Source organism: Podarcis filfolensis, assembly GCF_964270895.1.
Source record: "Podarcis filfolensis genome assembly, chromosome: W".
Classification (NCBI taxonomy): Eukaryota; Metazoa; Chordata; class Lepidosauria; order Squamata; family Lacertidae; genus Podarcis; species Podarcis filfolensis.
Genome location: NC_139619.1, coordinates 22,133,918 through 22,206,006, shown reverse-complemented (window position 1 = coordinate 22,206,006; position 72,089 = coordinate 22,133,918). Strand labels below are relative to the sequence as shown.

The window sequence follows — 72,089 nt, the reverse complement described above, 5'->3', positions numbered from 1 at the left end:
AGTAATTTGGGACGCAAGCAAAGCGGTTATGAGAGGATTTTTGATACAACAGAATGCGATTCAGAAGAGAGTTCAAAATGAGAAAAAAGACAAGATTTTGGAGAAAATAAAGGAAGCAGAGAAGAAATTGAGAGTGAAACCAAAGTCGCAGGAGATTCTGAAAGAGATAAAGTTATATCAAGTACAATATATGAAAATGATGAACCAGGAAATAGAATGGAAAATTAAACAGATGAGACAAAAGACTTTTGAATCGGCAAATAAATGTGGAAAACTGCTGGCTTGGCAAATGAAAAAAAGACAAAAACTTAATACCATTACAAACTTGGAAGTGGAAGGAAAGAATATACAGAATCCAGTGGAGATCAGAAAGTGCTTCCAGAGGTACTTTAAACAATTATATACACAGGAGACACAGAAAGAAATGGACATTGATCGATTTTTGAAAACAAATGGACTACAAAAAATCTCTCAAGAAAATAAGCTAATGTTGAATTACAAAATAACAGAGCAGGAGGTAGAAGGGGCCATCCAGAACATGCATTTGGGCAAATCTCCAGGACCGGATGGTTTGACTTCAAGATATTATAGATCCCTGAAAGAATGGTTAGTACAACCCTTAAAGGAAGTCTGTAATGAAATATTGGAAGGGAAAAAGGCACCAGAGTCGTGGAAGGAAGCTTATATTACACTTATACCAAAAACAGAGTCTGAGAAGACACAGCTTAAGAACTACCGCCCCATATCTTTGCTTAATGTGGATTATAAAATTTTTGCAGATATTTTGGCTAAAAGACTAAAAAGGTACTAGTAGAAGAAATTCATAAAGATCAAGTGGGCTTTCTCCCGGGCAGACACTTGTCTGATAATACGAGGAACATAATTAACATTTTAGAAAAACTACAAGTGAATATTAATACCAAAGCAGTTCTGATATTTGTGGACGCGGAGAAAGCCTTTGACAACATTTCTTGGAGTTTTATGAAGAAGAATTTACAGGGGATGGGGGTAGGTCAAGGTTTTGGAAATGGTATAGGTGTAATTTATTCAGAACAAAAGGCTAAATTAATTGTGAATAATGTAGTGACAGAAGAATTTAAGATTGAGAAAGGAACACGACAAGGTTGCCCAGTCTCTCCATTGCTTTTTATATCGGTCCTGGAGGTCCTTTTAAACATGATTAGAAGGGACCAATTGGTTAAAGGTATACAAGTCGGAGCTAAACAGTACAAATTGAAAGCATTTGCTGACAATTTGGTATTGACATTACAGGAGCCAGAATCTAGTACTAAAAGAGTACTGGAATTGATCCAAGAATTTGGACAAGTAGCGGGATTTAAGTTGAATAAGATGAAAACTAAGGTTCTAGAGAAAAATCTAACAGCGATTGAGAGAGAGAGGTTTCAGAAGGAGACAGGATTAACACTGGTTAAGAAAGTGAAATACCTGGGGGGTAAATATGACTGCCAAGAACATGAATTTATTTGAGGATAATTATGAGAAATGTTGGATGGAAGTGAAAAAGGATTTAGAAATATGGTCAAATTTGAAGCTATCATTGCTAGGCCGAATAGCTGTGATAAAAATGAATGTATTGCCAAGGATGCTGTTTTTGTTTCAAACATTGCAAATTTTGGATAAAATGGAGTGTTTCAAGAAGTGGCAGAGAGATATTTCTAGATTTGTCTGGCAGGGCAAGAAGCCTCGAATAAAATTTAAGATATTAACTGATGCTAAAGAAAGAGGTGGATTTGCCCTGCCAGACTTAAAACTATATTATGAATCAGCCGCTTTTTGCTGGCTGAGAGAATGGCTGCTTCTTGAAAACACTGACGTGCTGGATTTAGAAGGATTTAACAATGTATTTGGGTGGCATGCATATTTATGGTATGATAAGGTCAAAGCACATAAAGCGTTTAAAAACCATATTGTCAGAAAAGCATTGTTCAATGTCTGGATAAGGTATAAGGACTTGCTTGAAAATAAAACCCAAAGGTGGTTGTCACCAATGGAAGCGAAGGCTCAGAAAAAGCTCAATATGGAGGCCACATGGCCGAAATATTGGGAAATTTTGGAACAGGAGGGAGACAGATTAAAATTGCAGAGTTTTGAAAAATTAAAAAATAGAGTGCGAGATTGGCTTCATTATTACCAGATAATGGAGGCATATAATCTGGACAAAAAAATTGGCTTCCAGGTGGAAAAATCAAAATTGGAAACAGAACTGCTAGATTCCAAAATTAATAACTTGTCAAGAATGTATAACTTGCTGTTGAAATGGAACACTCAGGATGAAACGGTGAAATCTGCTATGATTAAATGGGCACAAGATGTTGGACATAACATTATGATGGCTGACTGGGAACAGTTATGGACCATAGGTATGAAGTTCACGGCATGTAATGCCTTAAGAGAGAATATAATGAAAATGATCTACAGGTGGTACATGACACCAGTCAAGCTTGCAAAAATTTATCATTTGCCCGATAATAAATGTTGGAAATGCAAAGAGACTAAAGGTACATTCTTTCACCTTTGGTGGACATGCCCAAGGATTAAGACTTTCTGGGAGATGATCTACAATGAAATGAAAAAGGTATTTAAATATACCTTTCTGAAGAAACCAGAGGCCTTTCTCCTGGGCATGGTCGGCCAATTGGTGCCAAAGAAGGATAGAAATTTCTTTATGTATGCTACAACAGCAGCAAGAATACTTATTGCAAAGTACTGGAAAACACAAGATCTACCCACCCGGGAAGAATGGCAGATGAAGGTGATGGACTACATGGAACTGGCGGAAATGACTGGCAGAATCCAAGACCAGGGAGAAGAGTCGGTGGAGGAAGATTGGAAGAAATTTAAAGACTATTTACAGAAACATTGTAAAATTAATGAATGTTAGAAGGATGTTGGAATGAAGTTATGTGGTTTTAGTAGAAATGTTATAAAGGATTAGGAAAAAACTGACTGTTAATTGGTGAAAGGAGGGAAAGTAAAGCTACATTATATTAAGATAAATTACAGGATAAAAATTTGAAAAGATGGAAAGGATTTGCTGAAATAGATAACCGAACTAGAATACAAAAAAGGGAGGTGTGAGGAGGTCAAGGAAATAAGCTAATGAAAGATAAGTTATGGGAAGATTTGTGGTGTTTTTTAATGGATTTTATTTTTCTGTTTTTTTTCCTTCTTCTTTTTTTTTCTTTTTTCCTTATTGTGATGTGTTGTTTTGTTTTTGTTTAATATGGTGTTTTTTACTTTTTCTTTCTGTAACCTTTAAAACTTTAATAAATATTATTAAAAAAAAAAAGCCAAACATTGCTTCAAGGCTTGAAAACCTTGCTGCATGATGCCAATCTTCCAGAGAGATATTGGGCAGATGTGCTCAGCTGTTTTGTTTATACTTATAATCGCAGATTGTCATCACCGATTGGTTGTACCCCTATGAAAAGATGTTTGGCAAGAAACCATACATCCAGCACATGAGGATTTTTGGTTCTGACATGTGGGTTCACACACCACAAAGCTCCAAGTTAGGCAAACGTGGTTTGCATGGTATCTTTCTAGGATATCAGAAAGGTGCTTACAGAGTTATGATGACTGACACTAAGACAGTTAGGCTCACTAGAAGTGTTGAATACAATGCCAAGTGTGGGGAGAATATGGGGATTTTCCAGTGTTATCCTGATGACAGTGAAGAGACTGAGGAAAAACAACAGCAAAACCCCACAGCCACTGCCATCCATGACCTGATTGTGGATGGAGGATTTGACCTGGCATGTGTGACAGAGACCTGGTTGGAAGAAGCAGATGGGCCTGTCCTTGCTGCTGCTTGTCCACCAGGTTTCTCTTACACACAGCAACCCAGGTCATGTGGGCAGGGAGGGGGCGGGTTGCAGTGATTTTTAGGAAGTCATTAATCTGCACCAGGCATCCTGTTGGGAAGACCCAGTTTTCTGAGTGCATGTTCTGGAAGTTGGGCAATAGGGGCAGTACAGGATTCCTAGTGGTGTACCGACCTCCCCGCTGCAGCAAGGATTCCCTGCGCGAGCTGCTTCAGGTCATGGCGGATATGCTCCTGGAGACACCTGGTTTGGTTGTCCTGGGGGATTTTAACATCCATGCCGACACTCAGGACTTCGTGGAAAGCATGGCCTCCATGGGGCTGTCCCTGAATAAATTTGGCCCAACCCATATCAGCGGACATGCCTTAGACCTGGTGTTTACCTCTACGGATGTTGGTGATCTGACACTAAGTAAAAGTGAAATAAAAGAAGTGCCATGGTCAGATCACTTCCTGGTGCAACTTGACTTCTCCACGACCCTTCCCCTCTGCAGGGAGGTGGGACCGATTTGGATGGTCCGCCCCTGCTACTTAATGGATCCATTTGGCTTCCAGAGAGTGGTAGGGGATGTTTTATCCCAAGTTGATGGACTTTCAGCTGATTCCCTGATGGCTCACTGGAATGCAGAGTTAACGAGGGCTATTGACTGTCTGGCTCCGAAGAGCCCTCTCCAATTGCATGGAGCCCGTACAGCCCCATGGTTTCCCCCAGAGCTGAAGGCGATGAAACAATTGTTGAGACAGCTAGAGCGCTGGTGGCAGAAAACTCATTCTGAAGCTGACCGGACACGGGTTAGAGCTCAACGTCGAGCCTACCAAGTGGCAATGGCGACGGCGAAGATGGCAGAAAACAGCAGCAGGAGACTCTTTCAGGTGGTCCGCAATCTATCGGAACCACCTGCATCACCGGGACCTGGTAGGGACCCCAAGATCTCCTACAATGCTTTTGCAAAGTTTTTTTGCAGCTAGTCGCTCAGATTCAGAAGGAGGTAGACTCCACCGTGGGAGCAGGGCCAGGGCGGGAGAGTGCTAGAGTTCTGTCTAGTCTTGTTACATGGGATCAATTCCAATCTGTTACCTCCAAGGATGTGGACAGGCTGCTTGGACAAGTGAAACCGACCACCTGTCTCCTTGATCCTTGCCCATCCTGGCTGATAAAAGCGAGCCGGGAAGGCTGGGCGACGGGCTCTGCGGGGTGGTGAATGCTTCCCTCTGTGCGGGAGCCTTCCCAGACCAGCTCAAAGAGGCAGTCATTAAACCGATTCTTAAAAAACCATTAGACCCGGCCAATATGGCCAACTATCGCTCAGTTTCAAATCTACCATTCTTAGGCAAGGTGATTGAGCGGGTGGCTGCTGAACAACTCCAAGCATGCCTGGAGGACGCGGACCACTTGCATCCCTTCCAATTGAGATTCCGGCCTCATCATGGGACTGAAACTGCCTTGGTCATGCTGGTTGATGATCTCCGGTGGGCTAGGGACAAAGGTGAGAGCTGTTTCCTAGTTCTGCTGTATCTCTCAGTGGCCTTTGACACCATCGACCAGAACATCCTTCTGGACCGTCTAGAGGGGCTGGGAGCTGGGGGCACTGTTAAATGGTGGTTCCGCTCCTTTCTCCTGGGCCGTGTCCAGAAAGTGGTGTTGGGGGATGAGTGTTCAGACCCCTGGGCTCTCACTTGTGCGGTGCCTCAGGGTTCCATCCTCTCCCTCATGCTTTTTAATATCTATATGAAGCCACTGGGAGAGATCATCAGGGGGTTTGGGCTGGGTGTTCATCAGTATGCGGATGATACCCAGCTCTACCTCTCTTTTAAATCAGAACCAGTGAAGGCAGTGACGGTTCTGTGTGAGTGCCCTGAGGTGGTTGGAGGATGGATGGTGGCTAACTGATTGAGGTTGAATCCTGACAAGACAGAAGTACTGTTTTGGGGGGGACAGGAAATGGGCGAGTGTAGGGGATTCCCTGGTCCTGAATGGGGTAACTGTGCCCCGGAAGGACCAGGTGCGCAGCCTGGGAGTCATTTTGAACTCACAGCTGTCCATGGAGGCACAGGTTAATTCTTTGTCCAGGGCAGCTGTCTACCAGCTCCACCTGATACTCAGGGTAAGACCCTACCTGCCCGCAGACTGTCTCCCCAGAGTGGTGCATGCTCTAGTTATCTCCCGCTTAGACTACTGCAATGCGGTCTACGTGGGGCTACCTTTGAAGGTGACCCGGAAACTGCAATTAATCCAGAATGCGGCAGCTAAACTGGTGACTGGGAGTGGCCGCTGGGATCATATAACACCGGTCCTGAGAGATCTGCATTGGCTCTCAGTATGTTTCCGAGCACAATTCAAAGTGTTGGTGCTGACCTTTAAAGCCCTAAATGGCCTCGGTCCTGTATACCTGAAGGAGCGTCTCCACCCCCATTGTTCAGCTCGGACACTGAGATCCAGTGCTGAGGGCCTTCTGGCGGTTCCCTCATTGCAAGAAGTGAGGTTACAGGGAACCAGGCAGAGGGCCTTCTCGGTAGTGGCGCCCACCCTGTGGAACACCCTCCCTTCAGATGTGAAGGAAATAAGCAGCTATCCTATCTTTAAAAGACATCTGAAGGCAGCCCTGTTTAGGGAAGTTTTTAACATTTAACGCTGTATTGTTTTTAAAACTTGATTGGGAGCCTCCCAGAGTGGCTGGGGAAACTCAGCCAGATGGGCGGCGTATAAATAATAAATTATTATTATTATTAATATGTACAAAAACTGGGTTTGTACTGAGATTGTACTGACACACTGTCCAGTGGTGTTCACAGAACGGGGGAGGATGTTAGGTTTCTGTTTTCTGCCACTGTACAGTGCTTGGAGTCACAAGACTCTGTTTTGCATTCCAGACTGTTGGAAGTCTCACAGAAGATGGGAGACGGATGTGATGTTACTGGTTTCCTGTTCCTTTGTTTTCCCTCTTGCTCTCTGCTTTCACAGAGAGAGGATGTATATTTCTTTTCTGTCTGCGTAGTTAGAAATAAACCTCTTAGCAATGTAGCTCATATTTCTCGTCCTTCTGCTGTTTTGGATACTCTGCTGAATGGGGAATGTGCCTGGAGCCTCATCAAAGGCTCAGGTCGTTAATCATCGTTGGAGGAGATTCTGGAGGACTCAACCGGAGGATGAGCTTTTCCAGCTCGGTCGTATGGAGATTCCAACACCCACAACGTGCTGGGACCTGAGGGACTAGAACTACTGGATGGAGCATGTGGGTCCCTATGTCGAAAAGAAACAGCCTGATGCCACAAAATTTGGGAAATTTGAGGCAAAGAGGGATCCTCGCCATAAGCTTTACTGGGAGTACAACAGGGGGCCTGCCAGAGGCCAAACTATAAGTATGGACACGAATGTGAGAAGTGCCTGGGTAACCACTCGGCCTCTTCATGTTTTAAAGGTAAACAGCCCTTTCGGGGCGGTAGGGGGCATTTCCACTAGGGGTCTCGAAATGCTCCCAGACCCTCCCAAGGAGCGGCCGCAAACCACTATTAATTTGTCCCTTGGTTTGGCCTTCTCTCCTGTTAAGCTCCCACCTCTTAGAACCCTTCCCGATAGATACCCAAATCAAGAGTCAGCAAAGTACCTTTGGGAAGGGTTTTCTTTTGGCTTCAGGATCCCTGTTTCATTTCCCCCTAATTCAGGGGACCCCCCCAAACCAAAAATCTTTTAGGGAAATGCTAGATATTGCTAAAAAGAAAATACACAAAGAAATTTTGGCTGGGATGGTGGCTGGCCCCTTCAGGGAGCCTCCTATAGCTGGTTTACACATTTCACCTTTAGGTATTGTTCCCCCCCCAAAAAAAACAAAAAAAAAAACCAAAAAAAAAAAAACCAGGAGAGTATCCAGGAGAGTATTGCATGATCCACAACCTATCCTACCCTCAAGTTGGCTCAGTCAATGATGCAATACCTCAGGAGCTTTGTTCTGTGAAATATGCTTCCTTTGACCAGGCTATAAAGCTTATTCGCAGGTTTGGCAAGGGGGCGTTCTTGGCTAAGTGCAACATTGAGTCAGCCTTCCGCCTCCTGCCAGTTCACCCAGAGGACTTCCGGTCGCTAGGTTTTAGGTTTGAGGGGGCTTATTTCATAGACAAAGCCATGTTGATGGGGTGCTCAGTAGCCTGAGCAGCCTTCAAGTCCTTTAGTACATTTTTGGACTGGGCCCTTCACTTTAGAACTGGTTCTGAAGGGGTGACCCATTACCTCAATGATTTTCTTCTCGTCACTAGTAATAGCCCTGATTGCGCTTCTCTTTTAGAGGCTTTCACCTCCCTGGCTGAGGAGCTCGGAGTACCTTTGGCTGCAGACAAAACAGAGGGTCCAGTCTCAACCATGACCTATTTGGGTATTGAATTGGACACAATCACACAGACATCCCACCTACCAAGGGAGAGGTTAGCAGCACTTAAGGAATTAATTCTGCAACTTCTTCCTCTCAAGAAGGTCACCCTTAAGCAGATTCAATCACGCTTGGGTCACCTCAACTTTGCATGCCGGGTAGTGTCCCCTGGCCACCCCTTTTGTGGGCGATTGGCTAAGCTGTCAGTGGGACTGCGTGCTCCTCAACACAGAGTGCGCCTCTCTAAAGCGGTCAAGTCAGACCTGGAGATTTGGTTAAAGTTCCTGGATAAGTACAATGGCATTTCTTTGTGGCAGGACAATTTGATGCTGCGTTCAGACTTTCAGGTACACTCTGACGCAGCTGGTTCCCTGGGGTTTGGTGTCTACTTTAGGGGGCGCTGGTGTGCTCAGCGGTGGCCCACCAGCTGGCAAGGAAGACCTATCACGTGTGACCTCACCTTCTTAGAATTTTTTTCCTATCGTAGTTGCAGTGCACTTGTGGCCTGATGAGTTCAGGAATCACCGAGTATGCTTCTGGACCGACAATCAAGCGGTTGTCAGTGTCCTGTCAAAGCAATCATCGTGCTCTCCTAGGGTGGCAAACCTGCTCTGGTCCTTTATCCTTTTGTGCTTAGAATTAAACATCTATTTCTCTGCCAAGTTTATACCTGGGGTTAACAATGACATCGCGGATGCTCTATCTCGTTTTCAGATGGACCGCTTCCGCTCATTAGCACCAGAGGTGCAGCAATTGCCACAGCCATTTCCGGAGCACCTTTGGAGCCTTGGGAACGAGATGTCCTGAAGGGAGTATTGGCATCAGTAGCCACACTTAGATCTTATAAAAAGGCTTGGACAGATTTTTTTGAGTTTCAGGACAAAATAAAAAATGCTAGGCTTGACACACAACCCCCTATCAAGGCTGAGGTTCTGCAATACCTGGTACATTTGAGGGAGCTGTGTCGCACAGCAACCATCCAGTCTGCTGCAACCTCCTTCTTCTGTAAGGCTGTTTACTCCATAGACCCTTGTGCGGACTTCTTAGTGCAAAGGGCACTGGAGGGCTGGCGCAGGCTACAGCCTCCCAGCAGCAATGGTAGAAGGCCCACAACTTATGACATTCTTTGCCAAATTCATAAAAAATTAAGAAGTATCTGTTGGTCCAAGTACAAGGCCCAATTATTTTCGGCGGCATACTCCATCACCTTCTTTGGCGCTCTGTGCGTTGGTGAGGTGGTTTGTGAGGGCCAACCAGATTCTGCTGCCCGGGGATTTTATTGAGAGACCTGACCTTGTCCAGATCCAATTTAGTCTTGCACATCCAATGTTCCAAAACTGATCAGCAGGGAAAGGGGGCCCTTATTCGGCTCCAAGCAGCTAGTCACAATGGGTCATGCCCAGTAAAGGACACTAGGCATTTCATGTACTTGAGACCAACCGTCTCAGGCCCATTCCTCATACATTTGGATGGCTCCTGCCTTGCATGGCATCAGTTCATGTGCGTTATGCGAAGGGTGATTGCTGCCTGTGGTCTCCCCCCAGCTGAATTTGCTGCTCACTCCTTTCATATTGGGGCCACCACCACTGCAGTGCATTTGGGACTCTCAGCTGAAAGGATAAAGGACTTGGGACGGTGGAAGTCTGATGCATTTTAAACGGTATATTTGTAAGACCTTATGACTGATTATGTTATACATGACCTGGGATTGTTACATTCTTTTGCTTTCAGGAGACGTGGCGGCGTGCATTTGGATTATAGGCCACAGCACTGTCCACTGGGCTAGAAACCGTGCCATCAGCTGTGGCCTGGGGTGCAGGCTGGATCTACCACTGAAAATATAAGTTTCCTGGATCTCGCGGAGAGGGATGGGCTGGGTGGAATCTATGCTTGCAGTGAAAGCCAGAGCCGATTTGGAAGGTCCACCTGATGCCCTGGTCATTCAGCAGGGAGAAAAATGACCTGGCCTTTTGGAAAGGCGTGGACTTCATGTGGAACATCTACAGCGACTTCAATGATCTGATTACCTCATTTCCAAATTTAACCCTAATTTGGTCATCGCTGCTGGAGAGGCATGTATGGAGGGACTGTCAGTGCCCTATGGTGATAAATAAAGCCAGGAAGCTTTTGGAACGTTCGGTGGTGCGTAGAGTGGCAGCACTGGGGGGTCAGGTCATTGACCACCCCAACATCCAGTTCAGCAAAGTGGCCCTCTACCGAGAGGATGGCATGCATCTTTCCGATGCAGGAAATGATGTTTAGTTGGTTGATATAACTTCTGGGATTAGGGATTGGTTGCAGGTTTGAGGGCATTGGCAGAAAGCTTTTGCTCGAGTGACAGTTAGGCATTGGTATGGCTCTGTAGATGGAAGAGGGGAGGAAGCGCCGTCACCTGCCCCGCATATTGAAGGGTAGTCCGATAAAGGATTCCTCCCCAGGCTTCGGACAGGGCCACGCCCCCAATTGGTGACCCCGGGGGAGTTCCTAGTTGATGTGCATCAGCAGGACTCTCCCTACTGGTGGTTAACCCTTCCCAGACTTCAAGCGGACAGGCTGAAGTCGGATATAGTCTGTTAGGACCAATGCCTAAGCCAATACCACTCATCACCTGTAACCAATTAAGTTGTGGCTTTATTTAGCCCATTAACCTTAATAATTGTGTCATGTGTCATTATTTCCACCGGGGGGGGGACGGGGACTCACCACGCAAAGCCACTTCCGCCATTCGGAGGAGGTGGAGTTGTGGGCTTCATGGCCCCACCACACGCACGGCAGCTGGAACCCAGCCCCCGCACGATTGGGGGGATTTCCGTCTGCGTCACCTCCTGGCCAGCCAATCGGCTGGCTCTGGGGGTAGGGCCTGCCTTATTTAAACCAGGGTGTGGCCGGAGTTCTCCCTCTTTGCCGCCTGCCAGCTGTTCCTGCTTTTCCCGCCCTATAAGGTTTTCGTTCCTTGACCTTGCTATGGACCTTGGTTGGTCGCCGTTGAGGGGCCTGGTAGGAATTTTTCCACTTGGCAAATTGGCACCAGCCACTTGGTTTTCGCCTACCTCATAGCAAATCATCACAACTTTCTGGGTATTGGCGGTTAGGCATTGGTATTGCTCTGTAGATGGAAGAGGGGAGGTAGCACCATCACCTGCCTGCATATTGAAGGGTAGTCCGATAAAGGATTCCAGGGGACGTGGCCCTGTCCGAAGCCTGGGGAGGTGAGGGCCTAAGGCACGCCCCCAATCGGTGACCCTGGGGGAGTTCCTAGTTGATGTGCATCAGCAGGACTCCCCCTACTGGTGGTTAACCCTTCCCGGACTTCAAGCGGATGGACTGAAGTCGGATATAGTCGGTTAGGACCAATGCCTAAGCCAATACCGCTCATCACCTGTAACCAATAAAGTTAACCTTAATAATTGTGTCATGTGTCATTATTTCCATGGCGGGGGGGGGGGGGGGACGGGACTGGCCAGGCAACATGTGATTTGTTGTTAGTGCAGAGAATCTATGGAGGTCTCCAACTGCATACATGGAGGTCATAAGCAGGAACAGTACCTCCACCAACATTTTGTGTGTGGTTTTTTTTTGGGGGGGGCAGACCATTTGCATATGGCTTGATTGGGTGATTTTGTTTGATTACTTTGAAAAGTATTGATTCTAAAGTTGGGTATGTTTGGAATTTCTCTGCTGACTTAACAAGTTATACGTGGTTTTAATCACACAATTGTAGATGGATCAAATTTTATAACAAGAGCTGATTAGACTGAATTTGTCTACATAATTAAACCAACCTTCTGTGATTATTCAAATTGTTCATCTAACACATTCTTCAAAGGTTGTGATCTTGCAGTGGGGAACCATCTGCACATTCACTTTCATGGGGACATGGCATCTCTAACAGCTTAGGTAATGCGAGAAAGCATGTCATGAGACTGGAGCAGGAGAGCATGACATCAGCCACAAAATGCTGGCGCATCCCCTCCACTGTTCTTAGCACCGTGCAACACACCAAGAGAAGGCCATGTAAGAGAGGACAATGAGCAATGCAAGTTTATTTCCTATTGGTTTTGCCACAAATCCTTGCAGCATATGTGGTATATAAGATGTAGATTCTTCACCTTCAAAAACATACTTGATTCAAATAGCGAGCATTTGGGTTAATCAACACACATTGCAAAATATAACACCCAAGACTGAACAATGTACTGAATACCATCAAATCATTGATGGGCCCCCTAAGGTATAGTAACCTAGATCTAATCAAGACACAGTGGGGAAATGCTGAATAGAGCCTTGAAACAGCGAAATGCAATCAGTGCTTGACTTTTGCATGGCAATTTGGGAACTGAAAAGGGAAGTTCTAGGGATTTTTAATGCATGTGACTACTGAGAAACAGCTCGCTGAACAATGTTCACATTCTGAGAGTATGCACATGTGAACTAGCAGGAAGAACATCATATTCTGATGAACAGATTTTTTCTTTTGAAGCCTTAATAATAGTTTAGTTCACACCAGATAGCAACTGCATTCTGTGTTGTGTGGATGTTTTCTAATGCATAAAGGTTGTGTTTGCCTTGTTCACAGTAAAGTTCCAAAATCTGCTATTTTGGTTTTAGTGATTTCTTTTTAAATGCAAACTATTTAGAGCCCCTTTCTAAATCTTTTGTAAAGCCAGTGTTGGGCCCTACAAGGATCAGGCTCCAGGCAATTGGGTTGTGTGTCTGACCTGTGGAAAGTTAGCAAATGTAAGGTCCAATGCAATCAGGGAGCAAGTTTAAATTAGCAGGAGATTATGAGAAGGGCCAGGAGCAGGCGTGCAATCAAATCCAGGCAGAGATCATGTTCCAAGGTAGAAATGGAGGACGGCATGGTCAGAAGGAGGAGCACAGTCAAAACCAGAGTTTAAGATCCATGTCAGTAACCCGTGGCTTAGGCAGAGTCCTCTCACACACAAAATAAATACAAGCATTGTGATCTCAGGTGCTTGGTAGCCCAGGGAAAGACATCATGAAGTAACTCATCATTTAAGGCTTTGTCAGATCAGGAATGTGGGCATCTGAGGAAGCTACAGAGTTCTGGAGAAATGTTTAATGAAAAGAAACACATACACACCACCCAGTCACCTCATAATGCTAAGGGAAACTCAGTCCAATACCCCATGAAATTCTAAAGTGTACTGCAAAAGAAGCGGAAAAGCAGAAGCCTGCTTCACAAGGAAAGAAGATATTCGAGAAGTTGGAGAACAGGTTTCAGGATCTCAGACAGATTTTCAACTCATTACCAAACTGAATTGCAACTCATTACCAATCTTAAAACCATGGAGAGACCTGGTCTGAACAAAGACATTGGATTCTTATCTCATTATACATGACAAAGCCATTTTTCACCTTCTCACCCCTTGCTTTTTCCTGTAAGACCTATTGCAGTCATTAAGAGTCGTCAACAGGCTCATTACAGCTATCTGCCAATCACCCATTCCCACCACCCTTCTGAGTAATACCCCTCCCCACCTTCTCACTATATAGAAGGATCTGGCAACTTCTGTTTCAGTGTATCTGAAGAAGTGTGCATGCACACGAAAGCTCATACCAAGAACTAACTTAGTTGGTCTTTAAGGTGCTACTGGAAGGAAATTTTTTTTTTTGTTTTCACTATGGCAGACCAACACGGCTACCTATCTGTAACTGAAAATATTTAGAGTAATGGGAGAGTACAGAATGAGAGACTATGCAGATAAATCAAGGAGAAATGGCATGTCAGCTCTGTTTGGCCAGATCCAATATAAATGCATCCAGCAACAAAGGTTCCAGTTGTTGAGTCGCTTAATATTCTGTTTTCTTTTAATGTCGCAATGATTTTTTCTTTTAATCAAAGTCTGCTTCAGTTTGAAATTCTGAAGCAGAAGTTCTAAAAGTTTCTCAGCATAGGCCTGCAGGGACTCAAAAGACAAACAGAGAGAAAAAAATCAAGGCAAAGAAGTGACTTAATGTGTGTTGAATTAGGAAGACTTTTTTTTTTAAAAAAAATAAATTTTTATTAGAGTTTTACAAAAGAGAAAAATAAAGATTCACAGAATAAAAAAGAAACCACAGATAAAAATAGACAATACAAAAAGGAAAACACACAAAATACACAAAAAACAGCTAATTAAGAAAAAAAAAGAAATTTGAAAAAAGAAATAAAACAAGTCCATTTTTCTCAATATCCTCAAATTCATATGCTTGTATCCTTGACCTCCTCACACCTCCCCCCTTTTGTGTTCCCATTTACATACTTAATTCAGCAAATTCTTACCCTTTTTCAAATATCTTAACTTTGTGCCATAACATATTATACCTCAATATTTTCAACCATTTATCAATACATTTTTTTACATAATCTTATTAACTTTTGTCACTAGTTAAAGTACTAGTGTAAAGACGTCTTTGCTTTGATCTGTTACAAAGCGGAAAGGCGGACTTCCTGTTTACACCTTCCCGCTTCAGTGCCAAATTTTCAAGTTTTTTTTTTCCTTCGAATCCAGATCTTTTAAAATCACCTACTCACGGATAGTCGTTTAGCAGCCAAATTTTCACAGGAAAAAGGTCAGCGCTCTCCGGCAACAGCTACGCGGCTTCACTCCGCAGAAGCAGCAGTCGACTCATAGCACCGCGCCGCTCCCGTTACGCTCCGGAACCCCTCACGGGGCTCCCTCGCTAGATCGGGGGGCGCTAATGGTGCCCGCCGAGTCCCACGCTCGCAGGCTCCTTCTGCCTGCGATTTCCGCCGGGTCTCCGCTTCGCCGTAGCGGACAGACCCACTTTCTGCGGAGCTTCTCCCTCCTACTCAGAAGGAGACCGCCATTGCCGTTGGCGCCGCCTCCGGAAGTGAATTAGGAAGACTTTGAGCAATACTGTATATTTTTAGAGATCTAAGAAATCTCAAAGACATTTTTAATCAGAGCTGAAAGATTTTTTTTAAAAAAAAAACAAAACACTTTGATTGTTCTCCCTCAGTTTCAGGTTTGCAATATGTTGTTGTGCGATTCATTCTTAATTGCATTTTGTCTTTCTTTTTCTTTAAAAAGCAATTAGATCTCTGTGACTGGGCTAGGCTGAGGCTACTGACATCTTCACCATACAGAAGTTTGTGAATCTTTCCTTTAGTGTGGCAAACTAAACTAAACTTATGGTGCTTATTGTCTTTGTTTTCTTATACACGACCAAAACTTACTTAATCTTTGGTGCCATATGTTTAAAGCCAAAAAAAAAAAAGAAAAAGAAAATCCCAGGAATTGCAGTTTGCTCAGAGTGCTGAGAATTATAAGTCTGTGTGGGATAAACCACAGTTCCCAGAATTTAGGGGTTTAAGAATTATGGTTTAAGTCTCCTTTAAATGTATGTTGTGTACACAGCCTTTGTCGCTATCAATCTGTCAGGAGCCTCAATTGGATATGAATAATTTTCCTTTCATTGGATAAATACTGATATTTGGAAACACCTTGACAGAGACAAACCAGAAAGTGTTTTTAAAACACTTTTTTTTTACTTAGAAAGCTGGTGTCAGTGGGGCAGTGATGAAGGAACCAGAGTGGGGGAAGCACAGCTCTGGAATGTTTTACAGACGACAATTAATTACACCATTGTCAAAGTTCCAGAATAATTGATGGGCACTGGTGGAGGAAGAGGCGTGTGGGGGGAGTGCACCGCCCCCGGCAGTGTGATCCCGGTGGGGTGCCATCGCGGCTGCCCCCCCCCCACGCTGGGCGCCATGCCCCCAGGACCCGGGACACGCCCCCGGGACACGTACCAGCCCCACCCCGTCTGCTCTCCGCCCCCTGTGCCAGAGCATGAAGCTCTGCCACTGTTGATGGGCATTATTACTTTATCGCTTTTTCAGGAAAAATGGGGCTCAAATGTGAAAACAAGAATTCGCTTGCCAGATTCACTAAAACCCACCAGTTATATATGACAATTGAATGAGGCAATAGAGGCATTTAAGGGTGGATCTATAAACTGGGGGGGGGGACTATAAATAAGGCAGACATTTTTTAAAAAACCTCTATGGAAAATCACTTACAAATTGTCTTTGCCCTCTGGTGCCATCTGGCGTTGCTTGCTTATAATGCATTCAGAACGCTGTTTCTTGACTAATGTAGCTGAGTCCTAAGCGTTACTATTGTTTTGTAACAATTTGGCACAGGGGAAGTCAGAGAATGAGAAAAAAAAGGAAGCAGAGATTGACTACATCTTTCCCCTTCTGTGATGAGGTTTTTTCTTCATGCTAACAGTCTAACAGATGACAACCATTTGTTGCAAAATATTGCCTTTCTAATTAAAAGGTTGCATTTAAGTTGTCTGAAGATCTTCCATTAAATCTCAATGCGTTTTGTAAGTTGAATCTATGCAGTCAGAATTAATCACCACGGAATTCAGCTTGCACCCTGGTAAAAATGGATTGCAGTCATGTCACATGATTGATCGTGGATGTAAACCAAGTTCTCCCCATTCCAGTTCCAACATGCTAACTATTACACCAATTTTTGCCAGCTCACTTTCTATGACTGCCAGGTGATCCTAACAAAATTATGCTATGTACAGTCATACCTCATGTTACGTTTGCTTCAGGTTATGTTCTTTCAGGTTACGTCCCGCGGCGACCCGGAAGTACCAGAAAGGGTGACTTCCGGGTTTCGCTGCTCGCACATGCGCAGAAGCGCAAAATGACATCACGCACATGCGCAGAAGCGGCAAATTACAACCCGCGTGTGTGCAGACGCGCCACTGCGGGTTGCACTCTTTTCATGTTGCGAACGGGCCTCTGGAATGGATTCCGTTTGCAACCAGAGGTACCACTGTACTGCTGCTCTGTGGTGTGTGTGTGTCAAGGGGGGTGGGGATCAACATAGCTGCATTTTTGGACTCACCACCATACCACTGGGCAGTGAGGGATAAGAATATATGTGGAAGTCTGAGGTTTAAATATCAGTTCATGGTTTCAGTGGGGCTTGTTTAGCACAACTTCGTGGTGTGAATTTTGCACACAGTTTACACTCAGAACCCCAATCTGATTCAAAATTAATTCAGCTTCAAACACTGTAGATATTTTCATCACAGCTTCTTTTTTGAGTGTAGGTTCTCATAGTTGGTTGTCAAGCTTCTTCTTTGTTTTATTTATTTTTTAAATAATTATTTTATTATTCACAGGCTTTGTGTCTGAATATTTTGTATACTGCCCTGGACTCCTATGATATGAAGTGCAGTCGAAACATAGGGTGGCGGGGGACACAGATAGATAACACAGATGTGCAGCTGAAAGATGCTTTCAAGCTAATTCAATCCTTAAGATCATGAAATGAGGTGGGGTCGGCATGTGCTCCCCACTATGATTCATGGTGTTGGGGTTGTTGAAACATCGCCAGCCCGGGAGCTATGCCAGCCTCCAGCCAGCCTCCCGAACATCCATCAAAGGCGAAGCTTCGGTGATGATCCCTGGCTGCAGTTCAGGAATCTTCCTCCTTCTCTCAGACCAGGGCGATCGGCCAAAATAGGCAGCCTCTCTCTTATGAGGAAACATACTTGTCAGGGGCTCGGGAGCAGGAGCACAGGGGAGAGAGGAAATGGAGAGCGAAGGGGAAGAATCCGAGGGCAGCGTAGGGGAGTATGACAGTGACCCGAGAGATTCCATGAGCTTCTCCAGCGAATCAGAAGATTCCCAGAAGGGGGCGCCGATGGTCAGGGCAAGGGGGGTCCCAGGGGGGACGCAACAGAAACAAGGAGCCAGCGGGGACCCCCAAAGCAGCAGCGGGGGATCAGGACCAGTTTCCCCACCAGAGAGTAGTGGGGGGGAAGAGTCACATGTGTCAGGACCAGCGTCTCCTCCAGCGGGGAGAGAAGATGAGTCAGGGCTGACCACGCCTCCATCGGAGAGTGGGGGAACGGAGGGGAGGTCAGTTGCAGCTAGCCTCCCCGAAGGGGGAAGCAGTGACAGCAGCAGTGAAACGGTCAGGAGGAAAGTTGCCGGCTGGGTGCGCGCGCCAAGTTCAAATGTACAGGCGCGAGGGACAGCAGGAGACCCGGATTGGGAACCAGCTCCTAAAGCCCGCCGGAGGGAGGGGGAAGACTCAGGGGATTCAGCGTCAGAAGAGTCTAGAAAGGGCGAGACCCCGACGGACAGGCGGAACCAGAGGCGGAAAGAGCAGAGGAAGAGGTGGAGCAAGGCTAGAGTCTTAAACTGGTGTCTGGGGGGAGGAGATTCAGACGGAGCTTCAGCGGTCTAGAGTTTGAGACGTAGAGCTGCACGCTGCGGCTGTGGAAGTGAAACTAAACTTCAATAAAGACTTTCGTACTTAACAACGAAGCGGCGTTGGTCCTTTGTGAGCTGGGACCTCGGGCAGCTTTTACCTTATATAGCGACAAAAGGGAAAAGGCAGTCTGTAGTTTCATTACTACATTTATTTACTGCAAAACAACAAACAACACAAAGGACTGCATGTCTGAGCAGCCAAGCTCTGGGTTTTCCCACACAACCCTGCTCTATCTCAAGATAGATCTCAAGATTTCAGCTCCGCTCCTCTGAGCTGATAAGGCTCATCTTCTTTGAGCCCACCCAGCAGAGCATTAAAACAACAAAGTCCACAATGGAAGGATAAGATCAGTATGATGTTACATTGCTATGCTTTATTACTAAGCTATGCAGAGAGCAAAGAAAAATACAACTTGTCTCTGTGAGAAGCAGAGAGCAACTGAACAATGAGAAAACAAAGAACAAAGGAAACAGGAAACCAGTAACGTCACATCCCGTCTCCCTTTCCCGTGAGAATCCAACAGTATCTGGACTGTGGAATGTAAACAGTCCTGTGATTGCAAGCAGCTGCTCAGTGAGGAAACAGAAACTAACAAAGAGACTGAGAGAAACTCCTCCCAGCACACAGTGAGACTGGCTGAGAACAGAGTCTCACTTCCTTTCCCACACTGTGAGACAGCTCTTGCTGTTTCCTGCCAGCGTGGCAACTGGTGGGGGCTGAAATCCCAACAGGGGTGTGTGACAGGGACTTTTCTGTGGTGGCATTCCAACATTGGAACAACCTCCCCTTTACTGTTATTTTGTCCTCCCCACGTTTTATAATCAAAAACCTGTTGAAGATGTGCTGCAAATTTTTTGTTGTGTGTTAATGGTTTGGGTATTTTAAATATATTTATGGTTCTTTGTATGGATTTTATTTATGCAATGCCTTCTGTTCTGTAAATTAATTATGTGGATGAAATAGTTACAGTACTTTTTCTCTCCCCCCCTTTTTTTAAGCTGCACACTTTTTTAAAGCTGTACTGTTCTTCATTGCATTTCCAAACTTTTTGGTAATTTCATTGGACTATCTTAAACTGGCCCTATTGCCTTAAACTCAAAAAGCCTGAGATAGCAAACTGAAGACCAGCATGAAAGAGTGAAAGATGATGGAGATGGAAGTTGTTGTGGTGAGGAGCAATGAAGCAAAACAGATCAGGCTAAAGGACTCTGGATGCTGCATGAAGTGTGTAAAAGCCAAAGCCAAAGCTCTTCTTCTTGGCCTCATTCACTGCTACATGCAGGAACAGCTGTGGCATACAGAATGCCAGGGCAACGCAGCACATTTTGTTGCCTTTTCCCAATCCTCCAAATTCTGCCAGCCAGTTACTGGACAGTTGTGCAAACGCAGCATGTTACTTTAGGTGTTTTCCATTAATTACTTTGTAACACATACCTGAGAAAGAATGGACAGTCTCAACTAATTTAACTATAGAGTGCCATCAATATTCATCAGGTAGCACTTATTCTGCCTCTTATTTTGGGCTGAGAATACATGCTGGGGAGAGATGCACAGATCACACTACTGTGCCCTGCCCTCCTTGTTTCTATTCTTCTAAACTGTTCATGGTTCTGTACCTGTTCTTCTCTTAAACAGCAGTTGCCCTTGTGGTGGGGCAGAGCTGCATGCCCAACACAAGCATGGTTGCAGCTTATCTGAACAGGGTGCGGCAAGGGGAAGGAAAGATCAATAATGCATGACACAGTGGAGCCCATTGCATTCCTGCTGGTGCGTTCATGCAGCCTCAACATCAGCACCAACCTGTCCTATCCCATTCTCATCTGCAGTGATGCCATCAAGTAAAAAAGGTAAAAAGGTAAAGGACCCCTGGACGGTTAAGTCCAGTCAAAGGTGACTATGGGGTTGCAACACTTATCTCTCTTTCAGGCCGAGGGAGCCGGCATTTGTCCACAGACAGCTTTCCAGGTCATGTGGCCAGCACGACTAAACCACTTCTGGCACAACGGGACACCGTGACAGAAACCAAAGCGCACGGAAACACCATTTACCTTCCCGCCACAGCAGTACCTATTTATCTACTTGCACTGGCATGCTTTTGAACTGCTAGGTTGGCAGGAGCTGGGAAAGAGCAACGGGAGCTTGTTGGAACCTGCGCTCGGCCAAGCTGAGAAAGCTCATCTTCCTCCGGCCAATTCCTTCGGAATCGCCTCCGACATGATTGACAACCTGAGCCTTTGATGAGGCTCCAGGCACATCCCATTCAGCAGAGAATCAAAGCAGCACGCGGAAGTGATGAGATTTATGGCTACATCGCTATGCTTTATTTCTTACTACGCAGACAGAAAAGAAATCCTCTCTCTGTGAGAGCAGAGAGCAACTGGAACAAAGGAACAAAGGAACAGGAAACCAGTAACGTCACATCTGTCTCCCGTCTCCCATGAGACTTCCAACAGTATGGAATGTGTGGAATGTAAACAGAGTCTTGTGACTCCAAAGCACTGCACAGTGGCAACACACAGAAACTAACAGAGCTCACTCCATTGCAGGGATTCGAAACTCCGACCTTCCGATCAGCAGCTGGCTCCGTGGCTCTGCCCCACCACAAGGGGGGCTACTGGGCTTAAGGTGGAAGAGTCATCAAGTATGGCGATGCTTCTTAATATTTTGCCAAATCTTGAGGAAAAAACATCTCCCATTTTATTACAAAGTTTAGCAAAGTTTGAAGAAAATAGAATATTCTCATAAGCAGTTCAAGTAAGATCCATTGCCAATACTATACTCATAAATAAATAGCCCCATTGATTCTGAGTGACCAGTTTTAGTCTGGCTGGCAGACAGCAGTCTTAAACACTCTTCAGAAACTGGGCCTTGCTCCCCAAACCCTCATAACTATGGGCCTGGGCCAAGCTAGATCCGTGGTTAGGCAAAGAATCATGGACATAGAGAGACAACAGGACTGTACAAGGATCCCGATTATAAAATCATAGAAAACGGGAGAAACGTAGCCGCTCCAGCAGCATATCTCTATTTCCTCACATCCAGAAATGCAAGAAGAGCTTTCACTCTTGCTAGAAGCTCGGCCTTGCCCTCACTGGTTCTGGAAGGCTCCTATAGAAGGGTCCTGTATGCACAGAGACTTTGCGCCTGCCCATTAGGGGAAATACGAAGCCTCAAACATATATTTTTTTAAATGTCCTTTTTATGTTGAGATTCATAGAGACACCATTGATCCTTTGCTGAAGAGGCTCACCGATCTTTCAGACAAGTCTAAACTTAATTCTCTCCTCTTAGGCAAAGATCATAAGATGACCTGGCTAGTATCCGGATTCTGCGCTGTTTTTATTGTGTTATGTCATGTGAGCTGGTCTTTGACCGTAATAAATTATCTACTCATAAATATATTGAAGAAACTCCAATTTGTAACTTTCAGCAGAATTAATTTCCAAGTATGCTTACTGTTCTCATCAAATGGTTCTGTCCTATTTATGTTTACATGGAAGTAATTGTAAATAGGGGGGCCACTAGGGGCGCCTTGGAAGATGGCCGACAATACCATCTCTCCAGCTCACACGAGGTAATTAAGAGGCTAATGATGGGAGTAAATTAGCCTCTCGAATTTTCCCAGGGGATGGAAAGAAGCTGCCTTGTCCGCGGTTGCCAATAAATCACCCCCAAGTTCAAAAGAAGGAGGGGGTGGAGGCACTGGACGGAAAGCCCTCGAGTGAGTTTCTGGATCTCCTGGACACTACTTCTGATCGCGATCCTAGTTGCATTGCTTAAGATAAATAATTGGAGAAGAGTAAATGCACTTTTCGAGCGAAAGAAAGGGTGTACTGATTGCTAATTAAATCGACCACTGAGAAGCTGAGTGACGGATTGGACTGAACAGAAGACTACATCAAAGAATCACAGCTATGTCGGTATGTTGAAACGGATCAGAAAGGGGGGGGGACTTTTCTCTCTTTCAATATGATTTACCTAACAACCCCTCCCAAAGAAGAACCGCCACATGATTGATAGCAAGTGAGAAGGGAAAATAAACTGTGTGGAAACAAAATTATTAACTAAAGGCTTTGTTTTGCGGAAGATCTGGAAAGGAAATGAAAGGCTTTTGGATGACGCAGTTCTAATTGGGAACTGCCATTATGAGACAGACTTTGTTGCAAGATTTACAGTCAAAGGGGGAGGTGAGCCACGTTCTGTTATCATATTTGAATTCTACGTCTGATTTGGCAAGAACTCCCCTGGAAAGGCTGATTTATGGAGCAACTGGTCTGGGAAAGTTAATGAGCAGATGCTTAGACTGTATTTCATGGGAACTGCCGAAATGGTGCCTGCCGCTTGAAGAGGACTTTTGGATTAGCGTGAAAATCCACACAGTACTATAAAAATGTTTGCTTCAACTTGCTTGTGGAAATAACTCAGAGGTTATTAAGAAGAAAAATGATAACAACAAGAAGATTGGAAGATGGGACTTGTGAAAATCAAAGCAGCAGAAATATGAGAGGATTGGACCCTTCTGAGCTCGAAGCATGGGTACCCCCAACAAAAATTTAAAAAATTCGGCAAAATATTTGGACTTTATGATATGTATTGGCATAATTCGGATTAATTAATGAGACATGATTGGATTGTTAAATGGAATTTTAATAAAAATTATTATAAAAAAAGTAAATAGGGTTGCAACCTTAAATGACCTAGAATCTGGATCCTAAGACTACAGAACTGAACTAAAACCCTACAGTTTATTTGTTTCTGTGATCTGGTAGGATTTGGAAGTTAACCGTTTTTGATCTCCCTCTTTTGTCCTTTCTAAGCTGTCACCCTAATTCTTGGATCACAAATGAACAAAGTTGATAGGAGGTGAGAGCAGTACATGTGAAAAGGCAAGTCACTGTTTGGGACTGCACCACTGCAGTCCGTATAGTTCAAGCTATGGTTTTCCTAGTAGTGATGTATGGAAGTGAGAGCTGGACCATAAAGAAGGCTGATCGCCGAAGAATTGATGCTTTTGAATTATGGTGTTGGAGGAGACTCTTGAGAGTCCCATGGACTGCAAGATCAAACCTATCCATTCTGAAGGAAATCAGCCCTGAGTGCTGACTGGAAGGACAGATAGTGAGGCTGAGACGCCAATACTTTGGCCACCTCATGAGAAGACTCCCTGGAAAAGACCCTGATGTTGGGAAAGATGGAGGGCACAAGGAGAAGGGGACGACATAGGACGAGATGGTTGGATAGTGTTCTTGAAGCTACCAGCATGAGTTTGACCAAACTGCGGGAGGCAGTGGAAGACAGGAGTGCCTGGCGTGCTCTGGTCCATGGGGTCACGAAGAGTCGGACACGACTAAACGACTAAACGACTAAACAAACAAACAAACAAAACCATTGTGGCAATCCCATGCACACATACCAGGGTGTAAGTTCCTCTGAACTCCTTGGAGTTATTTGAGTAGGTATGAATGGTGCTGTGCCCTGCTGAAACCAATGAAATAAGTTACTTGCAAATAACTAAAAATACTACACTTCAGATTGAATTTAGTCATGTAGTTAGATCATGAACTGTGAGTCATGCATAAAAACCTATTAATTTGCCATTATAAATACTTATTTTAAAAAGGCTTAGCTTTCTAATGTTGGTTAGCATTGCAGCATTCATATTTAGAATCTCCCAAAGAGATTACTGAAATATTCACCTGATTCTTTGTCTCTTTTTTTCTTTTCTTTTTACCAATACAAACAAAACAATAGCAGCTTCAAAATATAGGGCAATTCTAGCATTATAATTTAAGACTTCCATTACCTGGTTCTAGAAACCACAACAGAATCAAAACAAAACAGAGAGAACAACAAGCCTCGGGTGTGCCATTACTTGCTTTGTTTTTCTCGTCAAATCACTCTATGAGTTGTGATCACCAACTACTAGCCGATTTCTGTTCAAATGTCAATATAACAAAAAACCTTTTTTTTTTTTTTAAGGAAAGGAAAAGGAAACCAAGTGAAAATGCCATTAAATGGCTCCACAATCTGGAAGTTACAATGGATGTCACAATGGAGTAAACCATTCATACACAGAAACACACAATGAAGGTTGGGGCTTCTGCAGATTGCAACGACCTTTAAAACAAATGGAGGGTTGAGGTATTGTGAAGGAAAGGTCCTGATTAACAAGTCATACTATGGCACAGGAAAAGCTTGCTCCACAGCGCAACCCTAAGCAAACATTCAGAATTAAGTCCCATTGATATTAATTACTTTCCCATAGGTAGTAAATGTAGGGTTACAGTTTAACTGTGTTCAAATTTGGTTGGATTTCCTCCCAATTACTAACATGAAAAGGTCAAAAGAAACCCAGATAAGAAAGAAAAATGTTGATGAAAACAATGAAAAGGACAGACAAAATAGTTTTAGACTCACTGCTATAATTTGGTAAACCAGAAATAATGCTAAAATGTCCAGAACATTTTCATGCTGAAGTAATGTGGAAAATGGTCTTTATTTCATAGAAGTGTATGTCAAAACAATCAAGAATTTAATGATTATTGACAAGCACCGTGTTCCCTTCATTACTTCATCTTGCAAATTTTGCATTTGCTGTCTGAAGCAAATGCAGCTTATCTGCTCTTTCATATTGTTCATCTGATCTGACATCTGATTCAACAACAACAACAACAACAATCTTTATTACAGTCCAGAGACCCAACAAATCATAGAATCATAGAATCATAGAGTTGGAAGAGACCACAAGGGCCATCGAGTCCAACCCCCTGCCAAGCAGGAAACACCATCAGAGCACTCCTGACATATGGTTGTCAAGCCTCTGCTTAAAGACCTCCAAAGAAGGAGACTCCACCACACTCCTTGGCAGCAAATTCCACTGTTTAACAGCTCTTACTGTCAGGAAGTTCTTCCTAATGTTTAGGTGGAATCTTCTTTCTTGTAGTTTGGATGAACATGGCTATCATATCACCCCTTAACCTCCTCTTCTCCAGGCTAAACATGCCCAGCTCCCTTAGCCGTTCCTCATAAGGTATCGTTTCCAGGCCTTTGACCATTTTGGTTGCCCTCCTCTGGACACCTTCCAGTTTGTCAGTGTCCTTCTTGAACTGTGGTGCCCAGAACTGGACACAGTACTCCAGGTGAGGTCTGACCAGAGCAGAATACAGTGGCACTATTACTTCCCTTGATCTAGATGCTATACTCCTATTGATGCAGCCCAGAATTGCATTGGCTTTTTTAGCTGCCGCGTCACACTGTTGGCTCATGTCAAGTTTGTGGTCAACCAAGACTCCTAGATCCTTTTCACATGTACTGCTCTCAAGCCAGGTGTCACCCATCTTGTATTTGTGCCTCTCATTTTTTTTGCCTAAGTGCAATACTGTACATTTCTCCCTGTTAAAATCCATCTTGTTTGTTTTGGCCTAGTTCTCTAATCTGTCAAGGTCGTTTTGAAGTGTGATCCTGTCCTCTGGGGTGTTAGCCACCCCTCCCAGTTTGGTGTCATCTGCAAATTTGATCAGGATGCCCTTGAGTCCATCATCCAAGTCGTTGATAAAGATGTTGAATAAGACCGGGCCCAAGACAGAACCCTGTGGCACCCCACTAGTCACTCTTCTCCAGGATGAAGAGGAACCATTGATGAGCACCCTTTGGGTTCGGTCAGTCAGCCAGTTACAAATCCACTGAGTGGTAGCATAGTCAAGACCGCATTTTACCAGCTTCTTTACAAGAATATCATGGGGCACCTTGTCAAATGCCTTGCTGAAATCAAGGTAGGCTACATCCACTGCGTTCCCTTCATCTACCAGGCTTGTAATTCTGTCAAAAAACGAGATCAGGTTCGTCTGACATGACTTATTTTTCAGAAATCCATGCTGACTATTGGTGATCACAGCATTCCTTTCTAGGTGCTCACAGACTGTTTGCTTAATGATCTGCTCCAGAATCTTCCCTGGTATTGATGTCAGATTGACTGGGCGGTAATTATTTGGGTCCTCTCTTTCCCCCTTTTTGAAAATAGGGACAACATTTGCCCTCCTCCAGTCTGCCGGGACTTCGCCTGTTCTCCAGGAATTCTCAAAGATGACTGCCAGTGGTTCTGAAATCACATCTGCCAGTTCTTTTAATACTCTTGGATGCAGTTCATCTGGCCCTGGAGACTTGAATACATCTAGACTAGCCAAGTATTCTTGTACTATCTCCTTAGTTATTCTGGGCTGTGTTTCCTCTGCTGAATCATTTGCTCCAAATTCTTCAGGTCGGGCATTGTTTTCTTTATCGGAGAAGACTGAGGCAAAGAAGGCATTGAGGAGTTCAGCCCTTTCTGTGTCCCCTGTTTGCATTTCACCATCTTCTCCTCTGAGTGACCCCACTGTTTCTTTGTTCTTCCTTTTGCTACGAACATACCCATAAAAGCCTTTTTTGTTGCTTTTAACCTCTCTAGCAAGCCTGAGTTCATTCTGTGCTTTAGCTTTTCTGACTTTGTGTCTACACGTGCTGGCTATTTGTTTGAATTCCTCTTTGGTGGTTTCCCCCCTTTTCCATTTTTTGTACACATCCTTTTTAAATCTTAACTCAGTTAAAAGTTCTTTAGATAGCCACCCTGGCTTCTTTAGGCACCTTCCATGTTTCCGTCTCATTGGTATTGCCTGAAGTTGTGCTTTTACTATCTCCCTCTTAACAAACTCCCAGCCATCATGAACTCCCTTTCCTTTTAGTATTACTGTCCATGGGATCTCACCCAGCACTTCCCTAAGTTTTATGAAGTCGGCTTTCTTAAAGTCGAGAAATTGTGTCCTAGTATGCTTGGCTGCTCCTTTCCGCTGTATAGTAAACTTCAGAAGAGCATGATCACTCGCGCCTAATGATCCTTCCACTTCTACCCCACTAACCAGGTCATCAACATTGGTTAGGACCAGATCTAAAATGGCTGTTCCTCTTGTTGCTTCTCCCACTTTCTGGACAATGAAGTTGTCTGCAAGGCCAGTGAGGAATCTGTTTGACCTTATGCTCTTGGCTGAGTTTGACATCCAACAAATATCCGGGTAATTGAAGTCCCCCATTACTACTATCTCCCTTCCTTTTGCATGCTTGGCCATCTGTTCCAGGAAGGCATCATCTATGTCCTCCGTTTGGCTTGGGGATCTATAGTAAACTCCCACAATGAGGTCACTGTTATTCTTCTCTCCCTTAATTTTGACCCAAATGCTCTCACTTTGGCTTTGAGGTTCTAAATCTTGGATCTCTTCACAGGTATACACATCCCTGACATATAACGCCACTCCTCCTCCTTTCTTGTCTGGTCTGTTTCTCTGAAATAGATTGTATCCCTCCATTATTACATTCCAATCGTGGGACTTATCCCACCAGGTTTCAGTGATGCCTATTATGTCATATTTAGTTTGCTGTACCAAGAGCTCAAGCTCATCTTGTTTATTTCCCATGCTTTGCGCATTAGTGTACAGACATTGAAGTCCATTAATCATTCCCCCGTGTCTCTTATTTAAGGATTTTTTCCTCCCACCACTAGGTCTGCGTGCTGTTTGCTCCATTTGGTCTATGACATTTAGATGATCATCTTCATCAATTGATAGACTCCTACCTTCAGGAGCACTGTCTCCCTCCCCCACATTAGTCAGTTTAAAGCCCTCCTGATGAGGTTTCTGAGATTTTTGGCAAAAACGTTCCTCCCAACCGTTGTGAGGTGCAGCCCATCGCTTGCCAGAAGTCCATCTTCAAGAAACTGCAGTCCGTGATCTAAGAATCCAAACCGTTCCTGTTTACACCATTTGCGAAGCCAGCTGTTCACTTCCACTATTTTTCCCTCTCTCCCTGGGCCACGTCGTTCAACTGGGAGGACAGATGAGATGACAATTTGTGCATTTAATTGCTTCAATTTCCTGCCCAGAGCCTCGTAGTCTCTTTTGATCTTCTGGAGGCTATTGCTTGCAGTGTCATTGGTTCCCACATGAACCAAGAGGAAGGGGTATTTGTCAGTGGGTTTTATGATTCCTTGCAGTCGTTCAGTTACATCTTGGATCTTAGCCCCGGGGAGACAGCACACTTCCCGAGACATCTTGTCAGGCCCACAGATCACTGCTTCTGTTCCCCTCAGTATCCCTATCACCACTACACGCCTCCTCTTAGGTTTGGTCGGGGTTCTTCCGTGAGCTGTCCGTTCCAAGGTCGCCTGCACATTCCCTGAGGACTGACTTTGCTGCTCGTCTTCATATACCTGATTGACTGTAATGAGGGAGAGATCCTCAAATGGAGTCTGCTCTTCGACTTCCATGCTAGGGGAGAGGACCTCAAAGCGATTGTGTATTTCTAAACAATCAGAGCGAACCCTGGGCCTCCTACTTCTTTGAGTCACGTTTCTCCATATTTCTGGCTCCTGTGTTGGTGAACTAGCCTCCTTCTCAGGGGAGTCCCCTGTCTCCTCCTTGGTGGAGACGGTGTGCTCTGTTGCTTCCAAGAAGAGCTCCAGCTCTCTAATTCTTTGGAGCGTAGCTACACGTTCCTCCAGTTGCTGGACTTTGTCTTCTAAGAGGGCAATCAACATGCAATTGGTGCAGGTAAAGCTGCCTGCAACCTTTGGCAAGATGGCAAACATTGTGCAGGAACCGCAGGCGACTGCAGCTGTTCCCTCACCCTCCATCTTGAGAATGTGCCGCTGGGGGTGGCTACAGCGGTCCTCCATCATAAAAAGCGTGAAGACAGGAGAAATAACTCCCCCCCAAAAAAACCTAGGTCTCCCCCAACAAACGTTTGAGACTAGCTCCCCTAAATCTAAAAGATGGATCAAACTGCACGCGCCGCTAGACGCGCGCCGCTGCCCTGCAAGCTCTGATAAGCTCCTCCCACAGCTAATCACCTGCCTCAACAGAAACCCTGTCCCCTCTGACCTTTGCACAGGGAGAGCAGCTAATCAGCCACAAAGAAACACACACACAAGAAAACCCTTTTTGCTCCTTCTTCAGCTGCTGCCCTGCAAGCTCTCATTACAAAGCAATACACAATTCATACAGCCTACCTCCAGGTTAAACAAGCATTTTGTTCAGAATATAGGGATCATTGGTTCTTGCAACCACTGATAAAAACTTTGCCACTGCTAATGTTCTAGCATTTGTCCGGTCTTCCAACCTGACATAGTGAGCCTCTGATTTTCCCGGGAAAGGTACCAGCAAGGGTAGTATCAGTTCAGCCCTGGCTTGCTCATATTTTGCACAGTGCAAAAAATATGTTTTATGGAGTCGATGTCTTGAGCACACGAGCAAAGTCTGTCCTGGTAGGGAACTCCGCTCAATCTGCCATCCAACACTGCAGAAGGAAAGACGTTTAGTCTGGCTTTGGTGAAAAGCCTTCGATAATTTGGTACTGTCAGGTTTTTAATGTAAGATGTTAACTTAAAGACATGCTGTCAGGGAATCAGGAGCAGGAGCACTGGGGAGAGAGGAATTGGAGAGCGAAGGGGAAGAATCCGAGGGCAGCGTAGGGGAGTATGACAGTGGCCCGAGAGATTCTATGAGCTTCTCCAGCGAATCAGAAGATTCTCAGAAGGGGGCTCCGATGGTCAGGGCAAGGGGGGTCCCAGGGGGGACGCACCAGAAACAAGGAGCCAGAGGGGAACCCCAAAGCAGCAGTGGAGGATCGGGACCAGTTTCCCCACCAGAGCGTAGTGGGGGGGAATAGTCACATGTGTCAGGGCCAGCGTCTCCTCCGGAGGGGAGGGAGAGTGAGTCAGGGCTGACCACGCCTCCATCGGAGAGTGGGGGAATGGAGGGGAGGTCAGTTGCAGCTAGCCCACCCGAAGGGGGAAGCAGTGACAGCAGCAGTGAAACGGTTAGGAGGAAAACTGCTGGCTGGGCGCACGCGCCAAGTTCAAATGTACAGGCGTGCGGGACAGCAGGAGACCCGGATGGGGAACCAGCTCCTAAAGCCCGCCGGAGGGAGGGAGAAGGCTCAGGGGAATCAGCGTCAGAAGAGGCTCGGAAGGGCGAGACCCCGGCGGGCAGGCGGACCCAGAGGAGGAAGGAGCAGCGGAAAAGGTGGAGCAAGGCGAGGGTCTTAAATTGGTGTACAGGGGGAGGAGATTCAGAAGGGTCATCAGCGGTCTAAAGCTTGAGACGTGGGGCTGCACGCTGCGGCTCTGGAAGTGAAACTGAACTTCAATAAAGACTTTTGTATTTAACAACAAAGCAGCGTTGGTCCTTTGTGAGCTGGGACCTTGGGCAGCTCTGACACATGCCCATATTGTACTCCTACTGACAGCGGACTACAGACTGCGTGTGATCGAGATCGCAAGTCACTGTGTGCATTGTCCCATAATCTTTGCTTTAATATCTTTTGGGCGCCTTCATAACCCAGGTAATACAGTTGGGGGGGGGGAGACAGACCAATAGAGGTGGCTTTTTTAGCCATGGTTTTCTGCCATTTGCTGACAAATTCCGCATTGGTCAGGTGTTGGTACAAACCCTTCCCTAGATCAAATACTGAAATCCTGAGCCAATGTTTTAGGGCAGCGCAGCCCACCACGTTTTAGTTGAAATTGGGCATTCACACTTCCCGAGTCGGCGCCATCAGCAATGGCGGATTCCCTCTAACCCGGATGGAGTGAGCTTCGCGGAAATCGGGTCTTGCTGCTACTGCGAAGCGGGGACCCTCCCAAAAACCACAGGCTGGTGAAGCCTGTGACCGTGGGACTCGGCGGGCACCTTCAGCGCCCCCCCAATTCGCAAAGAAACCCGGCTCCGGGCTCCGGAGCGAAACGGGGCGAGCAGCGTGGTGCTGAGAGTCAATTACTTCTTCCATGGAGTGAAGTCGCACAGCTGTTGTCGGAGAGCGCTGACTTTTTTCCTGTGACAATTCGGCTATCAAAACAACTACCGTGAGTAGGTTGAATTTTAAAGACTTGAAAACAAGGGAAGAAAGAGCATTAATTTGGTACCGAAAACAGGAAGGTGTAAACAGGAAGTCCACCTTCCGTTTCTTGTAAACAGATCAAAGCAAAGACTATTTAAACTAAGACCTGGAAAATTACTTCAAAAGGACTTAAATCCTAACATCAAGACAAAAGATCTCCCTCCCTGAACTGCAGGAGAGGGGAGGGAAGAGTGAGAAGTATTTTTACCTGCAAAAAGAGAGGAAAAAGAAACAAAGACCACCGCTTAATGCCTGGGACGGGCTGTCAAGTGCTAACAAGATTGCCGTACCGTGAATTGCGCTGTTTATAGACATTGTAACTTTTTGACAGTTAACTCTGCAAGAGAGATACTTTTGATTCTGACTGTCTTCTCCGGACTTTAAGGTCTTTAAGGAACTGTAAAGTAACTGAAATTGAAATTGAAATTGAAACAGTTGTTTACTTTGTTAAATGGGGGATTTGGAAAAGTTACTTTAATGCAACAAGGACTGACTGTTACTGTGTCCCCCTAGAGGAACTTGGTAATTGTTACAAGAGGCCAGGGAATTTTCCACTTCAAATTGGCCAGGGGAATTTTCCACAGTAAAACAAATTCCGGCCGTGGGACTGACCTTGAGCTTCAGATAAAGTGTTATGGCAAACTTGCTGCAGGAAAAAACAACAAGATCTGGGAAAATTCGGCAGCAGTGAAGAGCATCAGCATCTGGCCCTTCTGCACCATTAGGGGCAGCACCTGTTCAAACTGATCTAAAAGGAATGGCATCTGAAGATGTAGTAGCTGTGGCATTAGGCAAAATTAGTGAATCTTTGGAAAAACTGAGTAAACAAGTAGCTGAAGCATCAAGCAAAATTGATCAGAATACTACAAGTATCAATAATTTGGGACAGAAGGTGAATTCTAACACAGAATCTATTGAGAAATTGCTGCAGGAATCAACTTTGACCCGAAAGACAGCTGAAGAAGCAAAGGAAAAAGCACTGGCCGTTGAGGAAAAGATACCACCGATATGTAGGCAACTCGAGGATCACAAGTCAATGCTATCTATGACTGAACTGAAGGAAAGACAGACAAATTTAAGGATCAGGGCGGTACCTGAACTTGAGAAAGACAACCTAAGTGACTTTCTTATGCATGAATTTGCAGACTTCTGGAGCCTAGATTTAGAGAAGCAAGATATTAAGATAGTAAGTGCCTTCAGGCTCGGAAGAGGGGGGAGAAAGAACAGGGTGAGAGACTGTTTGATTACTCTCCGAACAAAAGAGGAGAGAGACAAAATATTGAGTCTGCATTTTCAGAAGACCTTGGAAATACATCAATCAAGAGTGGAGATATTCAAAGACATTCCGAAATACCTCCTGGATCTTAGGTCTAACTACGGAGACCTGGTGAACCTGTTGAGAAGTAACAGTATTGTCTTCAGGTGGGAATTCCCTCAGGGCCTATCTTTTACTTTCAAAGGAAGAAAGTTAAAAATAAGATCAGTGGAAGATAAAGAAAGATTTCTGAAAGATCACGGAGAAGACTTGCAGAAAGAATTTGAAGAAGAGCTAAGAGCACTAAAACCAGGAATATTAGACATATCATCACTATCCTTTGGATTGGAAAACTTGGAGAAAGTGGTACCACCGACAGACCAGGAACAACTGCTGGGTGCAGTTGGAGGAAAAGCAAAGTAACCACGCCATGGCTCTGCAACTATTAAGCTGGAATATTAATGGTTTTAACTCCCCGGAGAAGAGGAAAAAAGTTTTTCATTTATTGAAAAAGGAACAATTGGACTTGATTTGTTTACAGGAAACACATGTGATAAGGCTGCACAGGAAAGTATTGATCAATAAAAGATTGGGTCAAGAGTTTATTTCATCGGATAAGGTTAAAAAAAGGGGAGTCGTGATTTATGCAAAAGAGAGCCTATCACCGAAATTTATGTTTAAAGATGAACAAGGAAGATTTGTGGCAATTGAAATTCAAGCACAAGGAGAGAAATTTCTGATAGTAGGAGTTTATGCACCAAATGAGGGGAAATCGGAATTTTTTAAAAAGTTGCATGAGACATTGCTGGACTACATGGATTATAACATTATTATGATGGGAGACATGAATGGAGTGGTATCCACAAACATGGACAAGGCACAGAGACAGGTAGTCACTAAAGATGGCAGACTACCAAAAACCTTTTTTGAGATGACTGACAATATGGACTTAATTGACATTTGGAGAACAAAGAATCCCTTGGGTAGAGAGGGAACTTTCTTCTCTGAAGCCAAAATGACATGGACAAGAATTGACCAAATCTGGATGACTAGAGGACTGGCTCCTAAGACTCGAAAAGTGGAAATTTGCCCTAAAACTTGCTCCGATCATAATGCTGTGAAAATGGAGATGAAATTAACACCAACTGGTTCCTTCAGATGGAGGATGAATGACACCCTGTTTAGAGATGAAGAGGTTACTAAGAATGCCCAAAAAACCTTGAGAGACTATTTTGAGATAAATATGAACACTTCTACTGAAAAAAGAGTAGTCTGGGACGCAAGCAAAGCAGTTATGAGGAGGTTTCTAATTCAACAGAATGCAATAAAGAAGAGAACTCAAAATGAGAAAAAAGACAAAATTTTGGAAAAAATAAAAGAGGGTGAGAAGAAACTGAGAGCGAAACCAAAGTCACAAGAGATTCTGAGAGAAATAAAGTTATATCAAGTTCAATATATGAAGATGATGAATCAGGAAATAGAATGGAAAATTAAACAGATGAGACAAAGGACATTTGAATCGGCCAATAAATGTGGAAAATTGTTAGCTTGGCAAATGAAAAAAAGACAAAAACTTAACACCATTACTAATTTGGAAGTGGAAGGAAAGAACATTCAGAATCCAGTGGAAATTAGAAAATGTTTCCAGAGGTACTTTAAACAGTTATATACACAAGGGCCACAGAAAGAATTCGATATAGACCAATTCTTAAAAACAAATGGACTACAAAAAATCTCTCAAGAAAACAAGTTAATGTTGAACTATAAAATCACAGAACAGGAGGTGGAAGGTGCCATCCAGAATATGCAGTTGGGCAAATCTCCAGGGCCGGACGGCTTAACCTCAAAATAATATAGATCTCTGAAAGATTGGATAATTCAACCACTAAAGGAGGTTTGTAATGAAATTTTGGAGGGGAAAAAAGCGCCAGAGTCGTGGAAGGAAGCTTATATTACACTTATACCGAAAAATGAGTCTGAAAAGACACAACTTAAGAACTACCGCCCCATATCCCTGCTCAACGTGGATTACAAAATTTTTGCAGACATTTTGGCTAAAAGACTAAAAAAAGTATTAGTGGAGGAGATACATAAAGACCAAGCTGGCTTTCTCCCGGGTAGACACTTGTCTGACAACACGAGAAATATAATTAATATTTTGGAGAAACTGCAAGTGAATATTAACACTAAAGCAGTCTTAATATTCGTAGATGCGGAGAAAGCTTTTGACAATATTTCTTGGAGTTTTATGAAGAAAAATCTTCAGGGGATGGGGGTTGGCCAAGGTTTTGAAAACGGTATAGGTGCAATTTACTCAGAACAAAAGGCTAAACTAATTGTCAACAATGTGGTGACAGAGGAATTTAAGATAGAGAAAGGGACACGACAAGGCTGCCCAATTTCCCCATTGCTCTTTATTTCGGTCCTGGAGGTTTTGCTAAATATGATTAGAAGGGACCGTTTGATCAAAGGTATACAACTCGGAGCCAAACAGTACAAATTGAAAGCTTTCGCAGATGATTTAGTACTGACATTACAGGAGCCAGAATCTAGTACTAAAAGAGTATTGGAATTGAATCAAGAATTTGGTCATGTGGCAGGATTTAAGCTGAACAAGTTAAAAACTAAGGTTCTTGAGAAAAACTTAACACCGATTGAGAAAGAGAGGTTTCAGAAGGAGACAGGTTTAACATTGGTTAAGAAAGTGAAATATCTGGGGGTTAATATGACCGCTAAGAACTTAAATTTATTTAAAGACAATTATGAGAAATGTTGGTCAGAAGTGAAAAAGGATCTAGAAATATGGTCAAATTTGAAGCTGTCCTTGTTAGGTCGAATTGCTGCTATAAAGATGAATGTATTGCCAAGAATGTTATTTCTGTTTCAATCATTGCAAATTTTGGACAAAATGGATTGTTTCAAGAAGTGGCAGAGAGATATTTCTAGATTTGTCTGGCAGAGCAAGAAGCCCAGAATAAAATTTAAAATATTAACTGATGTAAAGGAAAGAGGTGGATTTGCCCTGCCAGACCTTAAACTCTACTACGAATCAGCAGCATTCTGCTGGTTGAAAGAATGGCTGCTTCTTGAGAACACAGACATTTTGGATTTAGAAGGTTTTAATAACGTTTTTGGGTGGCATGCATATTTCTGGTATGACAAGGTTAAAGCACATAAAGCATTTAAAAACCATATTGTCAGGAAAGCATTGTTTAATGTCTGGATAAGATATAAGGACCTATTTGAAAATAGAACTCCAAGGTGGTTGTCACCGATGGAAGCAAAGGCCCAGAAAAAGCTCAATATGGAGGCCAAATGGCCGAAATATTGGGAAATTCTGGAACAAGAAGGAGACAAATTGAAATTGCAGAGTTTTGAGAAATTAAAAGATAAAGTGCGAGATTGGCTTCATTATTATCAAATAAGGGAGGCTTACAATTTGGACAAAAAAATTGGCTTCCAGGTGGAAAAATCAAAATTGGAAACAGAACTGCTAGATCCCAAAACTAAGATACTTTCAAGAATGTATAACTTGCTGCTGAAATGGAACACCCAGGATGAAACGGTTAAATCTGCTATGATTAAATGGGCACAAGATGTTGGACATAACATTATGTTTGCTGACTGGGAACAGTTGTGGACCACAGGTATGAAATTTACGGCATGTAATGCCTTAAGAGAGAATATTATGAAAATGATATACAGGTGGTACATGACACCAGTCAAGCTTGCAAAAATCTACCATTTGCCCGATAATAAATGTTGGAAATGTAAAGTTGATGAAGGTACATTCTTTCACCTTTGGTGGACATGCCCAAGGATTAAGGCTTTCTGGGAGATGATATATAATGAAATGAAAAAGGTATTTAAATATACCTTCTTGAAGAAACCAGAGGCCTTTCTCCTGGGCATGGTCGGCCAATTGGTGTTAAAGAAGGACAGAACTTTTTTTATGTACGCCACAACAGCAGCAAGAATACTTATTGCAAGGTATTGGAAGACACAAGATTTACCCACTCTGGAAGAATGGCAGATGAAAGTGATGGACTATATGGAATTGGCGGAAATGACTGACAGAATCCGAGACCAGGGAGAAGAGTTGGTGGAAGAAGATTGGAAGAAATTTAAGGACTATTTACAGAAACACTGCAAAATTAACGAATGTTAAAATGATGCTGGAATGAAACAAAGTGGTTTTAGTAACAATGTTAAAAAGGAGTATGTAAAAATGATTTATTAAATAGATGAAATTATAAGGTTACAATACGTCAAGATAAAGAACTAAGATAAAAACAAAGAGGGAAAGGATTTGCTAAATTAACCATTCAAAATGGAATACAAAAAAGGGAGGTGTGAGGAGGTCAGGGAAAAATAAGACATTGAAAGATGGACTTATTTTTTTTACTGTTTTTTCTATTTTCTTTTTCTTTTTTTTCCTTTCTATTCTGTATTTTTTTAATGCTTGTATTTTTTCTGTATTATTTTATTATTTTTGTAAACCCTTTCTCGAAATTTGAATTAAAAAAAAAAAAAGAAATTGGGCATTCACCAGCTTCTAACAGAAGTATGGATTTGGGGACACAGGTGGGTACCTGCAGCAGAGATCGTAGAAATTTTGCCTGAAAGCCATCTAGCTTTGGCAGGTCCTCATTATGCCAGACATTTGCAGCGTGCAGGAGTTGAGAAACGAGTTTTGCGTTGAAAACCCTTAAGGCCGCTGGAACATATTTGCTACCCTTTGTGAAAAAGAATCTGAGTATGGCTAGCTTTGTGATCTCCGCCTTTTGAAGGGAGGTTTGCCAGTGGTGCTTCCAAGATCCTGTATGATGGAATGTGAGCCCTAGATAACTGAAGTATTTGATCTGTTCAAGGCTATGGCCATCCAGCACCCATTTAGACCGGGAGAAGCTTCTTTTGAAAACTAAAATTTTAGATTTTTCATAATTAATGGATAAACCATTTCCAAAACAGTAATTGGAAAATTTCCTCAGCAGGTAATTCAAACCCGGTCTGCAACGTGAGATGATGGCCGCGTCATCAGCATATAAGAACAAAGGGGTCCTTCTCATTTGTATTTTTGGAAGGTGTCCATCTGGGTCCATTAAGCTCTCTTCTAGGTCATTCAAGAATAGACAAAACAATGTGGGAGCCAAAATGCATCCCTGTCTCACCCCTCTAGCCATCTCGATGCTGTTCGATAACTGTCCTTGTCGACCGCATCGGACCTGCAGTTTGGTTCCATTGTACAGGGCTTTTATAAGAAAGAGGAGTCGTTTGTCCTGCAAAATCAGATTTAGTTTGGACCATAGCTGGGATCTGGGGATGGAGTCAAACGCTGATTTCAGATCCATGAAGGCCACGAAGAGTTTACCCTGTAGAGGCCTGGTATACTTCTCGGCTAGGAAGGACAGCATTAGACAGTGGTCTGATGTTGAATGGTTGCGTGTTGAGTCCCACAATGCCACCCCCCAAAAAATTCACACTTCACACATCAATTTTTGTTTAAGGTTTTTGGCATAATTTTGGCCACAACTTTATTCAAAATACAAAAAATGTGAGTGGTTGCTTAGGCATTGGTTATGACTATCTGTCCTTGCCCTCAAGGACAGAGCTGGCCTTCCGGACACCAACGGAAGCCAGCGTGGGAAACAAGTATTGGGTGAGAAAATGAAGCTGAGCCACAGACCCTCACTTCTCACCCTCATGTTCCTGTGGGGCTTGCACGGCCCAAGTCCGACTCCGGGAACAAGGACGAAAAGAATGGCAAGCCCCTGGATTCCTTTAACGGAATTCCCTTTCCGCATCATTTGGAGGGATAGGCACTTACCCCTCCAAGAACCAATTTAACCAATGCCTAACCGCCAACCTTACAAGTTGTGACGATTTGCTACGCAGTAGGCAAAAACCAAATGGCACCAGCCAATCAGCCAAATGGCAAAATTCCTACCAGGCCCCCGCTCCAAGGCGGACGACTCCATGACAGGCATAGCAAGGTCAAGCAATCAAGAAAAACCACCCTATAAAAGGGAGGGAGGGCGGGTGATCCAGTGCAAAACGGCCAAGAGGACGTCCAACGTCTGGCCCCTGTATTTAAAGACTCTGACCCCTCTTCCAAATTGGCAACAATCAAAACTCCCCAGCAACCCAAATTTAACCACTTAAAGGCTTGGGTTCCTTACCAAATTTGCCTAGTCACTGCAGGGTGGCCTGTTCCCCCAACCGCAACACGTGCTCTCTGTTAGGGAGAACACGCTTTGCGTGTTGAGTCCCACAATGCCACCCCCCAAAAAATTCACACTTCACACATCAATTTTTGTTTAAGGTTTTTGGCATAATTTTGGCCACAACTTTATTCAAAATACAAAAAATGTGAGTGGTTGCTTAGGCATTGGTTATGACTATCTGTCCTTGCCCTCAAGGACAGAGCTGGCCTTCCGGACACCAACGGAAGCCAGCGTGGGAAACAAGTATTGGGTGAGAAAATGAAGCTGAGCCACAGACCCTCACTTCTCACCCTCATGTTCCTGTGGGGCTTGCACGGCCCAAGTCCGACTCCGGGGACAAGGACGAAAAGAATGGCAAGCCCCTGGATTCCTTTAACGGAATTCCCTTTCCGCATCATTTGGAGGGATAGGCACTTACCCCTCCAAGAACCAATTTAACCAATGCCTAACCGCCATGGAGCCTTCAGCTCACCGCCAAACCACTCACAGACCCAACCAAGCCCTCAGCTTGGCCACCACTGCACCCAGCCAAGCCTCATTCCCTGAGGCAGAAAGATGCACGCCATCAGCTCTGAAAAAGGATGCAGCCTGAAAAAGAATCTCAGGATGGGAAATCACATCTCCACCCAGCTCAAAAATCTTTTTAGACACAGCAGAATTGATGCGCTTCCTGGCCCTTTCAGTGGCAGCTGGGCAACGACTACCCTTCCAAACACATCATTGCAAAAGCTTTGACCAAAATATTTTTGCTGTCGGCACCACTGCCCGCAGCTTCTCCAGGTCACCCAAAAGTGCAGCACGTGGTGAAAAAACAGTCCATGGAAACCAGGTCATTCTCACCCAGCTGCACCCCAACAGCAGTGGGCGGCCCTTCCAGCAGCACCTGCCTCCGAATCAGTGGCAGGAATTCTGGCCGGCGCATTCCCCGTCTGGACAGCCAAGGCAACTGCACATGTGGAGGAAGGCCAAGACCCGGTCCCAATCCGGACTGCCGTGCACTGATGCCAGCCCAATGCATGAGGCTGTGCTCCACCATCCAGATGCGGACAGCTGCTAAACCTAAGATAAAACAAGCAAAAAATTGTAAGACACCAATAATGTTAACGAACATAACCTTTGAATGCATTCAATTTCCAACGACCTGTATTTTATTTCCACTGCCTTATTAACATGCTTTCCGGCCTTCTCGGTGGTAGTTTGTCTAGGCATTGGTTCCCGACCAGCTGCACCTGACCTCAGCAGGGCAGCACTGACGACTGGGCCCCACCATATCGTCAGTACCAGCAAACATTGTGGGGGAGCAATGAATCCCAAGGCAATCGCATCCCGCCAGGTGTCGTTCCCCATAGGGGAAAGATGCGCCCCATCTGCCCTAAAGAGGGCAACAGCCTTGAAGAAAAATAGCAGGGTGCAATATTACAGAACCACCTAAAGCAAGGACCTATTTTATTTTATTTGTTATTTTATTTTATTTTATTTACTTTATTTATTTTATTCTATTGTCCACCGCCTTATTAACATGCTTTCTGGCCTGCTCGGTGGTAGTTTGTCTAGGCATTGGTTCCCGACTAGCTGCACCTGACCTCAGCAGGGCAGCACTGACGACTGGGCCCCACCATATCGTCAGTACAAATAAACAGCGTGGGGGAGCAATGAACCAGGATCAGACTCAAGCTCACCCCCAAATTGCTCCCAGGGACTCTTGCGTGGCCCCACCCCTCGAAAGGGGTCGACAAAAGCATGGGGAATCCTTGGATTCCCTTAATGGAATATCTTTGCGCATTGGAGGGGACAGGTGCTCCAACCGCCCCCCCTCCAAACCACCTTGAACCAATGCCTTAAATTATTTTGAGTCCAGGGAGAGCTGCCATCAACTCAATCCAAGCCCTCTTGCATGCAGGGATGCAGACTTATGCTGGAGGAAGACAGCAAACATTCTCGCCCAGCTGTACTACCAGCACTGCGGGAGGACCTGCACAGGTCACCTCGACCGCACCAAAGGAAGCATCTCCTCACAAAGCATTCCCCATCTGGACATCCAGTATATGTTCACATGGACAGGAAGACTGAGATGGCGCCCCAGTCCAAACTCGTCAACATGCTTGCCAGCCTAGTGTACAATGCTGTGGCCCAAATGTGCACAGCTGCTCCTTTTAAAATAGGAAATAACAGACAAGCATCAGCACAGACATCATTGTGACACTTCCTGATATAACCCTTGTCAGCGTCAGACTTCCAATGACTCGTATTCACAATCCTGTCTCCTGACAGGCCCCCAGTGTGCAGCCTTTGCAGCAGCACCTAATCGTAAGGAATGAGGCGTGTTCAGCGGTAAGCAAGCCATATGCCGTAATAACTGGTGCACGACGTAAGCACATTGATGCCTGGCTAACGGGAACCCATTTTCATGCACTAGGAGCGGGCCAGCCCCCAGGGGAATGAAAAGCCAAATATTCTGTTATCCATAACCGGGCAAGGGCCCTCCTCACCTGTGGCGGGAAGCCTGATTGTGGCACTCCTGCCCACTAAGTCTGTTTTAGAGTTCCCAACTCTAACGACAAGCTCCAAAGGATAAGGAAAAGTCCTGAAGCAATAAGCCTCCAGACTCTCAGCCCTGTGCTGGCTCCAACAACCATTTTCCCAACCCTCAGTGCAAAAATGCAATGGACTACTGAAAGGAGTCTCGCCTTGATCTTTAACCAGCAGACAAGTTTTAACTTGTTGCAGATACTGCATAGGTAAATTGACCGACTTTCTGCCCACTGTCCTATGAGGTTGGAGCCTATTCCAACCTTCCAAGGCCCTGCGCACTACAAACTTTATACAAGGGTCTCTGAAAAATAAAAGCTTCAGTGTAACAGACACTGCAGCGGACTGAATTCTGATAGTTATAACCGCATGCCCAATCTGCAGCAGGTGGACCAAATACTGCCGGATCTGCTCAGAGGATGGGGGCCAATTCATCTGAATGGCCGAGGACTGCCAGTTTAAGGCTAAGAAATCCATCCAGGCCTTCCCATAAGAGCGAAAAGCAGAAGGGGAAATGGAAGCTGCTGCTCTCTGTAATTACTAATTGTTGTCAAAATGCCACAGGTGGTCTGGAAAAGTCTGGCAATAGCTGAGTCTGGAGCCCAGGATCTGAAGCGCTTCATCTGAAAATGGGATAGAGTGTCAGCGACATCATTAGAGGATCCCGTAATTTGGAGAGTAGAAAGCACAATATTAAACCTTAAGCGGCGCAGCTCGAAAGCATGAGCGGAGGGGCAGAGACTGTGCTAGAGCACGAGGACTGTTTTGCCAAGACGCTCACGACTACCTGGTTATCAAACCAAAAGCAGATCCGAAGGTCACTGAACTCCTCGGGCCACATGTGAACTGCTACTACAATGGGGAAAACTCAAGAAAAGTTATGTCACATGATTGCCTCACCACACCAGGCTTGAGGCCATAGCTTTGCACACCAGCAGCCCTTGAAATAAAAACCAAAGGGCAAAGATCCAGCAGCACCAGCATGAACCTGAAAATCCCTGTGCGGGTTCAAGGTATCCTGCCATGGCGAACTATTATTGCATACATTCAGGAATTGCTACTATCGCCTGATATCTGCCTTCACCACACTTGGTAGGCGTACACAAAGGTAAGGGGACCTCAGGCCGCAGGCAGCCTGGCCTAGTGGGAAGATTAATTAAGTGACCCAGCAAGATCGGATCTGATGAAGCATCACTTGCTACAGAGGAAGTATTACAAAATAACTTCCTTCAAGGCAGACAGCTTCTCCATAGGCAAGTGGTATGTTTTAGCAACAATATCCAACTGGATCCCTAAATAAAATGGGAATATGGGCAAAAGGTATTGAGCTATTGCTTGCCAGCTTCCAGCCCCCGCTTGGGCATCCTTTTCAGACACACACTCTGTGCAATGCAAAAACACACTCCGTGCAGTGCACACACACTCCATGCAATGCAACTACACACTCCGTGCAATGCAACTACACACTCCATGCAATGCAAAAAACACGCTCCGTGCAATGCAAAAAACACGCTCCGTGCAATGCAACTACACACTCCGTGCAATGCACACACAAACCCTCCGTGCAATGCAACTACACACTTGGTTCAATGCAACTACACACTCCGTGCAATGCAAAGCACACTCCGTGCGGTGCACACACACTCCATGCAATGCAACTACACACTCCGTGCAATGCAACTACACACTCCGTGCAATGCAAAAAACACGCTCCATGCAATGCAACTACACACTCCGTGCAATGCACACACAAACCCTCCATGCAATGCAACTACACTCCGTTCAATGCAACTACACACTCCGTGCAATGCAAAACACACTCCCTGCAATGCACACACACTTCATCCAATGCAACTACACTCCATGCAATACAACTACACACTCCGTGCAATGTAACTACACCCTCCGTGCACTGCACACACCCTCCGTGCACTGCACACACCCTCCGTTCAATGCAACTAGACACTCCGTGCAATGCAAAAAACACTCTGTGCAATGCAACTACACCCTCCATGCAATGCACACACACTCCGTGCAATGCAACTACACCTTCCGTACAATGCAACTACACACTCCGTGCAATGCACACACAAACCCTCCATGCAATGCAACTACACACTCCGTTCAATGCAACTACACACTCCGTGCAATGCAAAACACACTCCCTGCAATGCACACACACTTCATCCAATGCAACTATACTCCATGCAATACAACTACACACTCCGTGCAATGTAACTACACCCTCCGTGCACTGCACACACCCTCCGTTCAATGCAACTAGACACTCCGTGCAATGCACACACACTCCGTGCAATGCAAAAAACACTCTGTGCAATGCAACTACACCCTCCATGCAATGCACACACACTCCGTGCAATGCAACTACACCTTCCGTACAATGCAACAACACACTCCGTGCAATGCAACTACACACTCCGTGCAATGCACCCACACCCTCCATGCAATGCACACACCCTCTGTGCAATGCAACTGCAAATCTCTCACGCAATGCAATGCAACGCAATTGCAGCCCGTGCAGCGCCGTGGCCTGCAACACACAGAGCAAACTGCAATGCGGGCACGCAAAGGTGCTTTCTCCCACTTGCATATTGCAAACGTGGCGCCCGTTACATCCCTCGCAGTGAGGTAACCACCAAAAGGACCTAAGTGTCCAGGTAGAGCAATGGGGGAGCATGCAGCTGTCCCATACAGGGACCAATCCTGCAACCTAGGCATTACCGGCACTATGCGCTGACCCAGTGAAACCAATGCTTCATGGACCACATGGGGACACTATTCAGGCCGGAAACGCTTCCAGGCCATTAAATTCTAGGGCAAAGCCCTAGGATCACCTGCTAGGCCAGGCATAAATGTTTCCAGTGAAATAGCAGAGTTGAGGTAGCCCACAGCTTGTCCAGGTACCCCTGCTTGCCCTTTTAGAGGGAAGCACCCCTTCAAGAAACCCAAAGTTCTTTTATCACAAATGGGCCGAACTACCCAGCAACAGAATAGCCCAAAAGGAGCAGTTTGTTTTGTTTTGTTATAACAATGGCTAAGAGGGGGATATGAACCCTGTCTCCCAGGTCCTAGTCCTATACTTTAGCCACTAAGCCACAATGGCTCGTCTCTAAAATGGCAGTCGCCACTATCCGGGCAAAACAAACTTAAAGAAAATAAACTTGTTCAGAAACAGCATAGTTTAAGAGCATATACAGAGTCCTCATAGTCCTTGGAGGCACAGGGAGCCTCTGGGGCCCTCTGTCTGCCTCAGATATACATTAGCAGCAACTGGGCCTGCAAGCAGATACATTCCTATAGCGAGAATGAGTCACGTGTCAGATACTTAACAATTAACTGCTACCTGTAGCAGACTTAGGCTTGGAAGTTATGTGCAGGCCGAATAGGCCTCCCTGCTTCTGCTCTTGAGAATCTTAGTCTCATAGCAATATTAAAAGAACTCAAATTAGTGCTCCCACCCAAGGCTAGCTTAAAATTTGACTAACAGCACTGCACACACTCAAAATAAAGCCAACCTTCGGGGATACTATAAACGAAAGTGATTCCAGCTAAGCTGGGAACAGCCCTAACTAGCCCCACAATTTCAACAAGAGAAATGGGGAAAACCTTTTTGCGAAAGAAAGCCCCTAACGGGGGCTCTCTCCCTATTGGGAAAGGCAAGCCATAGATACAGGGAGAATCTTCCCACAGGGCAGGGTAAGGGGTGGGGTGAGAAATCGAACAGGAAAAGGGGGGAATTAAATTATTTAAGTGACTAGAGAGGATTAAAAAGAAAGGGGAAATACAGAAATAAAGAAATGTAACCAGACAATGAGAAGATTGTCCAAGTGCTCCATGTGATCCGGTGCAAAACGGCCAAGAGGACGTCCAACGTCTGGCCCCTGTATTTAAAGACTCTGACCCCTCCTCCAAATTGGCAACAATCAAAACTCCCCAGCAACCCAAATTTAACCACTTAAAGGCTTGGGTTCCTTACCAAATTTGCCTAGTCACTGCAGGGTGGCCTGTTCCCCCAACCGCAACACATGCTCTCTGTTAGGGAGAACACGCTTTCTCATGAAAGGCTGCCTGGGCTTCAGATAGTATATTATGTTCATTTAGAAAAGTTGTCAGTTTGCTATTGAGGAATCAGGCATACAGCTTCCCAATTATTGAGAGCAGGCTAATTGGAGGGTACATTTGGGTGGCCTCTCTTAAAGATTGGGACTACTATAGCATGTTTCCAGCTATATGGTACCTTACCCGAATTATTTACTACCGTAAAAAGTGCTGCCAGAAGCGGAGCCCACCAGTACTGGTTTGATGTAGTCAGTTCCGCTGGGATAAAGTCTTTCCCTGGAGCATTTCCGCTCTTCAGATTCCCAATTAATGTATGGACTTCCTCCACAGTAACCGGCCTCCAATGAGGGAGCAGTGACATTTCTGCCCTGTCATCATCCTGGAAGCTGGAAGGGAGGTTTGGATTTTCCATAAATATATTTCTGAAGTGGCACAGCCGGGGGCTGAAGAACTATTTTTCATTGAGTCAGAGACCAGTTGCCAAAAGAGTTTAGTTTCATTGTTTCAATAGCAGGGACCAGGAATTTTGTTTGGACTTCCTTTTTTTTTGAGGCCAAAAGGGCTTTATACTCTTTTTTGATTTTGAAATAAGATGGAGGTAAGTAATTTATTCCAGCGTTTCTATAGGCCAAATAAGCATTCCTTAAGGCTTCCTTCTTTGTGCAGCACACTTGGTCAAACCAACAGTGCCCTTTAGCAGTGTGTGGCTTGCTGGCTGACTTTATGTTGACAGAGAACACATCCTGCAAGGACTCAATGAGATTTACGTAAGCCGTCAGGGAGGAATCTATTGATAAATTGTTTATTATTATTGATTTTAACTTAATTGCAGTTTGTGAATTCAATCTATTCTCAACTGCAATTGCTATCTCAGGCGTCCATTTTTTCCTACACAATGCTGGATCATTTGCTCTATCTATTTCCTCATGTTCTATGTAAGAGCGCTGAATTGAGTTTTGCCCAGTAGTGGAGACGATTAGAGGTAGGTGGTCGCTTTCAGTCCTATTATCTATGTTGAATTTTTTAATTGATTCAAAGGCCTCCCTGTTAGTGAGACAGTAGTCTACTGTGCTGGCTCCATTTGTATTTATGAATGTGTACTCGCCTTCTCTGTCCCCGGGGAGCGCCCCATTGGCAATGATAAGGTCAAGACTTATTTATAAAAAAGCCAGACAGAAGCCAGCATAGTTGATTTGACAATCTTTCGAATGTCTACGAGCGGGTGGGTTTAGAAAGAGGGTGCTATTTTCCTTTAGATCTCTTATTATTGTGTTTGCACTGTATATGGTGGGATATAAGCTGAAACAAGAATGATACTCTTGGATTCCAGATGCAAAGTGATCCCCAGTGCCAGCTGCTTGAAAACTGAGCACTCAGTAACCTGTGACGCCAATTGAGTGGAAACCAGAGTTACTAGGCCCCCCCTCGGTCATCTCCTTCCAAGTGGTTTAGAGGCCTTGATTTCATAGGTGTGGTAACCGTCGAGAACTATGTTGTCAGTTGCCCAAGTTTCCTGCAGCATTATTATGTCAAAACCTGTTATATATTCACGAAATGGCTCGTCCCCTAGTTTGTTGGCCCAACCCGCTATGTTCCACGAGATAATGTTAAGGCTGCACGTTCCATATCTGGCTTGGCTTCATTGTGGTGGGGAAATTGTTATCAGCTCTCCCACTGGTTCAGTAATGATGCAACCATTCTTAGGATATGCACGGTGTTGTTCTCGGGGTTGAGTTGCAGCATTTTCCCGATTTCCCGGCATCGACGGTGTTATCTGAATTGCTGGGACCATCGGGGGGTCTTCTTCAAAGACAATTCAATCTGTCTCTGGCTTTCTGTGTGTCACATTTGCCTTGGAAGGAGCGTCACTTGCCATTGGCTGATCAGATTCCAGCCGGGGTAAAGAGTGGTGAAATTCAGGATCTGCCAAAGGCGTAATGGAGTGTTCTATCTTTGAATTATCTAGATTGGGCTGGCGTTCTTTGTGTGTTTGGCCTTTTTGCTCTGACGTTATCCTCTCCAAGGGAGTGTTACGGCTGGGTTTGCCGCATGTATCCATCTTTGACGGCCCTTCCGTATGAATGATGGCCCTATGGCGAAAACCCTTCGGCAGAGTGGGCGTTGATTGCTTGGGGTTGGTCCGGCTATATGACAAGTTTGGCAGTAGTTGTTTTCTTTCTGTGTCTTTAAAAACGCGCCTCAACTCAATATTATAGTCCTGTAAGAGGGCCCTATATTTCAGAAGCATTTTAGGGGTAGCTGAGTCAGAAAATGTCAGCATGAGTCTAGTGTGCTGGGGGTCCGTGCAAAGCAAGTTTATCGCGATCAGAGTGTTGCAATGGATATTTAGTAAAAGCTTAAAGTTTCTCTTCACACTGTCGATTGATTTCCAGTAAGGCAGCATACCATTAAAAGAATATATATCAAAAGCTACTTGAGTGCTTTGTAGGATCAGACTTTTGCTTTTGTTGTTTTTACTATTTGTAGTCTCTCGGTTATCAAGTCCAGACCGGTTACACCCCTGTACACGATGGTCTAGGGGGAGGGCAACACTGTGGTCGGTCTCTTTAGTACTGAGTGAGCAATTTTTGGCTGCCAGAAGCACCAACTCCGTCAGGAGAGACGTTACCTTTTCTAATTTGATGTTAATTTCCTCCACTGTTCTTGCAGTCAGCAGACAGTGGTCCGCGAGTATTTCTGAGGGTGCCCCCTCAGATAGTAGTTCATGGGATAGTTCATAAGCGCTCATCTCAGCATTCTCCCCTGGGTGATCTCCACCCTGAAGGAAAGCACTTGAGTTTGCAGCTTTCTCTGACTGCTGCTTATCTCTGCGTGTTGCTCAGAGCCTTTGGAATGTGGCCTTTGAGGTCCGGAGGCCCGGCCGGTAGCTGCGCAGCTGAAGCGGGCTGGACGCCAGGCTTTATCTGAGCAATAAATATTCTTCAAGTTATGGATGACAGTTACTGCAATTAGAGGAAAGCCTGCTTTTAAGTGCTGTGTGCTTTAAAAGGCTATGAAAGTTGAGAAGCTGCTGTTTTTGCTGCCGGAAGAAAAAAGTCCTGCTTTGAGGCTTTGCCTGGGAGAAAGCAGGGAAACTGGCTGAAATGCTGTGTGCTGCAAAGAGCCACTGGAGGCCTCTTCTTTGAAGCTGGCTGGTACGCGTGAGTACTTCAAAGCCCCAATGGGAGCACTGGGGGAGGAGATGGCTGAGCTCCAGGACTTTTATGATGTCCCGTTTGAAAAGCTCACAACCCAGTCCTGGGATATCTGGGTTAGGAGAGTAAGGGGGTGGTTTTTGGCCACAGGGCTCTGGAGTATAGCCCAGAAGGAGCCGGCCCCACCCATGCCAGTTGCTGCTGAAGATGGCGCAGCAGACCTGGAGGCTGCTTTGCTGGAAGATAGAGAGCAGAGAATGCAAAGAGAGCTCTGCATGTTGAGAGCAAGCGTGGACGCTTTGCTGTTGCCCCACCTGGAGGGCGTTGAGTCGGCTCAGGCCGCCTGGCAGGTGCTGAGGAGTCTGTGTGAAAGCTCAGCAGGAGCCCAGGGCCGGGAGAAAGCCGAGAGCAGGGAGGAAGCCGAGAGCCCAGTGGGGGCTGCTGGCCATGTTCCTGAAGTTACAGCTGGGAGTTGCTGCTTTGTCTCCGAGGGGCCATGCGATGTAGAGGCCCGCAACCAGAGTGCTGGGGAGCGTGCAGGCCCAGGCTGTGCACCCAAAGGTGGGGGTGCTGGGAACAAAGGAATGGCTGAAGAGGGAGCTGTGAGAGCTGTTGCTACGCGTCGCCACTGTTATCGCTGTGGCTCCCCCTCCCATCTGGTGAGAGAATGTCCAGTGGAGGCACAGGAACAGCCGAAGGCCGTCTCCCGTAGCAACCAGATAAAGGGCTCTTCTTCAAAGCGTGGGAAAGGCAAGCCGAAGGCAGCTGGCAGAGACACAGAACATAAACATTTAGCAGCCTCTATGGCTGCAGTCAAGAGTTGTCAACAGGATGCTGTGCTGGCTTTTGTAATAGACAGTGGAGCATCCCATCATCTAGTGCCATCTGCAGGATTCCTGGAGAACTGCACCTCTGTAACTTCTGGGAAGACTGTCTGTTTAGCAGATGGGACTCGACACCCACTCACACAGACTGGCTCACTGTTTTGTTCTTTCTTACAGGATTCAATCCAGGCTTTTGTTGTTCCAGGACTGTCCTGCGCGTTGCTGTCTGTCAGCGCCCTTCTTGCTGAGAACTACAGAGTGTGTTTTGAGAACAATAAGTGTTCTATTTCTAAGAATGGACAGCAACTAGTCAGTATTGAATGTAAAGACAGGTTGTTTGTACTAGATGCTTCTTTTGCAGGTACAGGTGACACGGAGGAGGCTCAAGCACAGTGTGCCAACATTCCAGTTCATGATGCGTGTGCTCACTTATGGCACCGACGCATGGCTCACGTGTCCTGGGGGTCAGTGAAGAAGATCCCAGAGTGTACGCAAGGGTGCAAAATGAAATCATGTGCTAAGTTTCTAGATTGCAGAGCGTGCAAGTCCGCAAAGGTGAAAACGTGCACATACCCTAGGTCTGAGAGGGTGACCACTAGGGCTTTTCAGTTAATTCATGCAGATTTGTGTGGTCCGATGTCTGTGACCAGTATGGGCGGAGCCAAATATGGGCTGGTTCTGATTGATACACGCAACTCCTGGACCTTTATGATCCAACACAAAAATGAAGCTGCGCCGCTAATCAAAGACTGGATTGCGGCTGTGGAAATGCAGTTTTCCACACGGGTGCACAACTTTCAGAGCGATCGCGGTGGGGAGTTCACCGGGTCTGCACTGCAAAGTTTCTTCCGCAAGAAGGGGATTCAACACAGATTGTCCTCTCCACACAGTCCCCAACAGAACGGGATTGCGGAAAGATGGAACAGGACTCTGGGGGAGATGTCCGCAGCTCTTTTGTTTGATGCCGGGCTCCCACAGCGCTTTTGGGGGGAGGCTTGGCGAACGGCCAACTTTATTCTGAACAGGTCGTTCAATTCAGTGGTAGGAGACACACCGTACTTCTTGCTGCACAGAAAAAAGCCGAAAGTGCACTATTCCTGCGTTTTTGGCTGTGAGGCTTGGGTCCTCATACCAAAGGCCAAATGCAAGAAAGGTGAACCCAGGTCCCAAAAGATGATTTTTTGTGGGTATGAGCCAGGGACCAAGGGGTGGAGATTTGCTTATCCGTCAGGGAATCAGTCCAGGATTCTGCTCAGCAACAGTGCTGAATTCTGTGAGCAGAGTGGCTGGGCAATGATAGATGGGAACCCTGACATCCTGTCAGAGAGTCTGCTTGACTCTGCTGATGAAGGACAGGAAGAGGTTGAACCTGCTACTGAGGCCCAGAGTCCAGACCCAGTGCAGGCAGAGGGGAGAACTTCTCCCAAGGCTGTGAAGATTGAGCAACGCAGTGCTCCATCTTCCCCCCAGGTTCGGCTGAGAAGTCCAGAAGGCGCAGTAAGTCAGAGGGGGAGCTCTCTGATGCCAAGGATGTCCTAGCTGGCCCTAGTGGGTCAGAGGGGGTTCCTGAAGTAGTGCTGCGCCATTCAGCTTGGACGACCAAGGGGAAACCTCTTGAAAGGTTTGCCGTCACTAGTGTGTGGGTCGGAATGGCACAGTGTGAACCCGAGAGTTTTGAAGATGTTCAGAAACTGCCTCAGGAAGAAGCCAGGAAATGGCATGAGGCGATGCAGAAGGAAATGAACTCAATGGAGTCTCTAGGTGTGTTCTCCCTCACGAAGTTGCCAGTGGGCAAACAGGCCGTGGGTAGCCGCTGGGTTTACCGTCTTAAGCCCACAGCGACAGGAGAACCGCAGTATAAGGCCAGATTAGTGGCGAGAGGATTCACACAGCGCAGGGGGTTGCATTATACAGAAGTTTATGCTCCCACCTCTAGGAGTGAATCTCTACGCTTGGTCTTGGCCGTTGCTGCACAAAGAGGGTTGCCGGTGCATCACTTTGATGTGGATGTTGCTTACTTGAACTCAGACCTCCAGGAGGATTTGTACATGCTTCCTCCTCCAGGGTTTGAGGGCAATGAGCAAGGTACTGTGTGGAAACTTCACAAGTCAATTTACGGCCTGAAGCAGTCGGCCAGGAATTGGAACTTGTGCCTGAATGAAGCTTTGGAGAAGCTAGGTTTCAGGAAGAGTCTTGCTGACAGTTGCCTGTTCCTTAGAGGATCAGGAGACTCACAGGAACTGGTGTTATTTTACGTTGATGACATCATCCATGTTGGAAAGGCAGACAAACAGGTGCAGAAGTTTGCCAAAGAGCTTGGGAAGCGGTTTCAGCTCAAGAACCTGGGTGCAGTAAAGATCTACCTAGGCGTCCAGATAGCGAGAACTGAGGATGGTAGCTTCTTGCTCAGTCAGAAAGGCAAGATTGAGCAGTTGCTTGAGAAGTTCAGAATGTCCAATTGTGCAGGAGTTCGGACACCCATGGAGACGAACTTCGTGAAAGATAGCCAGCAAGCAGAAAGTGCCGAGTTTGTGAATGCTGAGCTCTTTCAGTCAGCTCTAGGTAGTCTGTTGTATCTGTCCCAATGGAGCAGACCAGACATTGCCTTTGCTACCAACCTGCTAAGTAGGGAAGCGTCAAAGCCCAGTGTGAGTGCTTGGCACGGTATCAAGCGGGTACTGCGCTACCTGCAGCATACCAAAGACTTCTGTCTTAAGCTGCCAGCTGAAGGTGAGGCGAAGCTCACATGCTATGCGGACAGTGACTGGGCGAATTCGCAGGACCGCAAGTCTGTGTCTGGGTTGGTGGTAAAGTTTGGGAAGTCACTAATTGGGTGGAAGTCCCGGAAGCAAAGTCTCATTGCGCTGTCTTCCACTGAGGCTGAATTCAATGCACTGTCAGATTTGTGCCGGGAACTAGAGTTCTATAGATGCTTGGTGCAAGAGATCTATGGGGATTGTAGCTTGCCCATCATGGTTTGGGAGGACAATCAGCCTTGTTTGAAATTGGCTGAATCTGCGCAATTAAAGGCCAGAACCAAGCATCTGGACATACGTTTCCAAAATGTGTGTCAGAGTGTTCAGTCAGGTTTGATTTGGCTGAAGTATTGTGCCAGTCACATTAACTTGGCCGATGGATTTACCAAACCTTTAAGCTTCCAGCGTCATGGGGAGTTTTGTGGTGGTTTGGAGTTGGGGGTAAGTTCTGTACATACTTTCCCCACAGTAGCGCAGGGCAAAAGGGGGTGTGAGGAGAACCTGAGCTTACAGGGTTAAACAGCTCAGAGTGTACGCCCTGCCTACCATTTGGGAGGGAGGAGATTCTGCGTCATTTCCGAGAGTCTCCAGCCTTTGTTCTTTCTCTCTACTTTCGTTTTTGAGGAGAGTGGACGTGTTTTCACGATGCTGTTCGACAATGGGTAGTTTCTGCTTAAATAAAACTGCTTTTAGCTGCTAAGATCCTGAGTGGACTTTATTTAAGCACACTGAAGGAAAGCACTTGAGTTTGCAGCTTTCTCTGGCTGCTGCTTATCTCTGCGTGTTGCTCAGAGCCTTTGGAATGTGGCCTTTGAAGTCCGGAGGCCTGGCCTGGCTGCGCAGCTGAAGCGGGCTGGACGCCAGGCTTTATCTGAGCAATAAATATTCTTCAAAAGCATCCCCACCTACCTGGGAATGAGTTCTATTTGATGTAGTAGGTTCTGAGTTCTGTGCTCTTACAAAATTGTCCATTTTACTCTGCTTGCTCTTCTGCTGTGGGCTCACTTGTGGAGATGAGGCCAGTCGCTTCTTTTTCCTAGACATTTTCCCAGAGATAGAGCCGCTAGTAATTTCTGCTGTAAATCAGGAAGCTCGGCATCCTCCCACGATAGGGTGTTTAATCTTCACTCCTGCTGATAAGTAGTTGGTAGGTTTAGTTGAGCTGGAGCTAATTAAGGCTTTCTCCGAGACTTTCCAAGACTTTCGTTAAGTCTTTTAACTCAAGCCCTTAACTCAAGCTTTGTGAATATAATAGCTGCCAAATGACAGGGATAAAATACTGTTGCTGATAAAAGCTAATAAAAGACTGATAATAATAATAAAAACCGCATCAACTGATGCGCAGCTCAAGTCGACGCTGTTAGGATATTTCCGTTGCTCCTTAAAAAGGGAACAGGCTGTTGTGTGTCACAAGCCTGCGTACTTCCTGCTCACAGGGAGTTTCCGTTTTGTATATAGCTTTTGTTTCTGTCTGTTTTCCTCGACATGGTTGCAAGCAATCATGTTTTTCCTTTGTTCTGACCAACGTTGAATAAAGCTGTAATTATGCTCTCCTGGGTGAATCTTCCGTTGTGGAAACTCTGCAAAAAGGGCGTGCATGAGTCCTGGAATGTGTCTGAGGCTCGTGTCGCTGATTGACTGATACTGTTTCTACGGGAGATCGCCCAGAGACGACGATGGAGGCCTGCCTGATTGCCCTTGTCTCCCTGGCAGAATCCCAACAGACGCTACCATTAACGACGCCATCTTCCTATACACCCATCTGATTCAGTAATGATATGATGCCATTTCTGGTCTCAGTGCTGAACAGATGCATGCTAAATTTGTTAAATTCCAATAATTAATTATTTAATAACTATAAAGCATGAAAACAATTAATTCCTTATCTTTCGTTCTTGTGGGCCTAAAGGCAGTTCTAGAAACAACCTTTGAATATTTTCCATTTCTGTTTCTCAAGATATTGATGACATGAATAGCATCTTTCAAACATTAATCACTTAATGGCTACAGCTAGGGAAAAGAACCCTTTTAAAAAATGTCCATAACTACTACAGCCTCATTCTGCTCATAACACACAGAGCATGGAGGAGACAGCTTGTGAATCTATGCAGTCTACAATACTGCCATGAGGAGTTGGCTATTCTACAGATGAAAGAGTATAATCTTTTGCACATATAAGTAGTTGAAATCAACCATGCTGAATTCACTGACACCGGTTGCAAGTTCTCTTTGATCCAGCATACTTGTGTCAGATGTTGTCATAGAAGAAGTCACCCCAATAACCCAAAGAAGGTTAGTGGCTTTGACTTTGAAAGACACCAGAATCTCTTGTGATCTTCCTCGCTTCATAGCAATGAGAAAGATTATTATCGAAACCTGTCCTCCCATTTCTCAAAGTGTTTTCCTTGGAAAAGAGGCTTCCATTTATCTACTTCATTCTCAGGGAACTTTAGAATTTGCGTCAATGTAGCTGATTTTGAGCTTACCTTAACATTGCAAGGTAGGCAAAAGTAAAGTGTATGGTCTTTTCCATTAAACATTTCTCCAGCACCCTCCCTGGAAACAAATGTTTCCTGGCCTTAAAGAGCTTCATAGGAGGGGTTAACTCACAATAGCTTCCCCTGTACTTTGATTGAAGGGAAGGCACCTGGGGAGGCTGCAGACTGCAGACCACTGGTGGGATGACTTGTAAAATGAGAGAAAGGACACTTAGAAAACATCCCACAGGCACCACAAAGATAAGGTAAGCACAACAAAAACCTGGCACCCCACCCATGAGAATTTCACCAATGCTTGATTTCACCCTTGATAATTTTGAATTTTTATTTATTTATTTATTTTATGGAGAAAGGTCAGAAAAACTGCAGGAGAAATCTTAAGCAGAGAACCAACAAAGTCACACAATTTTTAATAAGTGTGGCATACTGATTAGAATATTAAACTAGAACTGTGGGGGGGGGGGAGAGACAGGTTCAAATTCCCACTTAGCTAAGTTCCTGAAGTAGACCTGAGCTGATACAATTTTCTTTTAAACAAAAAAAATGATAGCAGTGTGTTCAGATTCAGATGATTCTCAAGGCAAGGCAGAGAGGCTCAGTGGATTTTGAGCTTCCCCAGTGAAGTAGGTTCCTCAAAGCATAAACCCCTGAAGTACAGGTGTAACTCGGAAAATTAGAATATCGTGGAAAAGTTCATTTATTTCAGTAATTCAACTTAAACGGTGAAACTAATATATGAGATAGACTCATGACATGCAAAGCGAGATATGTCAAGCCTTTATTTCTTATAATTGTGATGATCATGGCATACAGCTGATGAAAACCCCAAATTAACAATCTCACCAGCTGATGACATGGCTCCCCAAATCAACACAGACTGTGGAAACTTCACATTGGACTTCAAGCATCTGGCATTGTGTGCCTTCCCATTCTTCCTCCAGACTCTGGGTCCTTGGTTTCCAAATGAGATGCAAAAGCTGCTCTCAACAGAAAAGAGATTTGGGGAGCCATGTCATCAGCTGGTGTTGGTCCACTGTGCTTCATTAAGTCCAGGGTCAATGTAGCCATCTACCAAGAGATTTTGGAGCACTTCATGCTTTCTTCCGCAGATGAGCTTTATGGGGATGCCAACTTCATTTTCCAGCAGGACTTTGGCACCTGCCCACACTACCAAAAGTACCAAAACCTGGTTCAATGCCCATGGGATTACTGTACTTGACTGGCCAGCAAACTCGCCTGACCTGAACCCCACAGAGAATCTATGGGGCATTGCCAAGAGAAAGATGAGAGACATGAGACTGAGCAATGCGGAAGACCTGAAGGCTGCTATTGAAGCTTCCTGGTCTTCCATAACACCTCAGCAGTGCCACAGGCTGATCGCATCCATACCATGCCGCATTGAGGCAGTAATTGATGCAAAAGGGGCCCAAACCAAGTAATGAGTACATATGCATGCTTCTACTTCTCAGAGGTCCAATATTGCTCTATTTGCAGTCCTTGTTTTGCTGATTTCATTTAATGTTCTAATTTTCTGAGATTTTTAATTTGGGGTTTTTGTTCTAATTTTCTAATTTTCCGAGTTTCACCTGTATGATTCTTTGTACTTCTAAGCATTAGTACCCAAAGGGAGTCTGTGGGATGATAAGCCTGCATACAATCTGGCTGCACCACCACCATAGGTAGGGTTGTCCAACACATCTGGCTGGGTGGGAACTGAAAGTAGTTTTGGACTTTAGAAGTGAAACAATGTTTAACAGGAGTGCAGAAATGTGGGGGTTTTTGTGACAATTTAGGAAATTATGGAGAATCAGCAGCATTTGGGAGCCACAAGGAACGACAATATTTGGGGGCAATGTTCATATGCTATCTTGCTCCTCTTTCCAATAGCTTGTTTATAATACCAGTACTCTTTTCTCCACAAGGAAATAGCCTCTGTTAAGCTTTCCTGGTAGTTCCTTCCACACTTCCACAAAAAAGCCAAAAAAACCACACCCAATCCTGAAAATTAGACCAAGATGAAAAATACTTTGGCCTCAAGTCTCCAGATGATCAAGGGAATTTGTACACAGGTCTCCCAGACCTTAGTCTAGCACTCTAGATAATACTACACCATACTGAGTTTTAAGAATACTGTTGCAACAAGAACAACAACAAAATTAAACACTGGTTGGTGAAATAAGACATAGTTGATATTTATTTCAAAGGACATGCCAAAAGCTTGAATTATAATTTTAAATATTTGACTTTGAAATCCACTACAGTAGAATCTTGCTGAGTTTTGGATTAAAGGCTATATTTCAAAGCTCAGTACATTCTCTTTTCCTCATTGATGTCTATAAATGTTCCTTGGTATCTGTGTAATCATCTCAATTCATTCAGGAGGACAATATGATTAAATAAACTTAGAACTGGAAGAAATTTCAGAAGCCTTTGTATGATCAGTATTACAGATATGAATTACAGTGGTACCTACTTAACCTGAAACTGTTCTTAACCTGAAGCACCACTTTAGCTAATGGGGCCTCTTGCTGCCGCCGCACCGCCGGAGTACGATTTCTGTTCTCATCCTGAAGCAAAGTTCTTAACCTGAAGCACTATTTCTGGGTTAGCGGAGTCTGTAACCTGAAGCATATGTAACCTGAGGTACCACTGTATGCACTACACTTCCCCCCCTCAGGTGCTGCAGAAGAAATAGCCTGTACATTCAGTGCAAAGTCATAACATGAATTATAGTCAACAGCATTCAAAACAGGACGGCCTTGACTCTAAAGGAAGAACGTCTCAGCTGATTTTTTTTTATTCAGTTTCTAATCCATGTACAACATACCCATCAAAACAGCTCCTAATTTTATTAAGCACATTATAAATCACTAACTGCACATATCTGTACATATCATGTTAGAAGCACAAGTTCCTGGATTAAATTATCTCACAGGGTTCTTCTCTATGTTTGAGGATAATGCATGTGTAGTGTGTGTGTGTGTGTGTGTGTGTGTGTGTGAGAGAGAGAGAGAGAGAGAGAGAGAGAGAGAGAGAGAGAGAGAGAGAGAGAGAGTGTGTGTGTCCAGGGCCAGATTTAGGTTTGATGAGCTACTGAAGGTAATGGGGCCCTTTATATGTCCAGCTGTCCTTTGTCAACAACAACAACACTGTTTTTTTGTATTGAATATATGCTATATGGTAATTTATGGACCTAATAGGTATCTAAAGCCATTTGCACAGGCAGAATGTAGGCACCCTATACAGTGGTACCTCGGGTTAAGTACTTAATTCGTTCTGGAGGTCTGTTCTTATCCTGAAACTGTTCTTAACTTGAAGCACCACTTTAGCTAATGGGGCCTCCTCCTCCTCCTGCACCGCCGCTGCACAATTTCTGTTCTCATCCTGAAGCAAAGTTCTTAACCCGAGGTACTATTTCTGAGTTAGCGGAGTCTGCAACCTGAAGCGTATGTAACCTGAAGCGTATGTAACCCGAGGTACCACTGTATATAGAAATGAGCAAACCAGTGATATTTTAGGGAGCAGGCTAGCAGGCTGGGCCCATTATTTACATCATAGGAGCCCACAGAACACAAAACACTTTTGCTGCACGTAGGTTTTATTTTATTTGTTTTTTATCTTATATTTTGGAAATGTACCTCCAGGTTTTTTTCCCTTTACATTTTTGGGGCCCCCAAGAGAGTGGGGCCCTAAGCTATAGCTTGTTTAGCTTATATGTAATTCTGGCACTGTGTGTGTCTATCCCAAGTATCCCCATGCACACCAAGTGTGTCTGTTCCACCCCTAGCCTTCCCACGATGAGAAAAGGGTCTGAAAGGGGCTCCTAGGTGCATTATCACAATGAGGAACCCTGATAATGTCAGCTTCCTGAGTAAGGTGGCTTCTAAGCAGATTCCACTGGATGTGCTTAAAAGCTGGTTTTCAACACACAATACAGTGGTACCTCTGGTTACGAATTTAATAATAATAATAATAATAATAATTTATTATTTGTACCCCGCCCATCTGGCTGGGTTTCCCCAGCCACTCTGGGCGGCTTCCATAGAAAACCAAAAATACACTAAAATATCACAGATTAAAAACTTCCCTGAACAGGGCTGCCTTAAGATGTCTTCTGAATGTCAGGTAGTTATTTATCGCTTTGACATCCGATGGGAGGGCGTTCCACAGGGCGGGCGCCACTACCGAGAAGGCCCTCTGCCTGGTTCCCTGTAGCTTTGCTTCTCGCAATGAGGGAACCGCCAGAAGGCCCTCGGCGCTGGACCTCAGCGTCCGGGCAGAACGATGGGGGTGGAGACGCTCCTTCAGGATTTGTTCCGGAGGTCCGTTCTTAACCTGAAACTGTTCTTAACCTGAGGTACCACTTTAGCTAATGGGGCCTCCTGTTGCTGCCATGCCGGAGGCACACAATTTCTGTTCTCATCCTGAGGTAAAGTTCTTAACCCGAGGTACTACTTCCGGGTTAACGGAGTCTGTAACCCGAGGTGTTTGTAACCTGAGGTACCACTGTAGTTCAGAGAGGACAGGTGGGGACATTGCACACATAAACATTGGGGCAGCAGCAGTGGCATGTTCTCAGGCCCCTGCACTTTCTTCAGGCTCAACACCTGAAGAGCAAATGATGTGGGCTACACTGGGGAATAGGGAACGGTATTTTTTTTGTCTGCTGCAACATCTCATCACTCCTCCTAAGTGGGGCATTAGGAAATTAGAATCATAGAATTGTAGAGTTTGGAAGGGACTCTGAGGATCATCTAGTCCAACCCCCTGCAATGCAGGAATCTCAGCTAAAGCATCCCCAAAGAAGCTGTATCCTCTCATCAGCAGTCTTGTAATAAAAGCAATAATTTTTTGGACAGGCTTTTCATATACCGTAACACTTTTTCCTGCTTCAAGAATGATGTTCTTACTTTGGAAGTGACCAAAAGAGTATTTCTCTTAGCCAATGTAATGCTCTTGTGAAGTGAAGGCCCAAGACAGGTGTTGATCATTATGTGAGCTGCGCACAGGTGGTCTGAAGCGAGTGAGCTAGCTCCATTCCTGTGGAGCCTCTTTTTTTTTGAAACAAACATGCAAGCTAGGCAAATACATTTTTGGGCTGTGACCTTTACACATCTTCCGTCCCGAAATCGTGGGGTAGTACAAAGTTATTTTGGCACCTGTTCCACAGCGTCATTTTCCCCTTGCCCAGTGTATGACGAATGGAGACAAACGTCTCATGGAAAAGGGTTACAGACAGGACACCGCTGACTCTGAGACCGCAAAAGGTCAGACATAGGGGACGATGTTCTAGACAGCTTGTGGCTTGTCTGAGGGGGGGTTGTGCCCTGCACCCCAGGGTCACACGTGCAGGCAGACCGTGGCTGCCTGCTGGTGGGGAAGTGTGCTCCCTCCGGACCCCACTCCCCACTCCGCGATATCCCTACACTCTTGCTTTTGCTGAATCAGATAGGCTTCATGGGACCTCTCCATTCATTTCCCTCAGTGTCAAATATTTCTGGCATTTTTGAAATATTCTTTTCCAGAAAAGATGTTGTCAGGTGCTGGTGTGGTTGCCCTGTCTTTTCCAAGCTTTATTCTTAGTGCAACTATTTACAGTGAAGAGCGTCGCAAGTTCATGTCTGGCTCAGTCCCTAGCAGAATCATGTCTGGCTCAGTCCCCAGCATAACAGTTGTGTGACCCCCCATCCTTCTCCTCCCCTCTCTGCGCCAAAACCTACTGCGCAGAGTGGGCGCTGTCAAAAGGGTACTTCCCTCCCCTCCGCTTTGCTCAGGCTTGGTGTTGAGGTTCTCCCTAGCATCTCCTGGTCCCTACACCTCCTCCCCACTGGAGGCGGGGCTTTCCTCCTCGCCAGAGGAGGAACTGCTTCTCAAGATCTTCGGAGGTTCCCTATAACACAGCTGCCCTTCCACCTCTTGCCTCTGAGCTGATGGCAGTTCCCTGACAGATGTGCTGTTGTTTTAAGTAAAAAGAGGAGGAAGAGACTTGCTTTCAAGCCGCTGCTCTAATATGTTTTTAGAGTCCTGGAGACTGGAAATGTGCAAACTATTTAGTGAAGTTGAGCTCTGTTCATTGAAGAAGCTTGGAAGCTCTACTGGTTTACCACCATGAATATGTAGACACAAAGAGTGCACAATACTACTTCTGAAGTTGTCTGCTAGCATTATAAGCTTCCTTTCTGGTATGGGTGTGAATGTGGGAAAAAGTTATTGTGATGGCCTGCCTGAGAATCTGATTCAGAGGCTGAACCTGAGGAATCCCAGCCTGCACAGGAGTCCCCACCTCCGGGGCAGGGGCTTGAACCTGAAGGGCCCTCACCTGTGCCGGATCCTCAGGAGCAGACACCAGCTGAATCTGCTCTGGCCCATTGCCTGCAGCTACTCCTCTCCCAGCCCTGTCAGGGGAAGGTGAAGTTGCCTCTGGGTCCAGTAACCCTCCAGCCTCTCCTGAGCTGCAGAGGCTCAGGGCAGAGAGGCGGAGGGAACTAAGTTCTCGCAGGAGGATTGCTTGCCTCCAGGCCAGGAGAGGCGAGCCACCTGTGGACCTGGGCCGCCCTATGCGTCAGAGGAGATAAAGGCCAACCCGCCCAGTCCCAGGTTGCGGGAGCAACAGCGTTGGTTATCTGTTCGTGCCGGCGCCCTGTCCTGCTTTCTGCCAGAGTTCCTTTTTTTTTTTTAAAGATATTTATTGTGATTTTACAAAAACATAAGTTTACAAAATAGAAAAAAGTCACATAGAAAGAAAAAGATACAAAAAAGAAAACATAGAAAAATACATAAAAGAGAAAAAAGAGGAATGAAAATACAAAATACAAAAAACAAATAGATAAAGAAGAATTAAAAAACAAATCCGTTTTTAGTAACTTTAAACTCATTAGCTTGTTTCCTTGACCTCCTCACACCTCCCCTTTTTGTATTCCCATTTAAATAATCAAATCAGCAAATCCTTACCCTCTTTCGTTTATCTTAACTCTATATCTTAACATATTATAACTCTATATTTTCATCCATTTATCAATTCATTTTTGCATATTCTTATTAACTTTGTTGCTAATGCCACTTATTTTCAGTCCAACATCATTTTAACATTCATTAATTTTACAGTGTTTCTGAAGGTAGTCTTTAAATTTCTTCCAGTCTTCCACCAACTCTTCTCCCAGGTCTCGGATTCTGCCAGTCATTTCCGCCAATTCCATATAATCCATCACCTTCCAGGGTGGGTAACTCTTGTGTCTTCCAATACTTTGCAATAAGTATTCTTGCTGCTGTTGTTGCATACATAAAAAAAGTTCTATCCTTCTTTGGCACCAATTGGCCGACTATGCCCAGGAGAAAGGCCTCTGGTTTCTTCAGGAAGGTATATTTAAATACCTTTTTCATTTCATTATATATCATCTCCCAGAAAGCCTTAATCTTTGGGCACGTCCACCAAAGGTGAAAGAATGTACCTTCATTTTCTTTACATTTCCAACATTTATTATCGGGCAAATGATAGATTTTTGCAAGCTTGACTGGTGTCATGTACCACCTGTAAATCATTTTCATAATATTCTCTCTTAAGGCATTACATGCCGTAAATTTCATACCAGTGGTCCACAACTGTTCCCAGTCAGCAAAAATAATGTTGTGACCAATATCTTGTGCCCATTTGATCATAGCAGATTTAACCGTTTCATCCTGCGTATTCCATTTTAACAGCAAGTTATACATTCTTGAAAGTATCTTAGTTTTGGGATCTAACAATTCTGTTTCCAATTTTGATTTTTCCACCTGGAAGCCAATTTTTTTATCCAAATTATAGGCCTCTCTTATTTGATAATAATGAAGCCAGTCTCGCACTTTATCTTTTAATTTCTCAAAACTCTGCAATTCCAATTTGTCTCCTTCTTGTTCCAATATTTCCCAATATTTCGGCCATTTGGCCTCCATATTGAGCTTTTCCTGAGCCTTCGCTTCCATTGGTGACAACCACCTTGGGGTTTTATTTTCCAGTAAATCTTTGTATCTTATCCAGACATTAAACAATGCTTTCCTGACAATATGGTTTTTAAATGCTTTATGTGCTTTAACCTTGTCGTACCACAAATATGCATGCCATCCAAAAACGTTGTTAAAACCTTCTAGGTCCAAAATGTCTGTGTTCTCAAGAAGCAGCCAATCTTTCAACCAGCAGAATGCTGCTGATTCATAATAAAGTTTAAGGTCTGGCAGGGCAAATCCACCTCTTTCCTTTGCGTCAGTTAATATTTTAAATTTTATTCTAGGCTTCTTGCCCTGCCAGACAAATCTGGAAATGTCTCTCTGCCACTTCTTGAAACAATCCATCTTGTCCAAAATTTGCAATGATTGAAACAGAAATAACATTTTTGGCAATACATTCATCTTTATAGCTGCAATTCGACCCAACAGGGAAAGCTTCAAATTTGACCATATTTCCAAATCTTTTTTCACTTCTATCCAACATTTCTCATAGTTATCTTTAAATAAATTTAAGTTCTTAGCAGTCATATTAACCCCCAAATATTTTACTTTCTTAACTAATGTTAAACCTGTCTCCTTCTGAAACCTCTCTTTCTCAATCGGTGTTAAATTTTTCTCAAGCACTTTGGTTTTTGACTTGTTCAACTTAAATCCTGCCACATGACCAAATTCTTGAATCAGTTCTAATACTCTTTTCGTACTAGATTCTGGCTCCTGTAACGTCAAAACTAGGTCATCTGCCAAAGCTTTCAATTTATATTGTTTGGCTCCGACCTGAATACCTTTAATTAGACGGTCCCTTCTAATCATATTCAGCAAAACCTCCAGAACTGAAATAAAAAGCAATGGGGAAATTGGGCAGCCTTGTCGTGTCCCTTTCTCTATCTTAAATTCCTCTGTCATCACTTCCGGAGGCGGCGCCAACGGCAATGGCGGTCTCCTTCTGAGTAGGAGGGAGAAGCCCCGCAGAAAGTGGGTCTGTCCGCTACGGCGAAGCGGAGACCCGGCTGGAAATCGCAGGCAGAAGGAGCCTGCGAGCGTGGGACTCGGCGGGCACCATTAGCGCCCCCCGATTTAGCGAGGGAGCCCCGTAAGGGGTTCCGGAGCGTAACGGGAGCGGCGCGGTGCTATGAGTCGACTGCTTCTTCTGTGGGGTGAAGCCGCGTAGCTGTTGCCGGAGAGCGCTGACCTTTTTCCTGTGAAAATTTGGCTACTAAACGACTATCCGTGAGTAGGTGAACTTAAAAGATTGGATTTGAAGAGGAAAAAAGTGATAATTTGGCACTGAAGCGGAAAGGTGTAAACAGGAAGTCCGCCTTTCCGTTTTGTAATACATCAAAGCAAAGACGCTTCTATGCTAGCACCTTAAAAGTGGAGCTTCTAAAGTTTTAAATCCAAGCATTAAAGCGAAAGAATTCCCCCCCAGACCAGGAGAGGGGGGGGGAGTAAGGAAAGTGACTTTATTTCTTCTGGGAAATTTTTAAAAAAACCTGTCTTTTGGAATCCCTGGGAACGGACTGCCAGGTTTATGAGAACTGTTACATTTGGACTCGCATTATCTATGGACATTGTGATACTTAAGGTTTAACCCTGCAAGGAGATACATTTTGAAAGTCTTCTTTGGATTGGAAACTGTTGCATGTTTTTATTGAAGGGGACATGGAAAGCTAGGAAAGACTTTGCTATTGTGAATTTTATGGCTGCTACAGTGTCCCCCTAGAGGACTATTGAAGTGTGCATCCAGCTGGGGGAATTTTCCATTGCTGACATTAGGGAATTTCCACAGTAAGGCCTGACCGTGGGACCGACCTTGACTGAAGATAAAAGGGGATGACTGAACAAAGAGCAACAAGATCCAAGGGCAGAGTGCAACAGTCTAGTACAGTCTCCCAGCAACGTAGAGCATCTGTGCCCGGCCTCCCTGTGACTCAGGAGGAAGATTCGGGGCAAACTGAGACAAAAGGAATGGCCTCAGAAGGGGAATTTACATCTGTACTGAATAAAATTTTTGAGAAACTGGAAGGCCTAAGTAAACAGGTCTCAGACCAATCAACTAAAATTGAAGGGAACACAGCCAGCATTAATTCAAACACAAAAGTTATAGAAAAATTGCTGGAGGAATCTGCGTCTACTAGAAAATTAGCTGAGGAAGCAAAAGAAAAAGTTGTGGCTGTGGAGGAAGAAATTAAACCTATGCGTAAACAGATTGGGGATCATCAGGCTTTATTGTCTATGATCGAATTGAAAGAGAAACAGACAAACCTGAGGATCAGGGCTGTGCCGGAACTTGAAAAGGACAATCTGAGTGACTATCTTACACAGGAATTTGTGAAATTTTGGAACTTGGAGCTGGAAAAAGATTTTAAGATAGTGAGCGCCTTCAGACTTGGAAGAGGGGGGAGGAAAAACAGGGTGAGAGACTGTTTGGTGACCCTCCGTACGAAAGAAGAGAGGGATAAAATATTGAGTGCACACTTTCAGAAGACCTTAGAGATCAACGATTCCAGAGTCGAGATTTTTAAGGATATACCGAAATATCTTTTGGACTTGAGAACCAACTACGGAGACTTGGTGGCCTTACTGAGAAGGAATTGCATTGCCTTTAGATGGGAATTCCCCCAGGGACTGTCTTTTACTTTTAAAGGGAAAAAGTTCAAAATTAGATCAGTGGAAGACAAGGAAAAATTTTTGAGAGATTACGAAGAAGACTTACAAAAAGAAGCGACAGAAGTGCTAAGAGCCCAGAGATCAGGAGTCTTAGACACAGCACCACCACCTTTGGGACCTGACAAATCGAAAAAAAAGATACCACCGCAAGAACTAGACGAGCTTCTGGGAGCAGTTGGAGGAAATTAGAATAAACACATCATGTCTCTGCAACTATTAAGTTGGAACATTCACGGTTTTAACTTCCCGGAGAAGAGGAGGAAAGTATTTCATTTATTGAAAAAGGAACAATTGGACTTAATTTGCTTACAGGAAACCCATGTGATAAGGCTCCATAGGAAAGTTCTGATTAATAAAAGATTGGGTCAAGAATTTATTTCATCGGACAAAGTTAAAAAGAGAGGAGTTGTCATTTATGCCAAAGAGAGCCTATCACCGAAATTTGTTTTTAAAGATGAACAAGGAAGATTTGTTGCAATTGAGATTCAATCACAAGGAGAAAAATATTTGATCGTAGGAGTGTATGCACCAAATGAGGGGAAGTCTGAATTTTTTAAGAAATTGCACGAGACATTGTTGGACTATTTGGACTACAACATCATTATGATGGGAGATATGAATGGAGTGGTATCTACAAACATGGATAAGTCGCAGAGACAGGTGGTAACTAAAGATGGTAGATTACCAAAAACCTTTTTTGAATTGACTGACAATATGGACTTGATTGATATTTGGAGAACCAAGAACCCCCTTGGAAGAGAGGGAACATTCTTCTCTGAAGCCAATATGACCTGGACAAGAATTGACCAAATATGGATAACTAGAGGACTGGCACCTAAGACACGAAAAGTGGAAATTTGCCCAAAAACGTGCTCCGACCATAATGCAGTGAAGATGGAGATGAAATTAACGCCAATCGGTCCCTACAGATGGAGGATGAATGACACCCTGTTTAGAGATCAGGAGGTGATTAAGAAGGCCCAAAAAACATTGAGAGACTATTTTGAGATAAATCTGAATACTACGGTTGAAAAAAGGACAATCTGGGACGCAAGCAAAGCGGTTATGAGAGGGTTTCTGATTCAACAGAATGTAATAAAGAAGAGAATTCAAAATGAGAAAAAAGATAAAATTTTGGAAAAAATAAAAGAAGGAGAGAAGAAATTAAGAGCGAAACCAAAATCGCAAGAGACTCTGAGAGAAATTAAGTTATATCAAGTACAATATATGAAAATGATAAACCAGGAAGTGGAATGGAAAATCAAGCAGATGAGACAAAAGTCATTTGAATCGGCTAACAAATGTGGGAAACTGCTAGCATGGCAGATGAAGAAAAGACAGAAATTAAATACCATCACAAATTTGGAGGGAGATGGAAAGAACATACAGAATCCATTGGAAATCAGAAACTGTTTCCAGAGATATTTTAAACAACTTTATACACAAGGGCCACAGAAAGAGGCTGAGTTAGACCAATTTCTGAGGAAAAATGGATTACAAAAAATCTCTCAAGAAAAAAAGACAATGTTGAGCCATAAAATTACAGAACAGGAGGTGGAGGGTGCCATTCAGAATATGCAGTTGGGTAAATCTCCAGGACCAGATGGCTTAACCTCAAAATACTATAGAGTTTTGAAAGGAGGTCTGCAATGAGATCTTAGAGGGGGGAAAGGTGCCGGAGTCGTGGCAGGAAGCCTATATTACACTTATACCGAAAACTGAGTCTGAAAAGACGCAACTTAAGAACTACCGCCCCATATCCCTGCTCAATGTGGATTACAAAATATTTGCTGATATTTTGGCTAATAGATTAAAAAAAGTATTAGTGGAAGAGATCCATAAGGACCAAGCTGGCTTTCTCCCAGGTAGACACTTGTCTGACAATACGAGGAATATAATTAACATTTTGGAGAAGCTGCAAGTGAACATAAACACCAAAGCAGTTTTAATTTTCATAGATGCGGAGAAAGCCTTTGACAACATTTCTTGGTGTTTTATGAAGAAAAATCTTCAGGGGATGGGGGTAGGCCAAGGGTTTGAAAATGGTATAAGTGCAATTTACTCAGAACAAAAGGCTAAACTAATTGTTAACAATGTGGTGACAGAGGAATTTAAGATAGAGAAAGGTACACGACAAGGCTGCCCAATTTCTCCATTGCTTTTTATTTCTGTCCTGGAGGTATTATTGAATATGATTAGAAGGGACCGTCTGATTAAAGGTATTCAGGTCGGAGCTAAGCAATACAAACTGAAAGCTTTTGCAGATGACCTAGTTTTAACATTACAGGAGCCAGAATCTAGTACGAAAAGAGTTTTGGAATTGATTCAAGAATTTGGTCAGGTGGCAGGATTTAAGTTGAACAAGTCAAAAACTAAAGTTCTTGAGAAAAATTTAACACCGATTGAGAAAGAAAGGTTTCAGAAGGAGACAGGCCTAACATTAGTAAAGAAAGTTAAATATTTGGGGGTTAACATGACTGCTAAGAACTTAAACTTATTTAAAGATAACTATGAGAAATGTTGGACAGAAGTGAAAAAAGATTTAGAGATATGGTCAAACCTGAAGCTTTCCTTGTTGGGCAGAATTGCGGCTATAAAGATGAATGTATTGCCAAAAATGTTATTTTTGTTTCAATCTTTGCAAATTTTGGACAAGATGGACTGTTTCAAGAAGTGGCAGAGAGACATTTCTAGATTTGTCTGGCATGGCAAGAAGCCCAGAATAAAATTTAAAATACTAACTGACGCAAAAGAAAGAGGCGGATTTGCCCTGCCAGACCTTAAACTTTATTATGAATCGGCCGCATTTTGCTGGCTGAAAGAATGGCTGCTTCTTGAGAACACTGACATTTTGGATTTAGAAGGTTTTAATAATGTTTTTGGGTGGCATGCATATTTGTGGTACGACAAGGTTAAAGCTCACAAAGCATTCAAAAACCATATTGTCAGGAAAGCACTGTTTAATGTTTGGATAAGATACAAAGACTTACTGGAGAATAAAACCCCAAGGTGGTTGTCACCAATGGAAGCAAAGGCACTGAAAAAGTCCAATATGGAGGCCAAATGGCTGAAATATTGGGAAATATTGGAACAAGAAGGAGACAAACTGAAATTGCAGAGTTTCGAGAAATTAAAAGACAAGGTGCGAGATTGGCTTCATTATTTTCAAATAAGAGAGGCCTATAATTCGGATAAAAAAATTGGCTTCCAGGTGGAAAAATCAAAATTGGAAACTGAATTGTTAGAACCCAAAACTAAAACACTTTCAAGAATGTATAACTTGCTGCTAAAATGGAACACGCAGGATGAAACAGTTAAATCTGCTATGATTAAATGGGCACAAGATGTCGGTCATAACATTATGTTTGCTGACTGGGAACAGTTGTGGACCACAGGTATGAAATTTACGGCATGTAATGCCCTAAGAGAGAATATTATGAAAATAATATACAGGTGGTACATGACACCAGTCAAGCTTGCAAAAATATATCATTTGCCCGATAATAAATGTTGGAAGTGTAAAGAAAATGAAGGTACATTCTTTCACCTTTGGTGGACGTGCCCAAATATTAAGGCTTTCTGGGAGATGATATATAATGAAATGAAAAAGGTATTTAAATATACATTCCTTAAGAAGCCAGAGGCCTTTCTCTTGGGCATAGTCGGCCAATTGGTACCAAAGAAGGATAGGATTTTCTTTATGTACGCAACAACAGCAGCAAGAATACTTATCGCAAAGTATTGGAAGACACAAGAGCTACCCACCCTGGAAGAGTGGCAGATGAAGCTGATGGACTATATGGAATTGGCGGAAATGACTGGCAGAATCCGAGACCTGGGAGAAGAGTTGGTGGAAGAAGACTGGAAGAAATTTAAAGACTATCTTCAGAAATACTGTAAAATTAATGAATGTTAAAATTATGTTTGGATTGGCAATAAGTGGTAATTAGCAACAAAAGTTAACAAGAATATGTAAAAAATGTATTGATAAATGGACAAAAATATTGAGTTATAATAGGTTATGACATAAAGTTAAGATAAATGAAAAAGGGTAAGAATTTGCTGAACTGATTGTGTAAATGGGAGTACAAAGGGGGGAGGTGTGAGGAGGTCAAGGAAACAAGCATATGAATTTAAAGATATAAAAAAAATGGATTTTTTTTTTAACTTCTTCTCTAATTAGTTGTTTTTCGTATGAATTTTTGTATTTTTTGTGTTTTCTTTTTTCATTGTTTATCTCTTTTTGTGGTTTTTTTTATTCTGTAAATCTCTACTTTTTCTGTAAAACCCCAATAAATATTTATAAAAAATAAATAAATTCCTCTGTCATCACATTATTAACTATTAACTTAGCCTTTTGTTCTGAATAAATTGCACTTATACCATTTTCAAACCCTTGGCCCACCCCCATTCCCTGAAGATTTTTCTTCATAAAATTCCAAGAAATATTATCAAAAGCTTTTTCCGCATCTATAGAAATTAAAACTGCTTTGGTATTGATGTTCACTTGCAGCTTCTCCAAAGTGTTAATTATATTCCTCGTATTGTCAGACAGATGTCTACCTCGGAGAAAGCTGGCTTGATCTTTATGTATCTCTTCGACTAGTACCTTTTTTAATCTATTAGCTAAGATATCAGCAAAAATTTTGTAATCCACATTAAGCAGGGATATGGGGCGGTAGTTCTTAAGTTGTGTCTTTTCAGACTCAGTTTTCGGTATAAGTGTAATGTAAGCTTCCTTCCACGACTCTGGCGCATTTTTCCCCTCCAAAATTTCATTACAGACCTCCTTTAGTGGCTGAATTAACCAATCTTTCAAAGATCTATAGTATTTGGAGGTAAGACCATCCGGCCCTGGAGATTTACCCAACTGCATGTTCTGAATGGCACCTTCAACCTCCTGTTCTGTAATTTTGTGATTCAACATTATCCTATTTTCTTGAGAGATTTTTTGTAATCCATTTGTTCTTAAAAATTGGTCTAAATCAGTCTCTTTCTGTGGCCCTTGTGTATATAGTTGTTTAAAATATCTCTGGAAGCACTTTCTAATCTCCAATGGATTCTGTATGTTCTTTCCTTCCACGTCCAAATTTGTGATGGTGTTTAATTTTTGTCTTTTTTTCATCTGCCAGGCTAGCAGTTTCCCGCAATTATTAGCCGATTCAAATGTCTTTTGTCTCATCTGCTTAATTTTCCATTCTACTTCCTGATTTATCATTTTCATGTATTGTACTTGATATAGCTTTATTTCTCTCAGAATCTCTTGCGACTTTGGTTTCGCTCTTAATTTCTTCTCTCCTTCTTTTATTTTTTCCAAGATTTTATCTTTTTTCTCATTTTGAGTTCTCTTCTTTATTGCGTTCTGTTGAATCAGAAACCCTCTCATGACCGCTTTGCTTGTGTCCCAGATTACTCTTTTTTCAACCGTGGTATTCAAATTTATCTCAAAATAATCTCTCAAGATTTTTTGGGCCTTCTTGGTAACCTCTTGATCTCTAAATAAGGTGTCATTCATCCTCCATCTGAAGGAACCGATTGGTGTTAGTTTCATCTCCATCTTCACCGCATTATGGTCGGAGCAAGTTTTTGGGCAAATTTCCACTTTTCGAGTCTTAGGTGCCAGTCCTCTAGTTATCCATATTTGGTCAATTCTTCTCCATGTCATTTTGGCTTCAGAGAAGAATGTTCCCTCTCTTCCAAGGGGGTTCTTAGTTCTCCAGATGTCAATCAAGTCCATATTGTCAGTCAGTTCAAAAAAGGTTTTTGGTAGTCTGCCATCTTTAGTTACAACCTGTCTCTGCGACTTATCCATATTTGTAGATACCACTCCATTCATATCTCCCATCATGATAATGTTGTAGTCCATGTAGTCAAGCAATGTCTCATGCAATTTCTTGAAGAATTCAGATTTCCCCTCATTTGGTGCATAAACCCCTACAATCAGAATTTTTTCTCCTTGTGATTGAATCTCAATTGCCACAAATCTTCCTTGTTCATCTTTAAAAACAAATTTTGGTGATAGGCTCTCTTTGGCATAAATGACAACTCCTCTCTTTTTAACTTTGTCCGATGAAATAAATTCTTGACCCAATCTTTTATTAATCAGTACTTTCCTGTGAAGCCTTATCACATGAGTTTCCTGTAAACAAATTAAGTCCAATTGTTCCTTTTTCAATAAATGAAAGACTTTCTTCCTCTTCTCCGGGGAATTAAATCCATGAATGTTCCAACTTAATAATTGCAGAGACATGGTGTGGGTATTCTGTTCTCCTCCAACTGCTCCCAAAAGTTCTTCTTGTTCTGACGGTGGTATCGCTTTTTTAAGTTTGTCCAGTCCCAAAGGTGGTGGTACTATGCCTAGTACTCCTGATCTTAAAGCTCTTAGCTCTTCTAGTACTTCTTTTTGCAGGTCTTCTTCGTGGTCTCTCAAAAATTTTTCCTTATCTTCCACTGATCTTATTTTGAACTGATCTTATTTTGAATTCCCCTGGGGGAATTCCCACCTAAAAACAATTCTGTTTCTTCTCAATAGGGCCACCAGATCTCCGTAGTTGGTTCTAAGATCCAATAGATGTTTTGGTATATCCTTAAAAATCTCCACTCTCGAGTCGTTGATCTCCAAAGTCTTCTGGAAGTGCGCACTCAGTATTTTATCTCTCTCTTCTTTCGTTCGGAGGATAACCAAACAGTCTCTCACCCTGTTTTTTCTCCCTCCTCT

General features: G+C 44.1%; 1 protein-coding gene and 1 long non-coding RNA gene across 2 annotated transcripts; both read right to left on the bottom strand.

Moving 5' to 3' along the window:
* Positions 1–27,018: 27,018 nt before the first annotated feature.
* On the bottom strand, positions 27,019–29,459 carry LOC310753855 (uncharacterized protein). The gene is made up of 2 exons (XM_083595218.1): positions 29,415–29,459; positions 27,019–29,287 (listed from the first exon to the last, which is right to left on the bottom strand). Exon 2 carries the CDS (start codon positions 29,182–29,184, stop codon positions 28,117–28,119), a length of 1,068 nt encoding a protein of 355 aa, XP_083451344.1. The 5' UTR covers positions 29,185–29,287; positions 29,415–29,459; the 3' UTR covers positions 27,019–28,116.
* A 13,318-nt stretch (positions 29,460–42,777) lies between these two features.
* On the bottom strand, positions 42,778–43,544 carry LOC310753868. The gene is made up of 3 exons (XR_014543472.1): positions 43,461–43,544; positions 42,923–43,121; positions 42,778–42,877 (listed from the first exon to the last, which is right to left on the bottom strand). It is a non-coding gene; the product is annotated as an uncharacterized lncRNA (long non-coding RNA).
* Between the last annotated feature and the right edge of the window lie 28,545 nt (positions 43,545–72,089).

Bases quoted from the DNA above. Each gene is read 5' to 3' on its own strand.
- LOC310753855 (XM_083595218.1), bottom strand. From the start codon at position 29,184: ATGATGGAGGACCGCTGTAGCCACCCCCAGCGGCACATTCTCAAGATG.